Below are 72089 nucleotides of genomic sequence, written 5' to 3' on the forward strand. Positions count from 1 at the left end.
AGATAATGAAACAAAACATGTGATTGGTTGCCATGGCTGACGTCGTTGTTTTCACGTAGATTTTGGGATTGATCGCCGTCGCTGTAAATTTCATTGGATGTATAAAAGCATCAACATCCAAGAATTCAAGGCGTCGACTGTCAGTATAGAAACGTCTCGAGTCTGTACCGCCAAACTCCAGCTCATGATTTTGGGGATTTTTTTTTTATTAAGCAGAGCCGATTGGCTGAACCGGACAAAAATCCATGGAAACGACTGCGATTTACCGCTTCTCTGCCTGACAGATACGGGCAGGGCTCGGTAGAGGCTGCGGCCCCTCTCTGGTGCTGAAGCCTAAGGGACGCCAAAAATGCCCCTCTGTCCCATGTGAGGAGACTAATACTACAAGTGGTTGTGGGGGGGGGGGGGGGTGTATTACAGATGATGCTTTGAGGCGCAGGAACTTAAAGTTAATCCCTTACCAACATTTACATAATTGTACATCAGTCGGGGAGGGAGAAAGGGTCAGGGAGCGGATACGCCGCGGATGTCATCCGTATATTACAGCCGACACCTCGCACTACCAGTCCGGATCAGAGAGAACACTGACGCCACACGTTTAAGGCCTCATGCACACGACCGTAAAAAAAACCTCCGTAATTGCGGACCCGCACGGTTCTATTGGCCGCGGGCACCTTTCCGTATCGCTACTGATAGGTGTCTGTGCCGTAGAACCGTGCCGTGAATTATGGCGCATGTCCTACTTTTTGGGGTTTTTTTATGGGCCGTGCTCCCATAAAATGCGGCCGGCCGTGTGCATGAGGCCTAACTATTTAGTTGCTACAGTCAATAGCGACTTGGGCATCTAAGCCATAGACAGAGGGGGTGATCGTGGGGAGCCAATGGTTGTCATGGCAGGCTGGGGGTCTAACGAAGGCCTCTAGGTCTGCCATCTTGGCACTCCTAGGCTTAATAGAAGTATTCTATTAAGGGGGGGTTTGGACTTAGAAAAAAAAATAAGTAATGCAAAATTTTTTTAGAGAAGGGGCTAAAGGGTAATAATAACCGCTATCAATCTGCCCTATTTACCCCTTTATACAAGCCAGAACAGAGAGAAGCTCTTACAGCTCTGGCGGACTGGAGCCGTCGTCTGAATGAGCGCCATGTCATACATCTGCCTGGCTGGCCGCCTGTCAAAATCAGCTCTTTACCGGGAAAGGGGGGGGGGGGTGTCTACGCGACAACCCCTTCATGTTTCTGACCACGGGGGCACATTTATGGAATACTTTTAAGAACTTTGATGGTAGAAAACATTATTGCAAAAAGTTTGAATGTATAAAAAGGTTGTGTGAATATTTGCCGCCGCCACCGCCCCGTGGATGAGCTCTACTCACGACCCGATGGTTTACATGCGGCATCTACGGCCAGGGCAAAATAAAAAACACAAATTTAATTTGGCGAAACTGGTGCAAAAGAAAAGGGAGCAGTCGCCACAGCAATCCGTTCTGACACTGGTTTAGACTTATTAAAACACTACCGTTTTGTGTATACAGCTGCTATGCAGAACTGTCTCTATGGTTAGACTACAAACAAACCCTGTGTAGTCTGATCCTGCAGTCATGTGGGCAATATGGCCTAAATGGAGTAATCTGAAACGGTGTACCGAGCATGTGCCACCTGACAACCCCATATAAAAGGGCTGTTGCTATTACAAGGTGTCCCTAGCAACCAGACTATCACACAGTCACGACTCTACTACTCCGCTCACAGCTGTACTGGCACTGCGCAGACCAGAAGTTTGGTAGTGGTCGCGCTATTGCCGACCGAGGCTGCCGTATGTTCTTTAAAAATATTAGGTGGTGGACCTCCAACTCACATTAATGGAGCAACACGGCTTGACCATCGTAGTCTAGAGGTTGACCAGCGCGCCAAAGAGGTCCTGCCATTTATAAAGTGTCCTAGCACCCAGACTTCCATCTGACATCCTAAGTATGGAAGACCCCATGATAAACCTTCCAGAACTAACCACAGCCTAAGAAGCCCCACCCCCTTCCCTGACCAATCAACACTCACACAGTGCCACTATGGACAGTCCCTCTAGTTCCTCCCCGGGCACCAGGGACACCTCACACCCATATGAAACACTGGACGCCAACAGGATCAGGTTTACATTTTATTTATTTTTTGTCTTTTTGTTTTATTATTTAAAACCATACACATCAATAAGTGGATTCCAAGAGCCTCATTCCCGAAACTTGACGTACCCATTACCGCACAGTAATCGCCAACGTTACCAAGTTTTGCAAACGAGAGTCTGTTAACTGAATAAGGCGCCCCCTACCCCCGGCACGCTGAAGTACAGATCAGGGCGCAGGCATGGCGGTCACAAAAAGGGGGGGGGGGGCACCATGATATTGGCCTTTAAACCTGTTTAAACTGATAGGGTCCTTTCTTCTTCTTTTTTTTTTTAACCCTGATGAGTACAGAGCCCATCGCCACCCAAGGACCACCACAAGCTTCCTCACATGAACGGTGGAAACGCCAGTCAGGTTTATAGAGCTGGTCCAGAATGGAGTTTTTTACCCGGCTCGTCTATTCAACCCAACTGAAGCCATTCGTTAATAAATACGTGCACGTAAAAAGCCTTGATCCCACAGAGGAAGGTAGGGGGGGGCGGTTGGGGGCTGTTATGTGGACTAATAGACAATACACAGAGGGTAATAGAAGGACACAGTCTTGTTCTCACTGTTCCCCGCTATTCCATTAACAAAGTCGCCTCAGCTGAGCTTGTGGAAATACATGCCATTTGACCCCACAATTTTTATTTAAAAAAAGGCCTCGAGTAAACAGTGTTGGGGTCTAGATTCCCCCAGGCAATGGCGAAGAGCTCCAGTGTCTCCCCCGTGAGCGAAGTGTCCATAGCACATGGAACCGAAAACCTCTACGTACGAGCGTGTCACTAAAATACGGAGGCTAAAATAAAAATTCTCATTTGGGTTTAATTCGATACTTTTTTTTTTTTCCTCTTTTAATAAAATTATGACGTCAGAGATCAACAAAATGAAATTCGGAAAACAAATAGATTTAAAAAAAAAATTGTAAGGCCACCAAAAACGATGAAATGACTTATGGTCGGTCAAATTAAAAAAAAATGTAGGGGGAGGGTCGGGGGAAACAAACAAAAGAAAAAAAATAACTTTCTGTTGCAAATTCAGAATTCTTTTTTGATGGCGAGAAAATCAAAAACATGGGGGAACAAAGGGCAGGGACCGTTTCTTAACCTAAGGAAATAATAATGGCGGCTCCATTAGAGAAGGACGAGCGCGGTGAGGTATCGCAGAGCCAGGAGGCGGCACGATAAGTTACATGTGCGCGGTGCTCCCTCCCAGAGGCGAAGGGACAGCAGCAGGAGCGGGAGACGCAGGACCTTGCATAGGTCTTTCCACATCAGGAGCTCAGCTTGAATTTTTTTTTTTTTCGTGGTGGTGGAGGGGGCCGAATGTAAATGGGATGACTCGTATAAATGAGCGACGAGAGGGAACATGGAAGGATGAGGTGGGGGGGAGGGGACATGTGGGTCAGATGGATGGCGGGTGTCGCACTCAAAAGCTGCGTAGTTCTATTTCAGGCAGCGTTCAAAGTAGGTGGATCCTATGTAACCCCCCCGCATGGACCGCTGCACGTTCTGTTCAAACAGGCGTCTGTTGTTCTGAAGAACTTCGGCCGCTTCTTTATTTAACGGGTCTTCAGGGTTTGGCTCCTAGAAAATAAAAAAAAGAGTTATAAAATCGATGAGTGAAATGACAACAGTGACACCTACAGGAAGCAGGAGGCATTACACCATCCACAGGAAAATACAAACACTACACAGAATATACAAGAATTTTTATATTCCATACTTACCAAGAAAAGATACTGCAGGCCATATATTATAGAGTTTATTGTGAGTACAGGCTTCCAGTCCTCCCTGTGTGAGCAGAAGGAAATAGAAAAAAAAACCCAGTTCATTTCCAGTAATGTCAATTTAAAGGGAATGTGTCGCTAGAAATGTATTTTTATTTTTTTCCAGTTAAACAATTAGTATATAAGTGGTTACACATTATGTTAATTTTTTCACAAGTCAGGAAATATTATAAATTGGATTCTAATTTATAGCATTTCCAAGTGCTGGGCACTAGAGGGAGCAGTTCCCAAAATTGCAGCATGGTCACTGTGGTAAAGCAACCTCATTGATGTATGCTGCAAATTTGGGGTGGACACACTCCTCTAGTGTCCTCACACAATCTCCCTCCCTTATTCTGGCTAGTGCCAGGAGAAGGAGGGGGTTGAAGGTCTTCAAACCTCCTACACTGTGTGCCGCCATTTTCTGAGCGACTGCACAGTGTAGGAGGATTAGATACAGGGCTCAGCAGACAGTAATACAGAAACATACATGAACATAAATCACCTGCTCCTGCCAGCGCTGGTCTACGCTCCTCTTCCTTGCGCCTTCGCTTCGTTGAACATATGTCCGGAAGCCGCGGCCGGAAGTCGTCATCTTACTGTCCAGCAGCGGCTTCTGATCCACATGAAAATGGCACCGGATTTCGCTCTACAAGCGAGCTTCATTTTGGTCTGTGTGGGAGCGGCGCATGCGTCGTTCCCACACAGTGTCCGCAACTGCAAATGGATCGGCTCCCGTTCGCATTCTCTATGGGGATGTATGTGCCATATTCCATCTCTGTATTTGTCGTTAATCGACACATACAGAGATGAAAAAAAATGGCAGCCCCCATAGAGAAGTAAAAGTAAACACGCGAGAACACAAATACAATTTTTGAAAATATATTAAAAGCAATATAATAAAAAAATAAAAAAAATACTAATTCATGACACCTTCCCTTTAAAGGGGTTTTCCACGACCGGACAACTGATGACCTATCCACAGAATAGGTTATCAGTATAGGATCGTGGGGGTCCGACACTCGCACGGATCGGCTGCCCCAGAATTTTATGCAGGGTATGCAGTACTTGCAGCCGCCAGCAGATGGCTCCAACCACTGCATAGCGGCCGGGCTGCAGTTCTGCTCCTAGTCACGATTCTCGTGAACAACCCCTTTAATGAAAGGCTCGATGGCACCAATAACCCATGTTATAAAAGAGGGTCAGCTCCGTACCTTAGAATATTTAGGCAGACGTTACCCTCTAGGTCTATGTTTGGATGATATACCATTGTCTCACACTTCACTTTTGGCGGGTCGTGGGGGTAGCCCTGTCCGACCTGCAGGACAACAAGTTGTTAAAAAGTCAAACAAACAACCTGCGAAGGTTAATACATCAACAGGATCATCAAAGGAACCCCCCCCCCCCCCACAGATTCCTGGGCAGATGTTCTGTCATAGCAAATGGCGTCAGAACCCCCCTCTGATGCGGGACAGTCGGTATTGTAGCGTTATTAGTATGTATATAAAGCCTTATAATGGGTTGTGGACTCTGCTCCATCCAGAGGGTGAACAGATCAGTCGAGGTCTTAATTTAGGACATACAGCGAAGCTCGTCCGCCATGAAACCGCGCACTCCGGACGCCCGATATCCATGCATTCTCTGTCCCATACAGGTCAGTGACATCATCAGGGGGAGGTATTACTGCACTCAATGGAAAGTATTCCGGAGCAGTGACGCAGATCGTTCGCCGCACTGTACACCGGCGAGAACACAACCTTCAGCTGGTCACAGACCATAGATAAACATTGGCCGGTCCCGTTAGTTTTGGTGGGACCCTCTAATAATCTAATCTGTCGCAGGCCGTAGAGGTTGGACATAGTCAGCAGATTCCATTAACCCTCGTCATGATTTTAGAATATGAAAGCGTTCGAGCTTAGATCTTGGTATCCTATCAAAGCCCAGAATCTTCGCTTTCAAATGATACCACGATAAAAAAGTGTAATATTTGGGGTTTAAAGGGATATCCAGCCAATAAAAAAAAAAAAATCGATAGCCTATCCTCAGGAAAGGCCATCAATAGCTGATGGGTTGGGGTCTGAAGCCCGGGATCCTCGTCGCTCAGCTGTTTTAAAAGGGCCGCAGCTGCACTTGAATGGGAGAAAAGGCTGCAATACCTGTGAATCGCCACTAAATGCGTGTCGAAGATTCAAAGTGAGCAAGAAGATATGAAGGGGAAGCAGCGCTAGTCAAAACAGCTGCAGCCCCTTCAAAACTGCTGATCGGCGGGGGTCCCGGGAGTCGGACCCCGACCCATCAGCTATTGATGGCCTATCCTGAGGATCGAACATCAATTCTTACTGGCTGGAAAACCAGTGGAGGAGCAGGATGAAAAGTTTTCCTTCTTGGTTCTGTGTCTCTGTAAGGGAGGGAGGAGGGGGCTGCAAGCGAGAGCAGGGAGATGGATGACAGCCGGTGACTCATCTCCCCCACTATACAGCCGCCAGTGATCTCAGGGGGGGATACAGGGACTTTTATTCACGCTATCACATGGACAAACACTTGTGACATCTGGATCGCTACTATTTTTGGTCGATTGAGCTCTGGTGAATATGCGCATGAAGAACTAAGCATAAGTGGCACGTATGAACTCTGCACATCCTGAGCGGTTATTTGTAGGAGGTAGCGTGTGTCTCAGGCTCTGCTCAGGACAGATATTTGTAGGAGGTAGCGCGTGTCTCAGGCTCTGCTCAGGACAGATATTTGTAGGAGGTAGCGCGTGTCTCAGGCTCTGCTCAGGACAGATATTTGTAGGAGGTAGCGTGTGTCTCAGGCTCTGCTCAGGACAGATATTTGTAGGAGGTAGCGTGTGTCTCAGGCTCTGCTCAGGACAGATATTTGTAGGAGGTAGCGTGTGTCTCAGGCTCTGCTCAGGACAGATATTTGTAGGAGGTAGCGTGTGTCTCAGGCTCTGCTCAGGACAGATATTTGTAGGAGGTAGCGTGTGTCTCAGGCTCTGCTCAGGACAGATATTTGTAGGAGGTAGCGTGCGTCTCAGGCTCTGCTCAGGACAGATATTTGTAGGAGGTAGCGTGTGTCTCATGCTCTGCTCAGCACAGATATTTAACCACAAACTTGAACTTTTATGCCGTTTTGTCCAGCAGCGAAAGTTTTAAAATGGTCAGGACCAGGAGACATATCTGATAAGATGTGAACACGTCGGATAACTCACCTTAAAACTGAAGACAAATTTTCCACCTTTGTAAAAACCCTTTGAGAAAGAAACAGATGGAAAATTAGCTACGTGATATTGACCAGATGAAGGACAGTGCATGTGACCCGCTAACACACCCCGGGGGCACCAGCTTTAAAACTTTCAGCTTCTTATAATAAACCAAAGACTAAACGAACAAATATATAATCCACACAGAGCCGTATCTGAACCATGAAAATAATACTACAGCTTTACAGGAGCAGTCTGGCATTGGGCTCACTATCCTAACCTGCAACTGTAAATGGCGCCATGCCGGAATAGTACTATACAGCGCCGGCCCAAAACACCAAAATTTGCAGTCCAGACAGAATGGATGTCTTATATACGCACACGGGGATTTTCTCTCTTTATCGCCATTAGAAATGAATAGGCAGCAGTGTCAGGGTTTACACATTGCGGTGAAAATGTGTTTTCTTTTGCCTGGAACCGTGTCAAATTTTCTAAAATTGTGGCAAAACTGTGCAATTTTGCCTTTAGTAGTGGCAAAAAAATAAAAAATAAATAATAATTTTCACGGCCACTTGTGAACCGAAAACCCATGAGCAAATAGGTGGAAAAAAATAAATAAAGAGATAGAATCCCCTGTATGGAGGTGATGGGGTCAGCAGCAGACACGGAGGATCACACTGCCGGATAATACACACAGGGGCTGGGGGGGGTGATAAATGAGGAGGAGTCCACGTCATGGACCAACATCACCCGACAACCAATTGACTTTAAGAGTAGGAACACGCGGCGTAAACACTGCACATTTTCCACAACCGGTTTCATTGCGGAGAAACGTAATACAATAGCAGCAGCGCAGATGAGATGTGGAAAAAATCTGCAAAAAAAAAAATGTTCATTTGACCTGCGGTGCGTAGTTTTAACCGCCGCATGACCATTTATGCTGCGGAATCGCTGCTTTTCTATTGTGGGTTTTCCCCATTGAATTCAATAGGGAGGTAAAACCTGCAACAAAGAGCTATGTGTTGCGACTTATGCGGCGGAAACAAATGTGATTTCGCCGCAAAAAAAACCCCAAAAAACTAAATTTGAAATTAATAAAAAGTTTATAATTAATCCCTCCCCCCAGCCGTAGTCTTAGTGACGCAATCTTCTATTCTGATTTCGGCCCGGCCTCCTGGGATAACGTTTCATCCCATGTGACTTCTGCAGCCAATCACAGGCTGCAGCAGTCACACGGACTACGGCGTCATTCCAGGAGGCCGGGCCGAACTCAGAAGACAGGGCTGTGTCGCCACGACTACGGCTGGGGTGTACATTTTTATTCCTGCAGCGGACATGCCGACCGAAAAACTGCACCACAATTTGGTGCAGTTTTTCGGACTGAATTCCCCGCGGGTTCCAGGGCAGATTATTTTTGTGGTTTTACGCAGCGTATCCATAAAAATACAAATATAAAAGACGGGGCGACGGCTGCAGAGCACGTCTCCGGTAACCTGAGGTACAGCGTCTGGTGTGCAAGATAAGACTCCGTAAACTCTGTGCGGTCGCGTCTGGTTGACTTAATCAACTTCTCCTCGCCAGTTAACAAGTTGTTGATCCAGAAAATTAAAAACATCCCGTGTATTCCAGAGAAGCAGCCGCTCTCATCAGCCCGGCAAACACTACCAGATGCTCCGGCCGCAGCCATGGGAGCTGGATGAGAAGCAGACTGCTGATAGAGGAGGCTGCCGCCGTTCTGTGTGTGGCCTCCGGGGGGCCGCTTTACTCATGATTAGAAAAAAAATCTTTGTGGGGTTAAATGGGGGGGGGGGGGGGAGTAATTCCTCCATTTTGCTTTTTAGGTTTTGTTTTTACGGCGTTCACCGTGCGGCAGATATGACGACTTTATTCTACAGGTCATTTATACCATCTGTGGACAGGTGTGGCGCTGTTTTGGAAGAAATCAGCCATGTTTATCTAATTCTGGACAAGCCCTTTAAAAATGTAATTAATAGGGAACGTTTTCTCAGCAGACGCCTCATGACACATTATTGGAGGGGGTTCTGACCCTATTAGGCTACAATACAGATACATTTTTGGGGTCTGTATAAACGGCTCACCCGGACCCACCACAGTCCAACAACCAAATTTAGATCCTCACAGAACCAATGAGAGCCGGATTAGCAGGAATATCCCCGATTGTCCGGCACGCGCTATCCATGCACATATAACAATCGGTCTCAGTTTATCCAAACCCCCAAAATTTCAGTCTCCAATAGTCCGGCATCCTGGTCGTCCCAAGTAAGGTGGATCATCGAAAATGTATTATATAGACTGTACTACGATAACTCGGTATTGGCGGGCCGTTTCGGAAGTACGCTCCATGTTGCTCCCGTTATGCCCAACCAGTCAGGCCAAGGGGGTTTCGGTAACTGATGCGGTTCTTGGTGGGAGGCGCCATTATTTTTAATACCACTTAGTTTGTTTTTTTTGTTACAGCTGCACAGGCATAAAACTAGTCAAGGCAAGACCCGTCAGCGCTGCCCGTAGCAACCAATCACCCAATTTCCTTGATTATGGCTTCTGCAGACACCCTTTATTCTGTACAAACCAGAATAGAGAGCGTCTGCAGAAGCCAAAATCTGCGCAACAATAAGCTCCACCCCCAAATATCCCCCCGTCAGACTGTAAATGATGTACAGCGATGCAGCAGAGCCAATGCAGCGCTGCGGCTGACTACCCTGGTCCTGCAGTAAATAGTTAGGGGATGTACTTGGACAATAGTCCTGAACGGTCTATGGACTGTTGGGGTCAGTTCTTTGGCGCAGATTTTGATGCGGCAATAGTGTCAGAATCAGCGCCAAAAAAATCGTCCAGAATCGCCCATTGATTTCAAAGAGAGGCTGAGGTGTTTTGTTTTTTTTCCTGTGCGGCTTTGGACGCTCGTGGAAAAAAAAGCGGCATGTTTTTTCTTGCCACGGTTTCCGGCTCTGACCACCTATTGAAATTAATGGGAGGCAGAAGAAAAAAAAAAAACGGCGGCGCTCGTTTGATCGTTTTTTGCCCGCGGTCCTTGCATTAGCTGAAGGAATTCGGAGGCAGATTTTTGTGTGAACACGGCCTTATAGTCCGTCACGAGAGGAACCGGCGAACATTTAGTACAGTGAACGTCTGCGCCACATTTACGATTTTTCCCCTTTTGCCGACCCATCTGCCCGACACTGGGCGATATTCACTTATGGCAGCGGGAGACACTCACCTCATCGGGGCAGATGACTAGCTTGAAATTAAGAAGGTCGTCGTGGTCTGAGAATTCTATTTCGCACGTCTTCGGCAAATTCAGTTCATTAATATCTGAAACACAAACAGCGCCCTCGTGAATGCGATGAGAACGGCTTGTCATACACAGACCCGCGGCGCCCCCCGCGCCCACCACCACTAACGTCAGCTCTATAGTCAACCAAATCTACAATACTTGTATTACATCTTCATTACCTGTTCTTCTGATTTTATTCAGTTAAAACACTGTGGAAACCATCAGCAAGTAGGATATCTTTAACTGCCAGATTCCAATTATGACGCAGTACGCCGTGTAGATCATATTATTAAAGGAAGACTAATCCCTAATCAATATAATTTACGACAGAGGCTGCAGTCCATCCGATTTCGACTTAGTACTGATGGCTCAGCTGTGGTCATGTGACTGGCAACCGGTGATCGCAGGGTGTGACGTCAGTATGTCAGCTATCGCTGTGTATCAACGTTACAATGGGGGGGTGTGACTCTGTCCTATGATATATATATTAATTATATGTAAATTGTTTCGTTTTACTGAATGTTATTTTAATGAATTATGGAAATAAAACAGATCCGTCAACAGCAGCTTGTTGATGGTTTCCAATAAGATTTTGATTTCTACATTGCAATGAAAAATAAATGAAAGCATTAGAAAGACGATAATGATTATACAAATACGATATAAACCAAAAAGGTGGAGCTTCCGAATATTTATCCAGTCATTTAATCTAAACCAGTGACGGGGCGGAGCCATGTAACTTCTCAGCTGCGCGTGACCCCTTGGCCGAGACTGCGGCTTCAAAACCGCTGGAGAATGAGGGTCTGAGAAAGGGGTTAACGCCTCCAGTCCCGGGGCTTCACTCGATTCCTATGGAAAGTTATGAGGAGCAACAATTAGATATTTGCGCCCTCTAGAGCCGGGACCATCACCAAGTTAAAGGGGCTATCTGATACCATCCTCCTCTTTACGGGGTCCTTGATGCCCCAGATGAAGACATAAGGAAGGGGAGCAGTTTTCAAATATCCCGTCTGACCTGATCGATCGGTGGAAAAGAGAAACTCCCAGGTGTCATCCGTGGCGGCCATTACTGCCGAAGAATGCCCACGGAGCAATGAAAGTAGCTTCTGCTTTACCCGATGGAGCTGCCCATGACATGAGGGGGGTCTAGAAGGAAACGCACTTAGGATCTTGCAAATTCCCAAAAACGTTCACTTTTTACTATCATTTATTTTTGGTTGACAACTACTTTCCCGGGACCCTGACAACTGGGTAAAGTAAGGGTAGAGAGGGTCTCACTGCTGAAACAACCTAATACCAGTGTAAAGCCCACCCAGAAAAGGATTAGAGTGTAATAAGAGAAATGCTGCGAGCTTCCAGTGAACGTCGCTGAGGAATGTGAGGGGCCGGCAGCAGGGGGGGGGGGCTCCAGGTGCCGAAATCAACAGATCAATTGTGAACTAACAGTCTGAATGAGGTCAATCGAGACAAGGCGGCTGCTTGTGGGGGGCGTTCTGCAGATCGCATAGTGGTCAGTCCCGGCAGGGTTCATCCGCCCCGTACACATCACTTCTGTCCGCAGATTGGCCATGCTGACTGTCTCCAGCGCTTCGGTTGTACCTGTATTTCTAGACCAGGCCCCTCCTCCATAAAAATGACATTTAAAGGGGCACAATAAATCTACTGTTTTATGTTGTCAGCCATTTCAGCAGCCACTGGGAGCGCCATGACCAGATAGTGAAGGAAACACGAGCTGAAGGGAGCTTAAACTTTTACGGCAAAGAATTGGTAGGAGTCCGGCCCCCCTGGACCACCACTGATGCGGGTAATTCGGGCGTCCCGGTCCTCGCAGGGAGGCGCCATGTGTGCACGCTCACTCTACAATAATACTAGTGGGAGATGTATGGAAAATATTCGTGGAGTGGACAATCCCTTTAAGTGGAAAGTCCCTTTAACTGCCCCGGAGTGGAAGATTTACGCGGCAGCGCGGTTTTTATATCCGCCATCGAAGCTCCAGAGCAGAAAGCTACGCCGGTCATGAACCTCTGCTCTGAGGGAGGGTCTGACGGGGCGACCTCTCAATCAGCTCGAAACACCCGGATGGGCGCAGGGTAGAGAAAAGGTGAACCACCGGCCCGAAGAAGCTGAAAAAAAACACCTCTGAATCCACGTCGGGGGATGGGATGCGACACTGACAACCCCTACGGGCACACGTGGCTCCTCATGTTTCAGAGCGGCCTCAACAATCCTAGCAACCAATCCGGGCTCAGGTTCCTTTTTCCCAGCGGACATTAGGAGCTGAACGCTTAGCTCTGATTGGTTGCTATGGACAAGGTGACGACGTGTGTTGTTTTCAGAACAAAATTTCATCACGCCGTCATTGCGGCCGCCACCGTGTGAACATCACGATCATTATTTGTATAGGATTAGAAGGTTTTTACATTAGGGGGGGGGGGATTAGTTGGGGATTTTGGAACACCCCCAAAAATAATGAGGGTTTCATGACCAAGTATGTCAAGCAGCCGGGGAACTACAAGTCCCAGCATTAAAGGTAAGCAGAGACCCGAGGTCCTGGGACATTGGGGGGCTGGGATGAGGCAACCCCTCCCCCAGTCACTGTACCACTAGCGCCCCCCAGAGGATGAGTAAGTGTGAATAGCGCCCCCCAGTGGCCCTCCAGCGTAGCGCCGGGCCCTGCTCACCTTTCTGGATGCGGAGCTGTGCGGCGGAAGCCTTCTTGCTGCTCCCCTTGGTGCCGCCAGCAGATTCCTCCTCCTTCTTCTGCTGCTTTAAGGAGAAGAGTTTGATCATGATGCCGGATTCCCCTGCGGGCCTCTCACTCTCTCTCACCCGGTACCTCCGGCTCTCCCTGTGTCCCGCACCGGGGGAAGCTCCCGGCCTCCCTCCGTCCCTTCCTCCCTCCGCCTCACGTACAGGCCAGGCCGCAGCCGCTGTGTCAGCTACGTACGAGAGCGCTGGTCAGGAGGCCGGAAAGCAGCAAACACAAGGCCGGCTCTACCCTGAGCCCGGCAGCGGAAACACTGTGCTCTGCGGGCGCTTCACTCTGACTGCTCCTACTGCGCAGCCTCCGAAACACTCGGCAAGTTCCGGAATTGAAGAGCAGGCGTTCGGAATCCCGCCCGAATCACTTCGGAAACACTCGTCCCGGCTCTCGGCAAATTCCGACAACGCTCGGGAAATCAGTCCCGTCAAAAAGCGCAGGAGGCGCGGAAATGACGCAGTGTGTTTGCGTATGATTGGATGTCTGTAGTCGGTGCGTAGTTGTCAAGTTCTAAGAATTGTATCGGGGGATTGCGTGATATTCTCCAACATTTGAACATGAGCACATACCCTGGCCTGCAGGGGGCGCATGACACTACCTCAAATCTGCTCCTTTTGCAATTGATTCAACCGAGTTTATGGCCCCACGTACACGACCGTAGTGTTCACGGATCAGGTAATTACGGATGAATTTGTGGACCAATTCATTTATATTAGCCGCGGACGCCTTACCGTATATATTTATGGATGTGTGTCCGGGCCGTAGAAACGATCCGCAAAATATAGAACGTCCTATTCTTGTCCGCAATCGCGGCATGGACTTGCCCATAGAAGTCTATGGGCGCTTCTGCAATTGAGGACAGCTACCGCTATGCATCCGTATTTGCGGACAGTAAAACTCTTATGGTCGTGTGCACAAGGCCACGCACATGACCGTGCCCTTAATTACGCCCACGGTCAGCCGGCAGTATTTACGGGCCGTGCTCCCATTATAAAGTATGGGGGCACGGCCCGTAAAATAAAAAAAAATAGGACATGTCCTATATTTTTCGGCAGGTTTCTACGGCACGGACAGATTCCCAGAAGTATACGGAGAGGCGTCTGTCGGGCATAGAAACAAATGGGCCCATAATTACGGGCGATTTTACGGTCGTGTGCCTGGGGCCTTAGACAACACCGCAGCTTGCTGGCCTCTAAAGGGACTTTTTTATGCACCGATGTTTGTCATGTGTCCTATCGGCACAAGTACCGCAAAGTGTACGCTTTTTTATGGCATACAGGAGTGTACGTCCCGGAGACGCGGTGTGAACAGAGACTTACGGCCACAGCAGCTGGACCTCCTGCGGTTCCACTGAAGCGAGCACAGATCATAGAAGGCGGCAGTGATTGGCGTTTGGTTCAGCAGAGATGCGGCCGCTCCATTTTTCGCCAATTAATATTACATTAAAAGGCGTCTTGACTACAGCCATCCAGGACCGGCAATAGGCCATAACGTCTGTGATATTGTGACCTCCCATTGTTCTACTGAACCGGACTTGATTGCCGCAGGGTCCTGTAATGTGGCAGCCACACTAGGGCTGTCTGAACACGGTCCTAGGATGTGCCCAGTAATCTTCTCACCAGTGTTAATGTTTTGCGCCATACAACACTGTTTTCTAAGACAAGCCGTTTTATTTAAACTGCGGTGAGCGCAATCCTGGTCTTAAATTTTGCGTAACGAGTGCGTAATGACGCGGCGTTCACAGTCCATGTCGCACATTATGCTGTGTTATATTTCACCTCCGCACATAACTTACTTTATGGCAGAACTTAGACAGTTGACTTTATGCTGTTCTAAGCCCCCACCTCATGGAATTAGACCACAAGGATATGCCATCAATAACCCATAGGTGGGTAACATCCTCTATGGCCAATAGAAGTGGCAGCGGTGCCCATGATGTGCAGTGCCACTTACTGTCAGGCATTAACTAGAAGAGGCCCCTTTAAAATCCACTGTTCCAAGTACTGATCCATTAACAGGGTTTCCTACCGAGGCAGCGTAGGGTTAACAGGCGCACAAGATCTCATTTCTTCCTAGTTCTTGTTGTGCAGTTTGCTAGTTATCACTTCGTGTCCCCCATAAGATGTATTTACCTCCTTGTTTCTATGGTTACGTCTTTAGTGGTCACGCTTGCGCAGTCCTCTTCTTGGCTATATTCCCGGCACAGTAGCGCTCATGGACTGTATTCAGCCTTATGTGAGCATGCCCTGAGGAATTGTGGGACAGGCAGCGCGTAGACATAAAGCCCGGCTGTTATATCGGACGTGACTGGCGCCGATTAGATCACCTTACTCAAAAAGTAATTTTTTTTCACGCCAAAAAAAACTCAGCTATGTAATAAATTTAGCAACGGCACGTGGACTCGGGTTGCTTGGCTCCACTTGTTAGTAGCAAATCTCTAAGGGCCTGTTCACATCACCGTTCGCTTTCCGTTCCGGGGTTCCGTCGGGTAAACCCTGCAATGGAAAGTGAAACCACAGCTTCCGTTTCACTCACCATTGATATCAATGGTGACGGAAACACCGCTGATGGATTCCGTTCATCACCATTCCGGCAGGTTTCCGGTTTTCCGACGGAATCAAAAGCGTAGTTGACTGCGCTATTGATAGTCGGAAAACCGGAAACCTGCCGGCATGGTGACGATCGGAAACCATCAGCGATGTTTCCGTCACCATTGATATCAATGGTGAGTGAAACGGAAGCTGTGGTTTCACTTTCCATTGCAGGGTTCACCCGACGGAACCCCGGAACGGAAAGCGAACAGTGATGTGAACAGGCCCGTCGTTAAAATCTTGGCTTCCGTCAAGAATTGTAATATCACAATGTAACGGTTGAATAGTCTGTATGTAGTTTAAAGGGGCAGTTCTCATATCGCCTTTTAGAACATGACTGACTGAGCTGGGACCCTCACCAACCACTACTGAACTTTTCCAAACCTGGGACCCTTCAGATTTAGCTCAGCACCCAATTATATATTCCCACAGGTGTTAAGACAGATCAATGGCTGTCCCAACAATCCGGAGAGGGGGCTGCACATCTCAATGTCACTCCATTTAAATGTTTGCACGTTACAGAACAGAACTTAAGGTGTTGTCCGGGCTCAGGGCAGTTTTTCATACTGATGACCGATCCATAGGATCAGTCATCAGCATGTGATTGGTTGGTGTGGGTGGGGGGTCTGACACCCAGACCTTGCACCGATCAACTGTTCCAGCTGCCTCCAGCACCAGATGTTACGCAGTGGTCAGTGCCGGCAGTAGATAGCGCTGTACACTATAGTGGCTGTGCTGGGTTACTGCAACTCTGCACAGTCAAGTGCATAGGTCAAAATAGTGCGCTATGCCCGGACAACCCCTTTAAAGAATCCACCATGTCCAGTAACTCACATTCATATCAAGGATTATCTCCTCACATGGCAGGGGATCTCTCGATCAATGGCCAAAGCCAACCCATTTGCAGAATTTGTGGGGGTTCCCATTTGGTACCCTAGTAAGCTAGACGTGGCTATAGAGGGCCCAGCTGTCTTATGTAATACATGAACAGCTATTTGGTTTATAAACATTGCTTTATTTCCCCTGTGGTGGCGCTGCAGGGTAACTGAACAGTCAGGTTCCTCCTTAAAAGGGAGTGTCATGAATTTTTTTTTTATATATAATATTGCTTTTAGTATGTCATTAAAATAAATTTTATTTGTGTTTGTTGTACTTTACTTTTTTCTCTCTATGGGGGCTGCCATTTTTTTTTTTCATCTGTCGATTAACGACACATACAGAGATGGAATACAGCACATACATCCCCATAGAGAATGCGAACGGGAGCCGTTCCATTCACTATAGCGTACGCCGTCTGTGTGGGAACGGCGCATGTGCCGCTCCCACAGTCCAAAAGGAAGGTCTTTGGTAGAGCGACATCCGCGGCCGGACCGTAAGATGACGCAAGGACTAGGAGCGGAGGTGGCAGGAGCGTGTGGTGTGTGTGTTTGTGTTTTAGTGTGTGATTACCACTGTATCTAATCCTCCTACACTGCATTTTGCTCAGAAAATGGCAGCACAGTGTGTAGGTTTGAACATTCAACCCCCTCATTTCTCCTGGCACTTGTGTGAGGACACTAGTGTGTCTACCCCAAATTCGCAGAATAAAGCAATGAGGTTGCTTTACCACATGCCAATGCTGCAATTTTGTGAATTTCTCCCTCTAGTGCCCAGCACATGGAAATGTTATAATTTATAATATTTCCTGACTTGTGAAAAAATTAAAACAGTGTAATCATTTATATACTGTAACAAAAAAAAATTCTAGCGACACATTCCCTTTAAATTAGTTCATCACTCGGGGTCCCAATATGGTTTTTATTTGGAAGCCCTTCACCAAAAACAGGATTGTACAGTTTACCACCCCTGAGAAAAACAGGAGCACTGACTGAAGTTTTTAGCCATCAAATTAATATTTCTACTAATCTCTAAAATGGACCAGTTTCCACGGGTCAGGATAAAGGGTCTGAACTGAGGAGGTCTCCTGCGGGTCTACGGAGGACAGCAGTGGAGGAACCATTTCCTTAAGGAACCCAATGCAGCAAATATTTATTTAACATTAAGCATCTTAAAGAGCCATGAGCCGATACTGCCAGTAAAATAAACCACAACTAGAATAAATGCCACTTGTGTAACACAAATACCAGCTCGTATGTAAGTGTTTAAGCTTTATTTAATAGAAAAAAAAAAATAAAACACAAAAAGGAAAGTCGTCTTAAATGTTTACTGCTCTTACAAAACGGTCACCAGGCATCTCCATTAGTATCAAGGCAAACAGGACAGCACATCGGCTAATGAGTAGACATGTAACACAGCAATAATGGGGGAGGGGCAGACGTCCAATTAACAGGACAGTAATGATCCAGATCTGTCCAAGGTGAAGTCTTCAGGGCCACAGGACATCAATGGTGACACCGCTCTTCTGTTAGAGACCCTTTCACCTCCCAAAACATGTGCAGCATGTAATAGGAAAGGCTTCACAAACGCTGTGTCACGTAAATTAGCCTAACTCCCTCCGTCATTTACATATCGCTGCCGTTAAATTTGGCGCCCGATATGTAATCAATCCCCTGAACAGTCAATGGAGCGTTTCTAACTAACAGGCAGGGGGCGCGATGTCTCCGCTCTGACACTGTCCAATCAGCTGCGGACAGCGTCGGGGCGGCTTGCGCTGTGTTCTCTCCCGCGAGTACACAGACTTGGTGGTTGTGCTGCAAATAGTGTGGGCGTGCGCAAACGGCTGTACGCACATCGACGGATGTAATTAGATCTTAGTGTCTCCTTCTCGTCTCTGCTTCGCCTCGTCTTTTGTTCCGTGGCGGCGGAAGTGGTGACGTCGATGCGCGAGTGAACAGCTGTGAGCGCGCGCTATCTGCAGCACAAACACCAAGTCTGTCTGCGTACTCGCGGGAGGGAACGCAGCGCAAGCCGCCCTGACACTGTCCGCAGCTGATTGGACAGTGTCAGGGCGGAGACTTCGTGACCCCTTGCATTTTAGTTCGAAACGCCCCATTGACTGTTCAGGGGCTTATTTACATATCGGGCACCAAATATAACGGCAGCGATATGTAAATAACGGAGGGAGCTAGAAAAATAATTTTACGTGAGTGTCTGAAGCCTCTCCTATAACAATCTGCACTCGGCTGCACCTGTTTGGGGAGGTGAAGGGTTCTAAGTGCACCCAACATCTCTATAAAGCCACAAATCTAGTGAGGGGGATGTAAAATCATGTAAAAAAAAAAAGTAAACGATATTTTACATTCTGATTGCAGTTTCAGAAAACAGGTTTTAAGAGGAAAAAAAACCCTCAAACCCAAGTAACCAAGTCTCCGTGATTCTCTTCCAGATCTCATCAGTGTTAATACAAAACAAACGCGAAAAACAGAAATGCCTTCAATGCAGACTTTATTCTATTTTAATCTAAAGGAATATGAAATAGGTCGGGGGCTGGGCCCCTTTGCCAAAATATAGACGGCAATAAATCTACGCAGTTTGACTTCCAAACCTGAATCAAAGATCTATAAGTCTATGGACTTTTTCAATGATTAAAAGCTGCCACCGCCTCGGGACATTTTGCACCTACACCTCGGTTGTGGGACTCCAGTAAATGGATTCTAACCCGACATTCTTAGAACTTAAATGAAACAGCGATGAAGGACATAACCGTGACCTGCTCATTATATTGGGGAGTGGGTGCTGATCAACGCCATATTTACATAGCTAACAAACATTCGAGGCCAATGGGCTTGGGGAGCTCAACATACAATAGTCAAAGGCAGCAGGGAGAGAAATATTTGGTCCTGGGCTGCCATGTAAAGATGAAAATGGGGGTGTTGGAAGAACAGCGAGGCTATACCTCAACCATAAAACAAGATGTAACCAACAATATTCGTAAAGCTCGTCCTCGCCAACCCAATAGAGAACCGATAAACTACACTGAAGGGACACTTCGGGCCCGTCCGTATTCACTGTGCAGATTTAAGCAATAAAGTGATTCACGACCGTTTCCTTGATGTGTGGAACCGGGAATTGTTCGACACAACTGGTAACGCAATAGGAGGAGTTAAAGAAACATTGAATAGACTCAGAGTGAATGAAAGAGATAGGAGCTCACTAACGCTACATTACAGGCCTCTCCTCAGTGTCATCCATTGTTCGTTCCATCTAGGACTCATCTATGGAAAGAAGGGGGAGGGGGAGGGCTATAGTATTTTTCCAGTCATTTGCGCAGTTGTCACCTTCTTTAAAACTAGACATGCGCATGTCACCTTGAAAATCGGCTATAAACGGACAGATCCAGACGGATTTTCATTAAATCTGTTCAGCGCCGTTTTTAACAGAAGATACGCTGTCGCTGGTTGTGCTCACTGGGGAACTTCTTTGAGTTACGCTTTCACTTTGCTGCTCGTCATCTTTTCCGACTTCACCCAGGAGACAAGAAAACTTGCGATCCCCGAACAGAAGACTGAGCCTTGCTTCAAAGAAAGTCTGAAGTTCAATGATTGACTGGACCACAGCTTTATCCTAGAACGGGGGAAAAAAAATAAATAAAATAAGTCAGAAACTGCAAGCTACCCACACAGTAGTTTACAGCAGAGCTATATAACATGTCTACTTTAACCCCTTAATGACCCGCCTATTTTGGACCTTAATGACCAGGCTATTTTTTACGTTTTTCCATCGTCGCATTCCAAGAGCTATAACCTTCTTATTTTTGCGTCGACATAGCTGTATAAGGTCTTGTTTTTTGCGGGACGAGTTGTATTTTTTAATAGCACCATTTTTAGGTACATATTATTTATTGATTAACTTTTTCTAACTTTTTTTGGGGGGGGGGGGGATAGAAAAAAGCGGGTTGTTACAATTGAAACTATACCAAATTTGTTATGTTTTTGTATGTTTTACTACTTTTACATAGTAAAAACGCTTTTTTTTTCTAAATTATTTGTTTGTGTCTCCATATTTGAAGAGCCGTAACGTTTTTATTTTTTCGCCGATGCGGTTGTGTGAGGGCTTTTTTTTTTGCGGGAAGACTTGGTTTTCATTGGTACCATTTTGGAGTAGATGCGACTTTTTGATCACTTTTTATCACATTTTTTTAAAGTCAGTATTCACAGAAAACAGCAATTTTTCCATAGTTTATTATTTTTTTTACGGCGTTCACCGTGCGGGATAAATAATGTAATAGCTTTATAGTCGGGGTCGTTACGGACGTGGGGATACCAAATATGTGTAACTTTACTTTATTTTGTTTTTTTTAATAGTAAAGCATTTTGTAAGGGGAAAAGCTGGGTTTTTCATTTTTTTTTTTTTATTAACTTTATTAAACTTTTTTTTCACTTTTTTACTAGTCCCATTAGGGGACTATAATATGCGATTCTACGATCGCATTTATAATACACTGCAATACTTTTGTATTGCAGTGTATTACTGCCTGGCCGTTTAACACGGACAGGCATCTGCTAGGTCATGCCTGCGGCATGATCTAGCAGGCATTCACTCGAGGCAGCCTGGGGGCCTTTATTAGACCCCCGGCTGCCATTAGAGACACAGACACTCAGCGATCGTATCGCCGGGTGTCGGTGGGGGAGAGAGGGAGCTCCCTCCCTCTCTCCAAAACCACTCAGATGCGGTGCTCGCTAGTGAGCACCGCATCTAAGGGGTTAAACGTGTGAGATCGATACGAATATCGATCTCACACGGCAGAGCAGGGACGCTCCCAGCCCTCAGCTGCCTCTAACAGCTGAGAGCAGGGAGATCTGACAGCTCCCTGCTCTGTAAACTTATTCCGATGCCGCGACGTAAAAAGTCTATGGCATCGGAATAAGGCCGTTAGTGACAGACGTAGAAACACGATGGGTCGGTCACTAACGGGTTAATGTTAAAGCCCAAATTTGGCTATAGATCTACAGTGCACATTAAGGCTATGTTCACACGGAGTATTTTGGGGGAGGAATATCTGCCTCAAAATTCCGTTTGGAACTTTGAGGCAGATATTCCTCTCCCTGCACGCCGATTATCGCGCCGTTTTTCGCCCGCGGCCATTGAGCGCCGCGGGCATAAAACAGCGAGAAATACGCTTTCTCTGCCTCCCATTGAAGTCAATGGGAGGTCAGAGGCGGAAGCGCCCGAAGATAGGGCATGTCGCTTCTTTTTCCCGCGAGGCAGTTTTACTGCTCGCGGGAAAAAGACGCCGACGCCTCCCATTGAAATCAATGGGAGGCGTTCTTGGGCCGTTTTTGCCGAGTTTTGCGACGCGGTTTCCGCGTCAAAAAACTCGGCAAAATACCCCGTGTGAACATAGCCTAATGAGGACAACAAACATTAACCATGCGTGTTAGCCTCTCATCTGTGTAGGAGCTTTAACGCACTTCTACATAAGGGAAAAACTAGAGAGGAAGTGAATGAATAGTAAACGCCATTATTGGAGCGCTGCACTCAGCAGTTTCCTCAACTCCTATAAAGTTTGTACCGAGCCACACGCATGCTCGACCGCCGCGCCATTCAACGCCTTACCACAGTCGCGGCGGACTGGGGGTTCCAGGGGTCAGACGCTGACTAATCTAAAATGTATCACCTATTCAGTGGATAGAATATAAAAAAAGGTTTGTCTGGAATATTCAGCCACCAATACATTGGTCGGAGACATTAAATTGGTCACAAGTGAAAAAATTACACAGCCGTCTCACCTCTGCAAACTTGCTGACATTTCTAAACATCATCCATACATCACGCACAAAATCATCAGGGTTGGCATAGAAAGGTGATAACTTCTGTTGTAGCTTGGCTCGGATGAGTGTCAAGTCTATCATCGGATCTCCATCCTAAAAAAAGTTAGACATCAAATCAAGACAAAGTCAATAATCATAATCCCAAGTCTACATGTCCTTATAAAGGCTAAACGCTGAAACAAAGCCCTACACAAGATACATCTCCTAAAGATCACAAGTCTTCATCAAGTTACAGGCGTAATCTGATAACAGGACACAATTGATAGGTTTGTATTACATCCGTAAAAAACAACACTTACCGCACTGGCAGAAAGTCTGTGGAAGGGCCGGCAAGGCTCGTGGCAAAGCAGCTCCAGCAGCACACGTTCACATCTCTAGAAATAAAGGGACAGATGTTCTCTATACTAATGAAGACAATCGCAGGGGTCACGAGCTTGCTGACAAACAAGAGGAAAGCGAAATTAGGTTTCAAACCTTCTGATCAACTGCAGAGAGGCTGGTGGCATCTTCTGGGGCATCTTCACCTTGATCGATCTTGGGCATGTCCTGGCATAGCATACACTTCCATTCTCCACTGAAAATAAAAGGGGAAATTAATATTAGCAACAAAGTCTTAAGGGTTCAGACAGATCCCGCTTACAACACACAAACATTAACCTCTGCAAAAAGTTACAGAATTCAATTTTTTCTTTCACAAGCTAGGTGACCACCAATGTCATTATAGCACAAACTAGACTCATCCAACTTTCCAATAATCCTGAAAGGCATATTTGTGATTTTACCCTAACCAGTCAGCTTTTCAGGAATCTGGCAAGGCAGCATTTTAAGGAAGCTCATATGGCAGGGACACCTGAAGGCCTCGAAATTGCTTAGAGAACCTTTCAGCTGCCCATACACGTGCTGCATGTAACGGGCAGGGCTTCACAAACCCGGTCTCACTAGAAATTTTTCGAACTTTCCCCGTTATTTACATATCGGTGCCATTATATTTGGTGCCAGATATGTAAATAACCTGCTGAACTGTTGACGGGGGGGGGGGGGATGTGTAAACTGCAAAGTGGCGTGTTACGATCGTTGTGAAAACGTCCAATCAGCTACAGACAGTGCCACAGCGCCAAATAAAACGGCACCGATATGTAAATAATGGAGGAAGTTAGAATAATTTCAAGTGAGACCGGGTTTGTGAAGCCCTGCCCGTTACATGCTGCACGTGTATGGGCAGCTGAAAGGTTCTCTAAGCAATTTCTAGGCCTTCAGGTGCTGCACACGTATGGGCAGGTGAAAGGTGATTTTTAATCTTTAACCAACTTCATACTAGAGAAAGCTGAACATCTCTAAACTGACTTTAGTTTCACTAGTGCCGCATCAGTAACAACCCATAAACCTAGAGATTCAAGATGGTTTGGTCTCCAGGTCCCTGCATAGTAAACATACATAGCATATAGTCCCCCAAAAATCAAGAAACCCCATTTAGCGGATATTGAGCACTTAAATACCTAGTATTTTCTGTAAGCGCTGGCAGATGGCAGTCACGGTGGAAACTGTTTTTACACTTGTTGCATGCGAGCAGGGCTCCTTCCTTTTGGCACACCTTACAGCGAGCACCAGTTCCAGCGTCTGGGGCCACAGCTGCACTAGAGCCTTGGAATTCAGCAGCCACATCGCTGGTTGTACTTGGTGGACGAACTGCAGGAGTGACATTTTCCGGCAAGCCATCAGGGCGCATGTAAGGCTTTTCCTCAGAGTCAGCTGTGGGAATACTGATGCCTGTTTCCATGGCTTCCTCCTGTAGTCAAAAATAGGATTTTTAGAGGCAAAGAGCATGGCTAAAATAAAACCTGGGCACAGACTCGGCGCGATTCATATCATCCTTAGCCCCGCTAGTTCGTAAATACAGACGCATAAACTTGCACACGCTTTATATTACTCTTACATATCCCGAGAACAAGAAACTGAACTCTTTGTTTACCTCACCTATGGAACTGTGAAAAAATACCTGAAATCACATCCACCCCCTACCTTAGTACATGGGTTGTTTTGTCTGGTGTAAGACCATGCAGAGAGTGTTCCCAAAGTAGTTTACAGACAGCAGATTTACAAATTATTTTTAATTATAAAAGGAATTGTTAACATCCTTTCAAGACAAGAACTTACTTTTACAACAGGTTCTCCAGCAGCAGCATTTCCTCTCTCAATTACAATTAAATTATAGTCTTCATTTGTGTTTCCAGGGAAAACTTTGAAGACTGGCGGCTGATTGTCAGGATTAAGATCAACGTCCAAACGCTCTAAGCTCACACGAGGAACCTTCTTTAACAGCTCATTAACATCACCCTCTGAATTCCGTCCCCTTCAAAAAGAAGGAATATGATGAAGTCGGGGGAGGGTAAGGGAATAGAATACATAGTAATAATTTGCAAACACCCATACCTTTTCTGTCCAGTCATAACATCTAATCCAGATGACTCCCCCTCTGACAAGACAAAAGTTAAAAAAAGGTAAATTGCAAAGAATTAAAAGCAACGTCCCTCCAGAGCAAGTTTAAAAGATATGTTTAAAAGACGCATACCTGTTCCATCATAGTCATCCATGGACTGTAAAAGAAACATACAATAAATTAGTTTACACAATAGTTGACATATGAAGTGTTTGTACATACGGTAGACCATTGACTACTGGGCCACAAACTGCACCTGCTGCATGAGGCTCCCAGCAGCTCTCCCTTGAGATGCACCAGGTCTTGATCTATTCTGCACCATCGGGTTGAAGTTGGTAAGTGGCGCCAATACTTGAGAAGTCGAGTTCATTGACTGAGTTGCAGTCGATGACACAACCCCAGTTTTATCAGACACAATTTTACCTGGGAAAAAGGAAAGACACGTTACTATGAATCTCACCATTAATGCACAAAAACAGCTAAAAGTTATGTGCACACAAGTATAAAGAGGTTGGAGGCAATTAGACAAACATGGCAGCTTTTTTTTTTCCTACAAACTGAGCCATCCTTGTCGATGGGCTGTGTGTGATATTGTAGCTTCACACCATAAAGCATTTTTTTTCTAATCCAATACAACTCCTTAAGAAAATTCCATTACTACCATCTTATCCACAGTAAGAGGAAAACTGGAGATTGATTTAACATCTTAATCACTGTAATAAGTTCTGTACCTGACAGTGTGAATATCAAGCCGTTGTAGATCAAAGTTACTGCTTCATGTCAGTAAACATTGTCTTTTACATCCAGAGGCTGGAAACACAACCTGCCGTCTAACAGGCTCGAGAGCTCCGATGGACTTAACACATTGTCCACCTGAGAACTAGGTCAGGTCTTCAACCTCTGGATGTAAGAAATGGAGCAGATTTACTATTCAAAATGACTTCCAGTATTAGTAAAGCTGCACCAATACTGCCATTAATCACAAGCGATATTTAAAACGGAGGACCTGAAACAAGTTAGTAGAGAGGCCTCGTAGTTTTCAGAGGACAGCACCGTACAGTGTGAGAACGAAAACAGCCTCTGATTTTCAGGCTTTGAAGCTTTTTCCATGGACAATGAAAATCAGCTCCAGAAACAGCTCAAATAGTGACATGCTCCTTTTAACAGGGTGTTAACATGAGGCTTTAAAAACTGCATCGTTAAAAAAACGCCCCACCTGAACAAAACTGAGTTTTTCCAATTGAATTCAACAGGCAGAAGTTTGTAGGCGTTAAGCCACCGTTTCTCAGGCATATTTCGGGGTGTTTATGCACCAAAATAGGCCTGAAAAACACAGCGTGTGAACATAGCCCAAGACCTGTTATCAAGTAAATGGTACAGCAGAATTACAGCATGTTTGCCCATAACAGACGCTACCCTCCAAGACACGGCCCCGCCAACAAAACTAATGTAAAGTCATACAAATAATGAACAAGATTCGATCGGGGAGGGGGGGGGGGGGGGAAGCAAAAACATTTTCAAATTCTTACCAAAAAACTCTGCATGTTTTGTCCAGGTATCGGCATCCCATTGAAACCTCAAGTCTCCCAATGGCTCAACAGGGTCTACAACCACTTTCAAAGCACGGTGCAGCTGGAAATAGATCTGGGGGGAAAAAAAAAAGTCTTAGTTGAAGGACAGAAGTAACCAGAACAGCACAGATATTAAAGAAACCAAACCGTACCAGTTTCTTAGAGAGCAGTAAGGCCGTGTTGTTATCACTTTCCAGTGCCCAGGTAGCAAAGCGGAGAATGTGTTCCTGGTGCTTTTGCAGTTTGGTCATATTCCAGTGTTGTTTCTCCAATTTATCCTGATGTCCTTCTGTCACTTTCTAAGATTTAAAAGAAAGAGCAAAAAAAAAAAGAAAAAAGTAAACAATTACACTTAAAGGAACAGTGTCATCACAATTTTTTTTTTAATATGTTAAAGATGTTAGTGCTTTATTAAAAACGTTTATATTTGTGTGTTCGTGTTTTACTTTCTTATTTTTACACTTTTTCTTCCCTATGGGGGGCTGCCATTTTTTGTTCCATTTCTGTATGTGTCGATTAACGACACATACAGACATGGAATACGGCAGCCACAGTCCCATAGAGACTGCGAACGGGTCCCGTCCCATCCACTTCTGTGTACGCCGTCTGTGTGGGAACTGCGCATGCGCCGCTCCCACACAGTCCAATTTGAAATTGGCGCCGTCCGGCACCATTTTCCTGTGGACCGGAAGTCGCGGCCGGACAGTAATATTACTACTTCCGGTCGCGGCTTCCGGACTTGTGCACTTGGACCAGCGGCAGCAGACAGAGCGGACGGGCCGGAGGGAGCCGCGGCGGCAGGAGCAGTTAAGAGATTTCAATGTATGTTCGTGTTTGTGTACGTTTACTACTGTATGTAAACCTTCTACACTGTGTGTTAGCTCAAAAAATGGCGACACACAGTGTAGGAGGTTAGACCGTTCAAACCCCTCGTTTATCCCGGCACTAGCCATGATAAAGGAGGGGGGGGATGCTGAGAGCTCACTAGAGCGAGGGATTTTTACCCAATTTTGCAATGCTGCAATTTTGGGAACAGCTCATCTAGTGACCAGCAATGGGAAATATTATAAATTAGAATTAATTTATAATATTTCCTGACTCGTGAAAAAAATAAAAAAAATTTGAACAATGTTTAATCACCTACACTAAATGTTTAATTAAAAAAAAACAAAAACATGTTTTTCTGGCAACACATTCCCTTTAAGCTCCATTTATACACGAAGTGCATTCAAACCAATGTAAGGCTATGTTCACACTGAGTATTTTGGGGGAGGAATATCTGCCTCAAAATTCTGTTTGGAACTTTGAGGCAGATATTCCTCTCCCTGCACGCCGATTTCCGCGGCAATTATCGTGCCGTTTTTCGCCCGCGGCCATTGAGCGCCGCGGGCATAAAACAGCGAGAAATACGCTTTTTTCATTGATTTCAATGGGAGGCATTCTCGGGCCGTTTCTGCCGAGTTTTGCGACGCGGTTTCCGCGTCAAAAAACTCGGCAAAATACCCCGTGTGAACATAGCCGAAGGGTGAGTTCACAGGGTTTTTTGCAGGAGGAAAATCTGCCTCAAACCGCCGCGAAATACGCTCTCTGCCTCCGATTTGTCAATGGGAGGTCAGAGGCGTAAACGCCCGAAGACTGGGCATGTCCCTTTTTCCCCGCGAGCCTGTTTTTCTGCTCACGGGGGGGGGGGGGACGCCTCTGCCTCCCATTGAAATCAATGGGAGCCATTTTTTGGATGTTTTTTGGCGAGTTTTCCCACGTCAAAAAAGAAAAAACTGTGCGAGCTCCCCCTAAAAGGCATTATGGTAGTAAACAGACCTGCATATCATTCACAAGTAGTTTTCCACGCTTGTTCAGTTCCTTCATAATTTGCAAGATCGCCATCTTCACATCTACTTGTAATTTCTTCTGTACATCGATTACTTGGCGAATCCTACAACACATGAAGACTGTTTAAAAGGACGAGCAAAAGCTAAAATCTGTCTATTCTCCCTGGTTTATCCAAGAGCACTAGTGCGATGCAATGGCCAAGTACTAAGCGGTTACTCATAAGGGAGTAGGCACAGAGAGTACATGGGGGCGTCCATGGCTAGAGCTTTTTTTTTTTTTATACACCAATGTAAAACGTATGTTGAGAAGCAGTCAAAATGCTATTACGTCTTCACTCATAGACCAAGACAAAAAGGTACAGGGATCCAAAAAGTTAGTGTATCAAATTTCATCCAATGCTATATACTTCCCATGTACTACTCTTTATTAAAGTGTACCTCCATACGATGACCCAAAAGGACCGTGCACGGGTCCTATTAAAATAGGACCCATCAACAAAACTGGCTGGGCGTCAATGGTCACCACGGAACTGCCAGAAAGCATGGAGTACCATCTCTCCATAGCGAGTGTCAGGGCGGATATCACAAATGGAGGTTCACTGAACTTTGTTTACAGCGGATTTCTAGAACATATTGGTTCCATTCTACTTACGAAGAATGAACATCCTTGGTTGACTTTTGTAGAAGTACATGCTTTTCTCCTAGTCTCTTCACAAGTGCAGAGAGTATTTTGCGTTGGTTTTTAACTGCATCTTCCAAAAACTGATACCTAGAAAATAATCATAAACAGGAGAAGTTAGAATGAAGTCAGATTTAGAATCAAGTGGTCAAATTACAAAACCTAAACCTTTTACATACTGATGATCCTTATGTCCCTGCAGTTGGCAGTCACGGCAGGTCAATGTGTCACAGGTATCACAGAAGAGCATGAGGGCTTCTTGTTTATGGACTGGACAGTACACTGTATGTTCGGGTTCGGTTTTAGAGCCACCTTAACAAAACAAAAAAAGTTTACAAAAAAAAAAAAAAAGTGTCCAGGCGGCATCACAGAATACACCAAATTAAACATGTGCACCATTTTCTGGCACAAAATTCTAAGCCATATGCTTCTAACACTGTTCACATCAGCGTTGCCCTTGCATTGAGGGGTTCCGGAGGTTTTTGTCAGGTTAACCCCTCAACGGAAAGGCAAACTGAAACCTTAGCATCCGTTTCCCTCACCATTCATCTCAATGGTGATGGAAACTTTGCTGAAGGTTTGTTGGTCACCGTTGACAGGGTTCCGTTGTTTTGACAGAATCAATAGCGCAGTCGACCATCAATGGTGAGCGAAACGAAAGCGAAGGTTTATTTGCCTTTCCGTTGAGGGGTTAACTGACGCAAACCTCTAGAAGCCCTCGATGGAAGGACAACGCTGATGTGAATAGGCCCTAACATGCCTAGGGAGTTGTGACAAGTTTATCGTGTCACGTGCACCATTTTCACCAACTGGTAAATTAATCCTACCACACCATCGATAAGTCTGTCCCCCGTAGGTTATCCAATATAGACAGTTCCTACAGCACAGGCTGCTAGGCGCTTGCTCCCATTTTTTTCAGCAAAGACAACATGGGCCACATAACATAGGAGGAGAGCAGTAGGACATTCACTTTGGGCAAAGTTTTCCTGCTTTCCTCAGACTATATCAGCTCCCATTTAGGCTGGAAATCTGTTAACCCATAACTACTCCCGCATTGGAAGTCACAAAATACATATAAATTCACACACCACTCACCTGTAACTTTGACAGTGTGATCTTTTGTGTACTTGACTCGCTGATGGGCCTCAACACAGGTCTCACAAAGCCACTCTGTGCACTCCATGCAGTAACTATTAGCTATGGCATTGTCCTCACAGCTGGTGCATCTCTGCACAAAGATTGAAAGATTTGTTTTTTTGCTTTTAAACAAGATTTTGGAACAATTCAGCCATATAGTCAAGCAATCACTCTTTAGTCTACACACACATTGCGTAATTTGGAGCAGAAAATCTGCATCAAAACCGCAGGTAATTCTGCATATAAAATCCAAACAGAGCGTCTTTAGTAGCGGTTTTTACATTTTGATGCAGAAATAGGTGTGGTTTTTTGCTTTTGTTTCATAAACTTGTCAGATACAATTCGCAAGTGGAAAAGCAAGATAAGTGGACATGTTGCAAATACTATAAATTCTCCTCACTGCATAAACTTATGGTATCTAGACTAGATATGCAAAGATAGTCACATTTCCTGATAAGTGGCTTGGGATAAGTGGGATCTTACTTGTCAGAGTACTTACTCCTAATTAAACTTTTATTACATATCTAGTGGATGGTACAAACACTTCATATAGTCTCCCCACCCTCCAGTTATTATATCAAGAATACTGACCTATCCTCCCAGTCATCCACACTACATGGCTATGGGTAGAACTAAGTTGTATGGATGCATTACAGTTAAAGAGGCTCTGTCACCAGATTTTGCAACCCCTATCTGCTATTGCAACAGATCGGCGCTGCAATGTAGATTACAGTAACGTTTTTGTTTTTTTTTAAACGAGCATTTTTGGCCAAGTTATGACCATTTTTGTATTTATGCAAATGAGGCTTGCAAAAGTCCAAGTGGGTGTGTTTAAAAGTAAAAGTCCAAGTGGGCGTGTATTATGTGCGTACATCGGGCGTGTTTACTTCTTTTACTAGCTGGGCGTTCTGACGAGAAGTATCATCCACTTCTCTTCACAACGCCCAGCTTCTGGCAGATCACGCTGTGACGTCACTCACAGGTCCTGCATCGTGTCAGACGAGCGAGGACACATCGGCACCAGAGGCTACAGATGATTCTGCAGCAGCATCAGCGTTTGCAGGTAAGAGTCGATGTAGCTACTTACCTGCAAACGCTGATGCTGCTGCAGAATCATCTGTAGCCTCTGGTGCCGATGTGTCCTCGCTCGTCTGACACGATGCAGGACCTGTGAGTGACGTCACAGCGTGACCTGCCAGAAGCTGGGCGTTCTGAAGAGAAGTGGATGATACTTCGTCAGAACGCCCAGCTAGTAAAAGAAGTAAAAACGCCCCGATGTACGCACATAATACACGCCCAGTTGTACTTTTACTTTTCAACACGCCCAGTTGTACTTTTACAAGCCTCATTTGCATAAATACAAAAATGGTCATAACTTGGCCAAAAATGCTCGTTTTTTAAAAATAAAACGTTACTGTAATCTACATTGCAGCGCCGATCTGCTGCAATAGCAGATAGGGGTTGTAAAATCTGGTGACAGAGCCTCTTTAAGGAGAGGCTGATACGTGTGTTCTTCATATTAGCCACTAGAGACATCGTACTGGCTGTAACACTGCAGACTTTGGCTCTGTACCACTCATCAGTGGCAAACTCCCTCTGCCAGATACAGAAATCTTCTAGATTGTTACCATTGCCTGTTCCCTTTTAACTTTGAGACTTCTTAAACATTTAGTGCAATATTCTACTCAAGTAAATGATGCGTCTTCACAGGTTCCTACACAGCGATATGGTAGAACGTTGCTCAGTCTTACCTGAATGGGTTCGGCGGCTTGTTCTGCGGCGGCATCCTCTCGAAGAAAGTAGTTCTCAACAATCTCCTTCTGAAAGCACTGATTCTTACACACTGGACAGTGAACCATAACTGTGTGTACAAAAGATCAAGTCAGAAAAAGCAAATGATCAAATACATAATCTTATAAATTACTGAACATGTAACTTTTCACTGATTTCTTCACTGGTAACCACCCTTGCTATTAGATCATGTATGGCGAGCGTAAGAAATCCCAGGTATAAGTAACCCATGCTCTACAGACTAAACGTAAGGGCTCCTAAGTACAGCGATGTGGCTCAGGTGGGCGTCTTACTCATGCAGGCCAGTTCCAAGAAGCCAACTACACGTCAACCATCTCAGAATATCCAGCTCTGCATTCGGCTCCCATGATTCAGCCGAGGTCCGTACCCCTGCGCAACTCATCATTGCCACTATTTCACAACTACATGTATCATTTATTATCGAGGATGCACAATTACACTACACAGTCCCTCCCATGAACTTCAATTCTCCATGACCTAAAAACTTTGGAGGGGGTGGTGGGGTGGTAGTGGCTGTCTTGGCTTTATGGTCAGCTACTAATTTAAGGACCATCACTATGAAGAGTAACGATCATGCAGAGCCACAAACTAAATATTTAAGCCAAAAAAAGAATACCTATAAATTCAAGGTCATATATCAATGAATAAAGTTGCATATATGGGACCCCATGCATAGTAAACACCAAAAAGATATCCCCATATGCTATAATAAAACAAGATCAAACGTATCTTAGAAAAAATACAAAATGACTTTATTAAGGACAGACAACACAGTTGATCAAGACGATTTTAAAAAAATATAACCACCCATAAAAACAATGTACAACAGTACACAGAAGACAGTGTTGAATATAAGGCAGGGCAAACAATGGTAGTATAACAATATCAACGACTATAAAGTATGTATACTGATAATAATCACCATAACAAGGGCCTATAAAATAGTCACAAAAATTGTAAAGTCACAGTCATGGAGAGGAACCTCATTGAGACCTCAAGATACGCATACCAAAAGACCCACCATGCGCCATTCCACTGCCACAACACTGTCAGAACACCCCAACGCGCGTTTCGCACCTGGCTTCGTCAGGGGGTGCTGAAAGAGTGTGATCAGAGGATTTAAATAAGGGGTACACAGCTGAACGGTGTACCACACTTACTTGTCCATAGGATGTTCAGCTGGCGCCTGCACGAGGAGAGGCAGCACCTCAATCACGCAGTGCACGGCGTCCGGAAGTGAGCAGTGCGCAACTGCACAGAGCCCAAGTCCATGTTGCGCCGTGAACTACATGATGAACGGCCCCCCGCCCCGCGCATGCGCACAACAACCACAGACCACCGCATCCATCTTGGAATAGGGCAAGGCAACCGCAATTGCCCATATCCAAGAGATGGAGAGCGGTATGAATACATGAGCGCTATTCACAGTTAGAATATATTTATATATGTTTACTACATTACAAAATAGCAAAGGCATTCTAGATGAGAGTATATTTAGACATCCTGAAATGTACGGAAATAACATAAATCACACATTGGTTCCGATAGATCAAATACAGGCAACAGTATATCATGCAATAATATAGATGAACAAAGTGTACAGAGGGGGACCCAATGCATGCCTAGGAGCCCACTGTGCACACCAGTTAAAGATATTAATGTGAAATATCACCATATATATATATACATATATGACCAAACATCATACCTGATTAGTTAGATGGATAAAAATATATGAATGAAAGAAAGAAGTGTAGAAATAAAAATATAAATTGTGACATAACGCGAAACGCGCGTTGGGGTGTTCTGACAGTGTTGTGGCAGTGGAATGGCGCATGGTGGGTCTTTTGGTATGCGTATCTTGAGGTCTCAATGAGGTTCCTCTCCATGACTGTGACTTTACAATTTTTGTGACTATTTTATAGGCCCTTGTTATGGTGATTATTATCAGTATACATACTTTATAGTCGTTGATATTGTTATACTACCATTGTTTGCCCTGCCTTATATTCAACACTGTCTTCTGTGTACTGTTGTACATTGTTTTTATGGGTGGTTATATTTTTTTAAAATCGTCTTGATCAACTGTGTTGTCTGTCCTTAATAAAGTCATTTTGTATTTTTTCTAAGATACGTTTGATCTTGTTTTATTATAGCATATGGGGATATCTTTTTGGTGTTTACTATGCATGGGGTCCCATATATGCAACTTTATTCATTGATATATGACCTTGAATTTATAGGTATTCTTTTTTTGGCTTAATTATTGTCTTTTTGGTGAATACAGGTCCTGGTATGGATTATCGTGGTCGTGACCAAAATTGGGTCACCCAGTTGTCAGATGTTTTTAAAAGTGATATACATTCAGAGGTTGGCACCTATGCACCGTAGTAAACATATATAAATATATTCTAACTGTGAATAGCGCTCATGTATTCATACCGCTCTCCATCTCTTGGATATGGGCAATTGCGGTTGCCTTGCCCTATTCCAAGATGGATGCGGTGGTCTGTGGTTGTTGTGCGCATGCGCGGGGCGGGGGGCCGTTCATCATGTAGTTCACGGCGCAACATGGACTTGGGCTCTGTGCAGTTGCGCACTGCTCACTTCCGGACGCCGTGCACTGCGTGATTGAGGTGCTGCCTCTCCTCGTGCAGGCGCCAGCTGAACATCCTATGGACAAGTAAGTGTGGTACACCGTTCAGCTGTGTACCCCTTATTTAAATCCTCTGATCACACTCTTTCAGCACCCCCTGACGAAGCCAGGTGCGAAACGCGCGTTGGGGTGTTCTGACAGTGTTGTGGCAGTGGAATGGCGCATGGTGGGTCTTTTGGTATGCGTATCTTGAGGTCTCAATGAGGTTCCTCTCCATGACTGTGACTTTACAATTTTTGTGACTATTTTATAGGCCCTTGTTATGGTGATTATTATCAGTATACATACTTTATAGTCGTTGATATTGTTATACTACCATTGTTTGCCCTGCCTTATATTCAACACTGTCTTCTGTGTACTGTTGTACATTGTTTTTATGGGTGGTTATATTTTTTTAAAATCGTCTTGATCAACTGTGTTGTCTGTCCTTAATAAAGTCATTTTGTATTTTTTCTAAGATACGTTTGATCTTGTTTTATTATAGCATATGGGGATATCTTTTTGGTGTTTACTATGCATGGGGTCCCATATATGCAACTTTATTCATTGATATATGACCTTGAATTTATAGGTATTCTTTTTTTGGCTTAATTATTGTCTTTTTGGTGAATACAGGTCCTGGTATGGATTATCGTGGTCGTGACCAAAATTGGGTCACCCAGTTGTCAGATGTTTTTAAAAGTGATATACATTCAGAGGTTGGCACCTATGCACCGTTGAATAGAGATATTCAGTTACGTTTAAAATTCTTATTGGAAAAGCGGACTAGAACATGGTGGAACAAGGCTTCTCTGGAGCATTACCTCAGTAAGGATATCATCCCTAGGGGATTGAGAGTTAAAATTACACCTTCATTTCCAGTTGATGACGACCTATTCAGACAGAGGTGGGAAGATGCATGTAAAGTCTGCTCCAGAACGATGTTAGAGTTATTGATAGGATGTGATAAACAGACCCTTGAAGCACTTGAGAGTGAAATTGAACCACTACAGCAAGATCTGAAGGCAAAGATGACGGCAGATGAGATGGTCACCTTTGAAAGGGAATTAGATAGTGAATTTCTTAAATGGGAAAAAGAGATCCAACAATTTAAAATGAAGAAATTTCAGCGTGATCTCTCCGATTACCAAAATGATCGTGTCTTTAGGTGGAACTGGCAACAATCTATGAGGTCAAGATCAAGATCTAGATCACGATCGGGTTATACATCCTCATCCTCTAATGAAGGACCATCAACTGGTCGTTTTTTAGGCAAACGCCCAAGATGGGAGCAAGACACTGGACATCTAATGGGCAAAAACAAAAGAAACAAGCCTTTAGATGGAGGGATGAACCTCAGGAACAGACAGGCAAAGATCAACTAAAGGTAATTAATTTGTCCAATGAGATATTAACGCAGGCACAGTTGGAAGTGTTGGGAATGGGTTTGACCTTCTCTCCAGTATCTAACTTTGATTTCTTTGAGGCTGTCAAGGATGTACACCTTTTTGCTAGGAAACTGCTTTTCAAAAAGCACTTTTCTAGATATGATGTGCAACTTTTCACAGGAAAGGATGAACAACAGGCCCTCAGGGCTCTTGATGAGCTTTTAAAAGAACAAGAACTAACTGTTGAACCTAAATTCCCGGTGGGAGTCAGGGGGCGCTCTACCACATTTCCTCCTTTGTCCATGTGTCCCGCAGTCGACACCTTTGTGAGACTGGTTACCAATGAATTGAGTAAATTGTCTTCACATCGTACACATGATAATTTGAATAGGGCACAACGGGAGGCCCTTGAACAACTTAAAAGAATGAAATCAGTGGTTATTAAGCCAGCTGACAAAGGTGGAAATGTGGTATTGTGGCCTGTTGACAAATACGAGAGAGAAGCCTTTAGACAGCTCAATGATGTGTCATGTTATCAAAGATTGGATGGATGTCCTCTAGGTAGTTTTAAAACCCAATTAGATCAAATTCTATTGAAGGCTTTTGAATCCAATATTATACCTAAAACCACACTTGATGGTCTCATTGTTGATAAACCCATTTTAGCAACCCTGTATCTGCTCCCTAAGGTCCACAAAAATCTAGTGGACCCTCCAGGAAGACCGATAGTTTCGGGCAATGGAGGTTTATGTGAAACTGTGTGTCGCTTCATTGACCATTATCTTAAACCCCTTGTTTGTGAATTACCATCGTACATTCGTGATTCCACTGATGTCTTGAATAGGTTAGAGGGGGTTTACATGGGTCATGATGACTTCTTTGTGACATGCGACGTGGAGTCACTTTATACCTCTATTGAACATAAACATGGTATTGAAGCCGCTAGGTTTTATCTAAATGGGACCAACTTGGAATCCGATCTTATCGATCTTTTGATTGTACTATTGGATTTTGTTTTACATCACAATCTGTTCCTTTTCAAGGATCGATATTTTCTGCAAAAGAGGGGAGTGGCAATGGGGGCCACTTGTGCGCCCTCATATGCCAACCTCTTTCTTGGCCGGTGGGAGCAGAATCTTCAGTTGCCTGATGCGGATGATGGAGGCGTCCTGATATGGATGCGCTTCATCGACGACATACTATTTCTCTGGCATGGTGAAAAAGAGAAGCTTGACAAGTTTCTTGAGGATCTGAATGTCAACCAGCTCAACATCCGTTTGACTTCTAAAATAAGTCGCACTGATGTTGAGTTTCTTGACATTAGACTCACTAGTGACATAGATGGATCAATTGTCACTGATATTTTCAGGAAAAGTACATCAGTCAATTCCTTCCTTTATGCCAAATCATCTCATCCTCCACAGACACTGAGAGCAGTTCCAACGGGACAATTTTTAAGAGCACGTCGGATATGTTCCACAGAATCAGCCTTTGAGAATCAGGCCGCTGACCTCTCAAACAGGTTTCGTGTTAGAGGTTACAAATCTATGGATATTGAGCAAGGATACATGAGAGCCAAAAATACGCAACGAAGTGACCTACTTATACCTAAATTTAAGAAAAAGAACAGTAATGAAGAGGTAAGGTTCATCACTGGATATCATGCCCAATGGAGAGAAATGAAATCGATTTTTGAGAGGTTCTGGCCAATTCTCCACACTGATATGGATCTGAGTGTAGTGCTATCAGATTATCCCCTTATGACTTCACGTAGATCACGTAATCTAAGGGATATATTAGTTAAGAGTCATTATGTAGCTCCTACCTCAGGCTTTATATTCAATTCCAAAGGACCAAAGTGGGGTTCATACCCATGTGGTGACTGTGGGGCATGTTCCCTTATGACTAGATCTCTAGATTTCAGTGACTCTTCTGGGTCAAGACAATATAAAATCTGTCACAACATCACTTGTCGTTCAACTGCTGTGGTTTATTATGCCATTTGTCCATGTCGACTGATATATGTGGGTCTCACTTCTAGAGAACTCCGTGTGAGGATCCTTGAACATGTAAGGGACATAAAGGGCGCTATGAAAACTGATGATCCTGAAAAGTTAAGCAAACTTAAACCGATACCTCGTCATTTTCGTGACCATCATCAAGGTAATTGGAGACTTCTCACCTTCAGGGGAATTGATAAGATTTCCCTAGGAAATAGAGGGGGTAATATTCAGAGAATCCTTGCCCAACGTGAATGCAAATGGATAGTGAAACTACAAACCGTTTTTCCTAAGGGGCTTAATGAAATGATTAGTTTCGCTCCATTCTTATAAATTTCTAATAGGTGCCAACCTCTGTTATGTTTTATCATTTTGTGTGTAGGGAGGATTTATTATTTAACTTTTGCTTGCTTGTCTTTTCAGAGTGGACTGTATCGGTTATATTGGAGGCGCATGAGGTGCATGGCTATATTGAGGTGTATGGGTGCATCGAAGGCACATTATGGAAGTCATCTTATATGTTTTGATACTAATGTGGTTTCGTTGTTTACTTTATTAGGTTACATTTGCAATATAATGTTTGGTTCTTTAACCTTTCTTCTTTTTGATTCTGTGGTTATGCGATGATCGCATTAGGTATCAGTAGCGACATTTCTGTTCATGGTCTGATACAGGCATTCTTGGAGTGGATTGTTTTTTTATCCTGGAATTTCATGGATGCATTACCACATTGATGGATGTTTTGCTCTAACACGTTTTTGATTATCATATGCTTTTTTCTATTCATATGTCTTTTTCACTTTTTCTTTATTATTTGAATTATCTTTCTTGATGTCTCACTTTTGTGCTCTAATTGCACTCTTATTATCATATATTATATATTTTCTTTCACACTCACATATATATATTTCTTTGTGACCTATTTGGTCCATTCATACACATACATCTATTTTTATTTTTGGTCATATGTGTATGCATATGGCCATATATTCACATTAGTGTTCATGCACGTTTACAATTTGTAATATATAGGATTATTTTGTCTTTATATACATGTACTGTAAATGTGCATTTTTTCATACATCTACTTGTTTGTCATGTATGCATTTAAACCACTTATGTCACAATTTATATTTTTATTTCTACACTTCTTTCTTTCATTCATATATTTTTATCCATCTAACTAATCAGGTATGATGTTTGGTCATATATGTATATATATATATGGTGATATTTCACATTAATATCTTTAACTGGTGTGCACAGTGGGCTCCTAGGCATGCATTGGGTCCCCCTCTGTACACTTTGTTCATCTATATTATTGCATGATATACTGTTGCCTGTATTTGATCTATCGGAACCAATGTGTGATTTATGTTATTTCCGTACATTTCAGGATGTCTAAATATACTCTCATCTAGAATGCCTTTGCTATTTTGTAATGTAGTAAACATATATAAATATATTCTAACTGTGAATAGCGCTCATGTATTCATACCGCTCTCCATCTCTTGGATATGGGCAATTGCGGTTGCCTTGCCCTATTCCAAGATGGATGCGGTGGTCTGTGGTTGTTGTGCGCATGCGCGGGGCGGGGGGCCGTTCATCATGTAGTTCACGGCGCAACATGGACTTGGGCTCTGTGCAGTTGCGCACTGCTCACTTCCGGACGCCGTGCACTGCGTGATTGAGGTGCTGCCTCTCCTCGTGCAGGCGCCAGCTGAACATCCTATGGACAAGTAAGTGTGGTACACCGTTCAGCTGTGTACCCCTTATTTAAATCCTCTGATCACACTCTTTCAGCACCCCCTGACGAAGCCAGGTGCGAAACGCGCGTTGGGGTGTTCTGACAGTGTTGTGGCAGTGGAATGGCGCATGGTGGGTCTTTTGGTATGCGTATCTTGAGGTCTCAATGAGGTTCCTCTCCATGACTGTGACTTTACAATTTTTGTGACTATTTTATAGGCCCTTGTTATGGTGATTATTATCAGTATACATACTTTATAGTCGTTGATATTGTTATACTACCATTGTTTGCCCTGCCTTATATTCAACACTGTCTTCTGTGTACTGTTGTACATTGTTTTTATGGGTGGTTATATTTTTTTAAAATCGTCTTGATCAACTGTGTTGTCTGTCCTTAATAAAGTCATTTTGTATTTTTTCTAAGATACGTTTGATCTTGTTTTATTATAGCATATGGGGATATCTTTTTGGTGTTTACTATGCATGGGGTCCCATATATGCAACTTTATTCATTGATATATGACCTTGAATTTATAGGTATTCTTTTTTTGGCTTAATTATTGTCTTTTTGGTGAATACAGGTCCTGGTATGGATTATCGTGGTCGTGACCAAAATTGGGTCACCCAGTTGTCAGATGTTTTTAAAAGTGATATACATTCAGAGGTTGGCACCTATGCACCGTTGAATAGAGATATTCAGTTACGTTTAAAATTCTTATTGGAAAAGCGGACTAGAACATGGTGGAACAAGGCTTCTCTGGAGCATTACCTCAGTAAGGATATCATCCCTAGGGGATTGAGAGTTAAAATTACACCTTCATTTCCAGTTGATGACGACCTATTCAGACAGAGGTGGGAAGATGCATGTAAAGTCTGCTCCAGAACGATGTTAGAGTTATTGATAGGATGTGATAAACAGACCCTTGAAGCACTTGAGAGTGAAATTGAACCACTACAGCAAGATCTGAAGGCAAAGATGACGGCAGATGAGATGGTCACCTTTGAAAGGGAATTAGATAGTGAATTTCTTAAATGGGAAAAAGAGATCCAACAATTTAAAATGAAGAAATTTCAGCGTGATCTCTCCGATTACCAAAATGATCGTGTCTTTAGGTGGAACTGGCAACAATCTATGAGGTCAAGATCAAGATCTAGATCACGATCGGGTTATACATCCTCATCCTCTAATGAAGGACCATCAACTGGTCGTTTTTTAGGCAAACGCCCAAGATGGGAGCAAGACACTGGACATCTAATGGGCAAAAACAAAAGAAACAAGCCTTTAGATGGAGGGATGAACCTCAGGAACAGACAGGCAAAGATCAACTAAAGGTAATTAATTTGTCCAATGAGATATTAACGCAGGCACAGTTGGAAGTGTTGGGAATGGGTTTGACCTTCTCTCCAGTATCTAACTTTGATTTCTTTGAGGCTGTCAAGGATGTACACCTTTTTGCTAGGAAACTGCTTTTCAAAAAGCACTTTTCTAGATATGATGTGCAACTTTTCACAGGAAAGGATGAACAACAGGCCCTCAGGGCTCTTGATGAGCTTTTAAAAGAACAAGAACTAACTGTTGAACCTAAATTCCCGGTGGGAGTCAGGGGGCGCTCTACCACATTTCCTCCTTTGTCCATGTGTCCCGCAGTCGACACCTTTGTGAGACTGGTTACCAATGAATTGAGTAAATTGTCTTCACATCGTACACATGATAATTTGAATAGGGCACAACGGGAGGCCCTTGAACAACTTAAAAGAATGAAATCAGTGGTTATTAAGCCAGCTGACAAAGGTGGAAATGTGGTATTGTGGCCTGTTGACAAATACGAGAGAGAAGCCTTTAGACAGCTCAATGATGTGTCATGTTATCAAAGATTGGATGGATGTCCTCTAGGTAGTTTTAAAACCCAATTAGATCAAATTCTATTGAAGGCTTTTGAATCCAATATTATACCTAAAACCACACTTGATGGTCTCATTGTTGATAAACCCATTTTAGCAACCCTGTATCTGCTCCCTAAGGTCCACAAAAATCTAGTGGACCCTCCAGGAAGACCGATAGTTTCGGGCAATGGAGGTTTATGTGAAACTGTGTGTCGCTTCATTGACCATTATCTTAAACCCCTTGTTTGTGAATTACCATCGTACATTCGTGATTCCACTGATGTCTTGAATAGGTTAGAGGGGGTTTACATGGGTCATGATGACTTCTTTGTGACATGCGACGTGGAGTCACTTTATACCTCTATTGAACATAAACATGGTATTGAAGCCGCTAGGTTTTATCTAAATGGGACCAACTTGGAATCCGATCTTATCGATCTTTTGATTGTACTATTGGATTTTGTTTTACATCACAATCTGTTCCTTTTCAAGGATCGATATTTTCTGCAAAAGAGGGGAGTGGCAATGGGGGCCACTTGTGCGCCCTCATATGCCAACCTCTTTCTTGGCCGGTGGGAGCAGAATCTTCAGTTGCCTGATGCGGATGATGGAGGCGTCCTGATATGGATGCGCTTCATCGACGACATACTATTTCTCTGGCATGGTGAAAAAGAGAAGCTTGACAAGTTTCTTGAGGATCTGAATGTCAACCAGCTCAACATCCGTTTGACTTCTAAAATAAGTCGCACTGATGTTGAGTTTCTTGACATTAGACTCACTAGTGACATAGATGGATCAATTGTCACTGATATTTTCAGGAAAAGTACATCAGTCAATTCCTTCCTTTATGCCAAATCATCTCATCCTCCACAGACACTGAGAGCAGTTCCAACGGGACAATTTTTAAGAGCACGTCGGATATGTTCCACAGAATCAGCCTTTGAGAATCAGGCCGCTGACCTCTCAAACAGGTTTCGTGTTAGAGGTTACAAATCTATGGATATTGAGCAAGGATACATGAGAGCCAAAAATACGCAACGAAGTGACCTACTTATACCTAAATTTAAGAAAAAGAACAGTAATGAAGAGGTAAGGTTCATCACTGGATATCATGCCCAATGGAGAGAAATGAAATCGATTTTTGAGAGGTTCTGGCCAATTCTCCACACTGATATGGATCTGAGTGTAGTGCTATCAGATTATCCCCTTATGACTTCACGTAGATCACGTAATCTAAGGGATATATTAGTTAAGAGTCATTATGTAGCTCCTACCTCAGGCTTTATATTCAATTCCAAAGGACCAAAGTGGGGTTCATACCCATGTGGTGACTGTGGGGCATGTTCCCTTATGACTAGATCTCTAGATTTCAGTGACTCTTCTGGGTCAAGACAATATAAAATCTGTCACAACATCACTTGTCGTTCAACTGCTGTGGTTTATTATGCCATTTGTCCATGTCGACTGATATATGTGGGTCTCACTTCTAGAGAACTCCGTGTGAGGATCCTTGAACATGTAAGGGACATAAAGGGCGCTATGAAAACTGATGATCCTGAAAAGTTAAGCAAACTTAAACCGATACCTCGTCATTTTCGTGACCATCATCAAGGTAATTGGAGACTTCTCACCTTCAGGGGAATTGATAAGATTTCCCTAGGAAATAGAGGGGGTAATATTCAGAGAATCCTTGCCCAACGTGAATGCAAATGGATAGTGAAACTACAAACCGTTTTTCCTAAGGGGCTTAATGAAATGATTAGTTTCGCTCCATTCTTATAAATTTCTAATAGGTGCCAACCTCTGTTATGTTTTATCATTTTGTGTGTAGGGAGGATTTATTATTTAACTTTTGCTTGCTTGTCTTTTCAGAGTGGACTGTATCGGTTATATTGGAGGCGCATGAGGTGCATGGCTATATTGAGGTGTATGGGTGCATCGAAGGCACATTATGGAAGTCATCTTATATGTTTTGATACTAATGTGGTTTCGTTGTTTACTTTATTAGGTTACATTTGCAATATAATGTTTGGTTCTTTAACCTTTCTTCTTTTTGATTCTGTGGTTATGCGATGATCGCATTAGGTATCAGTAGCGACATTTCTGTTCATGGTCTGATACAGGCATTCTTGGAGTGGATTGTTTTTTTATCCTGGAATTTCATGGATGCATTACCACATTGATGGATGTTTTGCTCTAACACGTTTTTGATTATCATATGCTTTTTTCTATTCATATGTCTTTTTCACTTTTTCTTTATTATTTGAATTATCTTTCTTGATGTCTCACTTTTGTGCTCTAATTGCACTCTTATTATCATATATTATATATTTTCTTTCACACTCACATATATATATTTCTTTGTGACCTATTTGGTCCATTCATACACATACATCTATTTTTATTTTTGGTCATATGTGTATGCATATGGCCATATATTCACATTAGTGTTCATGCACGTTTACAATTTGTAATATATAGGATTATTTTGTCTTTATATACATGTACTGTAAATGTGCATTTTTTCATACATCTACTTGTTTGTCATGTATGCATTTAAACCACTTATGTCACAATTTATATTTTTATTTCTACACTTCTTTCTTTCATTCATATATTTTTATCCATCTAACTAATCAGGTATGATGTTTGGTCATATATGTATATATATATATGGTGATATTTCACATTAATATCTTTAACTGGTGTGCACAGTGGGCTCCTAGGCATGCATTGGGTCCCCCTCTGTACACTTTGTTCATCTATATTATTGCATGATATACTGTTGCCTGTATTTGATCTATCGGAACCAATGTGTGATTTATGTTATTTCCGTACATTTCAGGATGTCTAAATATACTCTCATCTAGAATGCCTTTGCTATTTTGTAATGTAGTAAACATATATAAATATATTCTAACTGTGAATAGCGCTCATGTATTCATACCGCTCTCCATCTCTTGGATATGGGCAATTGCGGTTGCCTTGCCCTATTCCAAGATGGATGCGGTGGTCTGTGGTTGTTGTGCGCATGCGCGGGGCGGGGGGCCGTTCATCATGTAGTTCACGGCGCAACATGGACTTGGGCTCTGTGCAGTTGCGCACTGCTCACTTCCGGACGCCGTGCACTGCGTGATTGAGGTGCTGCCTCTCCTCGTGCAGGCGCCAGCTGAACATCCTATGGACAAGTAAGTGTGGTACACCGTTCAGCTGTGTACCCCTTATTTAAATCCTCTGATCACACTCTTTCAGCACCCCCTGACGAAGCCAGGTGCGAAACGCGCGTTGGGGTGTTCTGACAGTGTTGTGGCAGTGGAATGGCGCATGGTGGGTCTTTTGGTATGCGTATCTTGAGGTCTCAATGAGGTTCCTCTCCATGACTGTGACTTTACAATTTTTGTGACTATTTTATAGGCCCTTGTTATGGTGATTATTATCAGTATACATACTTTATAGTCGTTGATATTGTTATACTACCATTGTTTGCCCTGCCTTATATTCAACACTGTCTTCTGTGTACTGTTGTACATTGTTTTTATGGGTGGTTATATTTTTTTAAAATCGTCTTGATCAACTGTGTTGTCTGTCCTTAATAAAGTCATTTTGTATTTTTTCTAAGATACGTTTGATCTTGTTTTATTATAGCATATGGGGATATCTTTTTGGTGTCCACAAACTAAATAACCTACCTCAACGCAAACGTTGAAATAAACCAGTCACTACAAAGTCAGTTAAAAAGGAGGAACAAAATTGTCAGAAGACGCGGCAGCACCTTCTTGGTTACAACTGGAGTTAAAGGGGTACTTTAGTCTTAGGGGGGGGGGGGGTTGCTTTATATCATATTCCAATATAATTTCTGTACCAATTCCTCATGTTTATCAATAGCTCTTCCTGTCATCCAATCAGGACCTTCACGGTTCACCATCAGTGGACGTCCTGGTAATAAGATAAGCAGCGTAACAGCGTTACACAGGAGCTCTGATAATTCCTGTAACACCTGTGTCCATCATACGACCAGGACAGAGGAACGGCATGATGCAGAGAGCTAAGACAAAATGCTCCAGAACTGGGATTTCATGGGGAAAACAAGTATTTACTACAACCGACCTGTCCGGAGAGGTGCCGGCTCCTCCTCATAGGAGTAATTAGACAGGATCTTATATGTACATGAAACTGGTGAAGGTGTTGAGGTTTGATGTTACAGGGAAATAGTCTACAGTAACCCTAATACTAGGCTGTGATGACAACACATGTTATATTCATCACTTTATGACCCATTAATACCAAAAAGGTATTTTAAACCTAAAAAGGGGTTTTCCAGCCAGTAAAAATTGATGGGTCTATCCTCAGGGAGCCCCGCCGATCAGTGGTTTTGAAGAGGGTGCAGCACTCGTACGAGTGCTGCTTCCCGTTTATTTCTACTTGCGCACTGTAAATAGTCGACACGGATGTAGCGGCAATTCAGGTATTGCAGCCTTCTTCTCCCATTGAAGTGAAAGGGAATCAGCGCTACATGCGTGTCGAAGATTCACGGTGAGCAAGTAGAAACGAAAGGGAAGCAGCGCTCGTACGAGTTCTACACCCTTTGCAGAACAGCTGATCGGCGGGGGTCCCAGGAGTTGGACCAGGATTTGATGGCCTATCCGGAGGAAACCCGCAGGGTGAACGCCGTAAAATTAAAATTGCCGTTTCTGTGAATCCTGCCTTAAAATATTTTTTGATAAAAAGTGATCAAAAAGTCGCATCTACTCAAAAATAGTACTGATAACAGTTAAAGAGGCTCTGTCCCCAGATTATAGGTGCCCTATCTCTTAAATAATCTGATTGGCACTGTAATGTAGATAACAGTGGTTTTTATTTTGAAAAACGATCATTTTTGAGCAAGTTATGAGCAATTTTAGATTTATGCTAATTAGTTTCTTAATAGACAACTGGGCGTGTTTTTACTTTTTACCAACTGGGTGTTGTAAAGAGAAGTGTATGAGGCTGACCAATCAGTGACCAATACGCGTCATACACGTCTCATTGTTCCAGCCCAGCTTCTTTCTCTGCACAATCACACTAACAATGGGCTGGAACAATGAGACGTGTATGACGCTGATTGGTCACTGATTGGTCAGCGTCATACACTCCTCTGTACAACCAGTTGGTAAAAAGTAAAAACACTCCCAGTTGTCTATTAAGAAACTAAATTAGCATAAATCTTAAATTTTTTATAACTTTGTCAAAAGTGATCGTTTTTCAAAATAAAAACCACAGTTATCTACATTACAGCGCCGATCACATTATGTAGGAGACGGGGCATTTATAATCTGGTGACAGAGCCTCTAACAGCCTGCGCTTCAGGAGCAGAGCACCTGATTCGGGTGAAACTTCTGAAGTGCCGCCATGAAGAGGAGGGGCTTCAGAAGAATTACACTAAACAGCCGCCGTAAACACACTATATGCCGGTCCTTAAGTGGTTAAGATCCATATCCCCTTCCGTAATACCAAGATCCTAAATGGCTTGACTATGGGCGTCCATTGATATTACGGGTTGGTCACCATAGGTTTCCATTTGCATCACCATTGATTTCAATGGTGACTGGTCCGATGCAAATGGTTTCCGTTTGTCACCGTTGTTTAAGGATGACGTCACTGACTGAATCAATACCGTAGTCGACTGCGCTATTCATTCAGTCACAATGACCGAACCCCTTACACAACGGGGACAAACAAACCAATTAGTTACCATTGAAATTAACTGATGCAAACCGAAACCTATGGGTTCCGCTCAGACTGAACCCACGAACGGAGTCCCAACGCAGATGTGACCGAAGCCTTAGCCATTTGTTTTTATGGAGCAGAGGCTTCACACGAACATAGTATTTATTTAGCCTACCATTGATTTCAATGGAGGTTTAGAAGCGGATACCGCTCCAAGTAGGGAAATAGTTTTTCCTGCAAGCGGACAAAAACAGCCTCTTATCTCCCATTGAAGTCAATAAAGGGAGATTTGGAATGTGTTTTTTTTTTTGCATTAGAATCAGTTTAAAAAAAAAAAAAAACGCCATGTGAACTGGGCCTAAGACTACGCTCCCAAGTTGAGGCAGACTAATGTGAATGAAGCCACGCCCACATGAGATGGCAAATGGCAGCATGATTTTAACGGTAAGATCGTGCGGCCATCGGCAAGGTTTTGTCGGCATGCGGCCGCCGCGTGGTCGCGCCCTAAAGGTTTCAGCCAATTCTGTGTTATTATTCGGTGGGTTTTGCAGAAATCATCAGTTCATGACAATCCGCCGATCGTGCGCCATAGCGGTCGTTTTAAGAACTATCGGACACTTATTTTGTAATAATCTCGGCCTGCAGTACAGATTAAAGACAAATATTAGCCGACGGTCCTCTAATCTATCTCAATGTGAAGATTCCAAGACGATCCCGATAACACTCAGACCTATAGACCTATGTAGACTTCCCGGAGGTCTTATCACTGGAGATAAAGTAGTGAACACGGGGGATGGGGGGTGATCAGCACTTCCTGTCACTAATCCTACAGTACACATCTGGCTGATAACAAGGAACAATAGAACGTCTGCACCTGCACAGCAAATGGAGGGAAGAGCTGTGCATGCTGATCATTGTAGTGCCACAGCTACAGAGTGGAAGATTTAGAAACTGGGAGTTCAGAGCATGCCGAGACCGGTAGTTCTACAGCAGCTGAAGATCCACAATCCTGCGAGGGGTGTGCATGCTGATAATTGTAGTTCAAGCATCTACAGGCGTGTGGCTCTTTAACAGCAAAGTATCGCTGTAGTTGTGGCATGCTAGGAGCTGTAGTTGCCCATATAGAAGAAATCTAAATTCTGCCCAGGTCAGACCATGCTGGTAATTGTAGTCCCATAACATGCTGTATATATTACAAGGTGGAGACTTGTAGATGAAGTTATGTGCAATGCATGCTGGTCCTTCTAGATTCATTAGCCTGGGGGGGAGGGGGTCACCCTCAACCGTGGATCGTGCAGCCACCCCCTCCCCCCATAGAGAAACACTGATGTTAAAACTTTGCCACAACCGCCCTGCAACCAAAGTCACGGCAGAGCCGCAAACTAAGCCGATAAGGAGAGCAGTGCATGCTGGGACTTCTGGTGCCACATCACGTGGAACTTGCCGATACTTGTAGTTCCACAGCCGGATGGTCAGTTTTGCCCTTCAGGCCTGCATGAAGTTAGCGCAGGATTCGCCGTATGCTAGGGGTTGTAGTACCACAAGCTTCGGGAAGCTCATCTCCGCGCACAGAACCCCTGCGGACGGGCAGTGCATGCTGCGCCGGGCACAGTGAAGGGGACAGGGGCCAGACACGCTAAGTTAGGCCCCCGGGAGGCATCCAAGGCCTGTAGGGCGGGCAAGCCTTTGTTCTGCAAACCGGGCCTCATGGGCCTGGCGTGGGGGCCGGAACCGCGCCGCTGTAGCACAGGACGCGGGGAAGGGGGGGGTTACACTGGAGAACGAGACAGGCAGTAGCGGGAAACGATCTTACCGGATCCGGGTTCAGCGCTGGCCTCGGCGGGTTCGGCGCTCAGGCAGGTCTTACACATGGTGTGCAGGCAGGGCAGCAGCTGAGGTTCCCGCTCCGCCTTCAGCCGGCTCTTACACACTCCGCAGTTCTCCAGCAGCTCCGGGCCATCGGTAGCAGGCTCTTCGCCGCCGTTATCCCCGTTGTTGTTATTCGTAGTGGCGGTGGCGATGGAGGTGACCGTGCTCCTCTTTTCGCGCGTCGCGGTGGCCGACATGTTCTCCGGGCAGCTGGCGGCTAATGTGTCTAACGTTGAACGCGTCGGTGTTCCCCCGGTGCTTCCTCTGCAACGCTGTAGCTTATGGCGGATGGATACACACGCGGTGCTCAAAGCGCGGTACAGAAACCCCCGCTCTCCAGCTGCGGCGGCGGAACAATCAATTAAAAGAGTGCGTGCCCGAAACGCGATGACGTCAGACTTCAGGGCGGGGCCTGACACTGGTGGCGCCATGTGGTGCTTGACTAACTGATTCCAGGGTCTGATTGTCCGGTTCTATTTTCCTCCTCGAATCCCTCCGCGCCTCAGAGATGGCGCATCACTCCAGTATAATGTGGCGCCACTTCTCTGTTTGACTGAAATATCAAACTATTATCGATACGAGTTGCTGCCATTATACTAAATTATTATTATTACTACTGATAATTCAAGAGAAGAGCTACTAGAAGAGTATAAAACTAGCTATTAGGGCGCATTCACACGCAGCATTTAGCAGGGTTTTTTTTTTACTGCATTTTCATGCCGTTTTTGTTTTCAGAATTTTTGGGGGGCTAAAAGGCTATGGTGGTTTTTCAGGCATTTTCACTGTAGGCTTTTCAATATATCATAAAAAATGCTTGGAAAAACACTTGTAAGGAAAAGACTCATGTAAAAAAACACCATAAATTCACAGAGTTTTTTGCAGGACGAAAATTCTGCCTCAAAATTCTGTTTGGAATTTTGAGGCATATTTTCCTCTGCCTGCAATCCATTTGCCGCGTTTTTCGCTCGCGCCCTTTGAGTGCTACGGGAAAAACCGCTGCAAAATACTCTTTCTCTGCCTCCCATTGATGTCAATGGGAGGTCAGAGGCGTAAACGCCCGAAGATAGGGCATGACGCTTCTTTTTACCACGTTTTACCGTGAGCCGGTTTTTCCGCTCGCGGTAAAAAACGTGTCCGCCTCCTATTGAAATCAATGGGAGGCATTTTCGGCCGTTTTTTTGGCGCGTTTTCCGCATCAAAAAAAGTGTCAAAAAAACTGTGAACTGGCCCTAAGAATATGTTCACACGTAGTGTTTGCAGGCGTATTTTGGGGTGTAAACGCTTCGAAATATGCCTTGAAAGACGCTAGTAAAATGCAGGCAAATGGCTTCCCATTGAAATAAATGGGAAAAACGACATCTGAATGGGCCGTTTTTTATGCTGCCGTTTTAAAAAACGGCGCATAAAAAGAAGGAGCATGTCACTTCTTGAACCGTTTTTGGAACTGTTTTTCTTAGGCCTCGTTTACACGAGCGTGTGCGTTTTGCGCACAAAAAAATATGCGTCATTTTGCGTGCGCAAAAGGTACTTAACAGCTCCGTGTGGCAGCCCCGTATGATGCGCGGCTGTGTGATTTTCGCGCAGCCGCCATCATTATGACACTCCATTTGGATGTTTGTAAACAGAAAAGCATGTGGTGCTTTTCTGTTTTCATTCATCCTTTTCACTGCTGTTGCGCGAATCACGCTGTTCGCACGGAAGTGCTTCCGTGTGACATGCGTGGTTTTCACGCACCCATTGACTTCAATGGGTGCAAGATGCGCGAACAACACACAAATATAGAACAGGTCGTGAGTTTTTTGCAACGTCTCACGCTGCACAAAATTCACGGACTGTCTGCACGGCCCCATAGACTATTATAGGTCCGTACGATACGCGTGATAATCACACGCGTCGCACGGACGAATAACATGCTCGTGTAAACGAGGCCTTAGGGTCAAATGAAAAACAGCTCCAAAATCATCTAAAAAAAAACCTCAAAAAACGTTTTCTGCTTCAAAAAACGGTTGAAAATCAGAGGCTGTTTTCCCTAGAAAACACCTACGTAATTATGAGCCGTTTTTAATTCTGCGTGTGAACAAGCCCTAAAAACGCTCATACGCAGATTTTTAAAGCACAAAAAGAAAAAACCCTGTTAAAAAATTTTCCCTAATTTTCCGGCCATTAGGGTTTTCAGACAAACGTGTGTGAAATCGGCCATGAAAAACGGCTGTTTTTCACAGCCGATTTTCACCCGTGTGGGACCCGTTTTCACGGATCCCTCATACACTTGAGTCTCTAGAGAAATCCGTGAAAACGGACAAAAGTAGGACATGTCCTATTTTCTTATGGGCCCTTTACACGGTCCGTTAAAACAACGGCCGTGTGAACAGCCCCTTAGAAATACATGCAGCCTCTTGTGCCCTCGGTCGCTGCCCGTTGGCACGTCCAACTTATCGTCAGTCGTGACCACAGGACACTTACTTTATGGCGGCGTCTCCCTTCCCAGAGGCGCCGGCACACGCGGCTGCATCTCCCCTCTGTCTCCTGTTGGAGCGCTCACTCCCGGCCTTAAAGAGGCTCTGTCACCAGATTATCAAACCCCTATCTCCTATTGCATGTGATCGGCGCTGCAATGTAGATAACAGTAACGTGTTTAGTTTTTTTTTAAAACTATCATTTTTGTCTAAGTTATGAGCAATTTTATATTTATGCAAATGAGCCTTTCTAATGGACAACTGGGCGTGTTTTCTCTTATTTCCAACTGGGCGTGTATTTTTTCGTATTTCCAACTGGGCGTGTATTGTGTTTGTAACATCGGGGCGTGTTTACTTGTTTTACTAGCTGGGCGTTGTGAATAGAAGTCTATGATGCTGACAAACACTTCTATTCACAACGCCCAGCTAGTAAAACAAGTAAACACGCCCAGATGTTACAAACACAATACACGCCCAGTTGGAAATACGAAAAAATACACGCCCAGTTGGAAATAAGAGAAAACACGCCCAGTTGTCCATTAGAAAGCCTCATTTGCATAAATATAAAATTGCTCATAACAGACAAAAATGATCGTTTAAAAAAAAACAAAAAACGTTACTGTTATCTACATTGCAGCGCCGATCACATGCAATAGGAGATAGGGATTTGATAATCTGGTGACAGAGCCTCTTTAAAGGGCCAGCGCGCGCACCTGTGCAAAGTTTCCCAGCCAATCCCTTCACACCCTAGACTTTAAAAAGGGCTCTGCCCTTCCTCTCCTTGCCTGAGCGTTGTGCCTACCCATGTTCGTTATCAAATGGTTCCTTAGTTGTATCCTATTCCCAGTGTTCCGGTTTCCTGTATCCCGTATCCAGTAATTGTGTTTGTTCCTGAGCGAAGTCTAGTGTTCGTCAACTTCATCCTCTGGGTCACATGTCATATGTCACGCCAAGCGCCATCTACCACGACAAGCGTTATCTGTCACGCCTAGTGTCCTCTGCCACGCCAAGTGTCATCTGTGCCGAGGAGTCTGCTGCTACGCCAAGTGTCTGTCAGAACTTCTATACAGGTCATCCAGTTCTAAAGACTGTTATAGACTTTTGTTTGGCCAGCTACTACTTTGCTACCGCGGATCAGCCTAGTGGGTCCTCATACCCCACAGCCATGAATGTACTCTCAGGCCATGGATCCCGCTGGTCAACCTAAAAATGCGGTCCAAATGATGCAAGCGGACATGCGTGACCTCCGGGCACAAGAGGATTAACTACTACAAGCGGTAAACTCCGTAATTAACTGTTTGGACCGTCCTTCTGTCCCTCCTCTGACCGCTACCGCTGCTCCACCACCTGCTATCCCTCCTGCCTGTCCTGGGTTTGCCGTCTCGTTGCCTCTACCTTCTCGCTACAACAGGGATCCTAAAACCTGTAGAGGTTTCATTAACCAATGTACGATTCACTTCAAGCTGCGTGCCCGTCTCTTCCTCTCTGATGAGGCCAAGGTTGCTTTTATCGCTCCTCTCTGGAATTCGCGAACCCCATCTTGGAACGAGAGGGTCCGGTATTGTCTGATTTACCACTGTTTTTAGAGACCTTCCATACAATTCTCGAGGAACCAGTTGGAACATCCTCTGCAGCTGCCTCACTGCTGACCCTCAATGAGACTCTAGTGGCAACTTTCTGGTAAGGACTATCTCCACGTATAAAAGATGAACTAGCGGCTCGAGAGCTTCCCCCTATCTTGGATGCCTTGATACTGCTAGCAACCCGGATCGATATGAGGATCCTAGAGCGCACTTGCAAAGTTCACCAGGAGAAGAGATCTTATCAATTGGCACCTATTGGCCACGTTCTTCTGGATTGTGTCTATATTGTGGTCACAAGGGACATTTTTTGCACCAATGCCCTCAGAAACCGGAAAATCTCCAGAATCTAGGGTTGATTGGAGAGACAACTCTAGGTGAATCTACCCCTGCTACAAAATTCTCTCCCAGACTGTCTATTCCTGTATCAATCGTCACCAGTGAAGGATCGCACCATGTGCCTGCTTACTTGGATTCCGGAGCGGCTGCAAATCTTATCCAGCAGGACTTCGTCTCAACTTGTCCATAGTTCCTCTAGAGAAACCTCCGGCAGTCGCCTCTGTAGATGGACAACCTCTGCCTGACCCTATACTGTCCATCACCAAACTACTGAGGCTACAGATAGGAGTGCTTCATTCAGAGCTGATAGCTTTCTATGTCTTATTCAAAGCTATTAACCCCATACTGCTGGGAATGCCATGGCTTTGCCAACTTGCTCCAGTCCTTAATTGGAACTCCAGAGAGGTCCTCCAGTGGGGACCCCGATGTCTGCACTGCTGCCTGCCTCTGCTTCGCCATGTTCTTTCTCCACTACCTCAGTCAATCTCTGGATTGCCTCCAGAGAATGCCAGCCTCGCTGATGTCTTCAGCAAGAAGGAGGCAGAGGTCCTTCCTCCTCATCGCCCATATGACTGTCCTATAGAGTGGCTTCCTTATCATGTAGCGGGTTAGTGGACCCACTAGGCCGCACCGCCGTAGCAGGGAGGCAGCTAGCCAAACAACAGGAACCCCAGAATACAAAATCCTGCACAAGGGTACCTGGATAGTCCAGACAGTGACCGCAGCTCTGGCACTGATGGAGATGGGTGCAGTAGGTATCGCTAAAAGTGGCGGATGTCACAGGTGCCGCAGGTTGCGCCAGACGTGGCGAATTCCTCCGGACGTGGCAGAAGAGACAGGACATGGCGGATGACACAGATGCCGCAGGTTGCGCCAGACGTGGCGAATTCCTCAGGACGTGGCAGATGACACAGCACGTGACACGACTCCGATACTAATAGGCACAAGAACAGCACGGGATACAGAAACAGGTAACAGGGCACGGGTAACAACTGGAACGGGAAACACTAAGGGACCATTTGCAAGACAGACTGGGAAAACTAACAACGCTCAGGCAAGGATCAGAGGGCCTGGGGCCTTTTTATAGACCAGGAAATCATGGCAGTTGATAATGATGACGATTTCCACTGCACACACCGTCGTGCTTGGCCATAAAGGGCCAGCGCGCAGCGACACAGCAGACTGGAGCGGAAGTGAGCGCTGGCGTCTCCTAGGAAGGAGATGGGGACCAGCACTCATGGATACATGGCTGCGGGCGTTGTGAGTAAACCCGACGGCCCGTGGCCATGGACGCTACATTCCTGAAGCCTCACTCCCTCGTGGACTGGTCTACCCACTTTCCTTGCCTGAAATCCAGGGCATGTTGGAGTATGTCAAGGAGAATCTGGTGAGGGGGTTCATCAGGAAGTCTACTTTACCAACCGAAGCTGGATTCTTTGTGGAAAAAAAGGATGGGTCACTCCGACCGTGCATTGATTACCGTGGATTTAACCAAGTCACTGCAAAAAACAAGTACCCTTGCCGCTTATTTCTGAGCTCTTTGACGGGTTTCGTGGAGCTAAGGTGTTCACTAAGCTTGATCTACGTGGGGCCTATAACATGATTTGTATATGAAAGGGTGAAGAATGGAAAACCGCATTTAACACTCGCTACGAGTATCTTGTCATGCCCTTTTGGTCCCTTAGTTGTATGCTCTTCCCAGTGTATCCCGTATCCAGTAATTGTGTTTGTTCCTGAGCGAATTCTAGTGTTGGAGTCGACTTCATACTCTGTGCCATGTGTCATCTGCCACGCCAACCCTCATCTGTCACGCCTAGTGTCATCTGTCACACCTAGTGTCTTCTGTCACGCCTAGTGTCTTCTGTTACGCCTAGTGTCATCTGCCACGCCAAGTGTCATCTGTGCCGAGGAGTCTGCTAGGCCATGGTGTCTGCTACGCCACGTGTCTGTCAAAACTTCTATACAGGTACTCCAGTTCTAAAGACTGTTAGACTTTTGTTTGGCCAGCTGCTACTCCGATAGGGTCGGAGCGGCCTAGTGGGCCCACATACCCCACAGCCGCGTGACAACCATTAAAAAAATGGCCTTACCTGTTTGTCTGAATAAGGCTTTAGGCTGTGTTCACATGTCACAGTAAAAAACATTTTTTGTCATGATTTTCATAAAACCATGCCATTTTGGTAAAAATTGCTGCAAAATGCAAATTTACCATGACGTGTGAACACAGCCTAAGGGCTCATTCACATGAACGTTGTATACGTCCCTGTGACGGCCGTTAAAACAGCGGTCGTTGATAAAGAAAAATAATCAGTATAGCTTTGCTAATAATCAATTGCCATTATTGTATGCTTATGCTACATATATGTATACTCTGGCTTTGTATACTTTTCTTCTGAAATGTATTTTATATAATCTTGCTCGCTAAGGTTTGTTTTAAAACAGTATTCTCTGAATATCAAACTGTTGGCCTCGTTCAAGGCTGTTCTGAGATAAGACTGCCAAGTTTACTGGAGAGAGACATGATATTCAGACAACATAAAGCTGGTACATAGAATGACTTGTTATTAGTACACATTTCTTGTGTGGTCAATAATTTGTAAGGCGGTTCCTTGATGGCACTTAGCCAGAAAAGACCTTTAAAAGGTTAATCTAAAATTGAACCTTTAGGTCTTCTGTCAAAACTCTTGAGAGGATGGCCTTGTCTCTCCTATTTCCTACTTCTCTATTTCTCTCTCATTATTGTAATGTTTCTTTCTTAATAAAGCTCTCATTTAATTTCACCGTGAGATAAGAGAGTTTAAGATTTCCTTATCAGTTGGTGGAGAATGCGGGCATGTCCAGCAGCCTTAGCCTCCCTCGCTAGTGACCCGGACGGGAGGATTTTCAAGACAAACTAAGCGGCCGCAGGTGAGATTTCTTACCAGCCTCTCCTCCTCCTTTGTGGGTCTGGCTTTGGGGACTCAGGCTACAAGCGACAATTCCGATCTCTTTCTCACAGGTGATCTTTTTTACTTTCCCTTTTAATTGTTTGTCTTTGTGTCTCACTAACTTGGTTGCAAAGTGTGGGGTTGGGACATCCCTCACACACTGCGGCTGTCTAGGACAGGCAGTAACGTATCTCCAGGCTGTGTTTTGGCAAGTGGTCTCTGGCGTTCCTGAGATGTCAGTGAGCACTACAGTCCCATAATGTACTAACGTTGCCTCCATATGTTAAATAAGTAGCACTCCTTGTGGTCAATATTCCAGTTCAACTGTCCGCTTTACTCTCTAAATGGAAGTTGGCATAGATCTCTGGGAGATCAGTACTCCACAAGCAGCTGGAGGTCCCTGCCTGAATTGTGCGCAGAAAAGGAGGCATGGGAGATATGTCTAGGACATATAGGAAGTGGTGAAAGTCTAGGACTACGGCCACTGATGCCAACAAGGGTGTGACTGCCAATGCTTATATACCACATTACGGGTGGCACTGGAGTGGAGCGGTTGTAACACACCAGATGAAGGTGGTGTTTGCGGACTGTAGTCAGTCATACAAAGGGAAATGCAGACAGTGACACTGAAGATGAAAGGATTGAACCAGATAACGGTGTCCTTTATTACCAATACTTGAGAGCCCGTGTGGAAATCACGAGGAAGTGACAAGAGTACGGAGAGGCTCATAGCAGAAGATATTAGGGACATCCAGACGGCAGAATTAGTGAGCCAAGCCAAGGAGCACGTTGTTTATAGTTACATAGAATGGAGTTTTTCGAGCTTTGTTGAACGTAATATGTCTTTCTTTTTCAACCGTACTATGTAATTATGTAACCGTAACCATGTCACCATCATAGTAAATTACACTGTATATCATATAGCCTTGCTGGGACGTTTAGTCCCTCAACAGCAGTGTGATTTTCACGATACTGGGGTATGTGGACCAACTAGGCCGCCGTAGAGTGGCAGCTGGCCAAACAATAGTCTATGCAAAATTCTTTAGCACAAGAGTAGCTTTAAGGGTCCAGACAGACACAAGATGCAGCAGACGCTTTGGCACAGATGGTTCGTGGCACAGATGATGCTTGACGTGGCAGATGGCACCAGACGTGACAGATGACACCAGACGTGGCAGATGGCACCAGACGTGGCAGATGAGGCACATACGACTCTGAACAGTAGGCTTAGGCTCAAGAACAAACACAGAATACAGGATACGGGAAGCAGGATATGGGAACACTGGGAGCAGGATACAACTAAGAGATCATTTGCAATACGAAGATGGGTAGACATAAACAACACTCAGGCAAGGAGGAAGAGGACAGAGTCCTTTTTAAACAGCAGGGAGAGTAGGGATTGGTAAGGCAGCTTTTTGTAGGTGCTCACTTTGGCCCTTTAAGGCCGGGAACGAGCGCGCGTGCGCCCCCTACCGGCTGCCAAGGACTGTACAGTGTGCCAGCGTCTCATATAAGGGAGATGTCGGCATGAGCTTTGTGCACATAAAAATCATACACAGTACATTTTATTCCAGAAAATACCCAAACCAACACTAAATTTACGTAGTCATGGCAAACTTTTCTGTGTGTGTTTAGGATTAATGGGAATTTCTTATGTACCCCAATGGCAATAGGGAAAACAGTGATAACATTATTGTTTGTGTTAAGGCCCTTTTACACTGGGCGATCATCGGGCAGACCAGTCTTCATATAACACTTGTTGCTGATAATTGCCCTGTGTTAATGAACGAGGAAACGCATTTTGAAAAACATTTAAAAAAAGTCAAATATTATCGTCGTCGTCAGCACATGTGTAAACAGGGAGACGCGCTGCCGACATAATAATATATCGGGACGAGCGATCAGAGTAATGAGCGCTCGTCCCTATACATAGCTCCGTGTGACAGGAGCAAACGAGCGCTGATCAACGATGTCTCGTTGATCGGCGCTCGCTGCACCGGCCGAATATCGTCAGGTGTAAAACGCCTTTAAGATAGATGAGTCTTTACAGACATGAAGCGGCTGAGCGCTCACACGAGGGCTTCAGCTGCTTCGCTCTTGCGATTGGTGGGGGTCTCAGTGCTCGGAACCCCACCAATCCAATCTTCTGACATGTCACTATGACAAGTCAGAAGTTTGTCAAACGTTTAGCTACCCTTTAAATTAAAGTTTTTTTTTTATGTTTTCCTTCAATTGAACATCCTGATTTAGATCAATTAATGATTATGCAGTGAAAAGACTGTTCTCCATAGGAAGTGCCCAACTGGGAGTCGAAGGCGTGAAAACCAGATTCTAATGGAATGTGGACGGCACCTAAAGCACTCTTGATGGCACTTGTATAGATGGTATGGCCTCACATATTCCTCCAAGACTTCAAAGATCAATTTGGTAAGATCTAATTGGTATGTCCCAGGCTTTACAGCTGTTGCTGCTAAATTCTGTTAGAGCTGTTTGATTTGCCTACAGAACAGTCCTGGCAGACCGGTGCCAACCTTATCAGCATGCCTGCCTCCCACGGAGGGACCTTCCAGAGAATACAGATTGTTTTCATTCTGCTTCCTAAGTTAGGAATGTTTAAACGTGTGTGTAAATTTGTTCTCAGAGAAGGAAAAAAAATATGTCTTTAGTTACTTTTCAGATAAAATATGTAGTATCTGTAAATATTCCTCTGGGTAGGAGCTGTCATGGGTATCAGCTCCGATCAAGGTACAAATCCCACTCAAAAGTGTTACAACACAAGCACAAAATAAAATGTACCCAGTAGGCTTCGTTCACTTCTGCGCTAGGGCTCCGTTCTGACGTTCCGTCTGAGCTTTTCGTTGGAACGGAGCCCTGACAGACACAAACGGAAATCATAGGTTTCCGTTTCCATCACTATTGATTTCAATGGTGACGGATCCAGTGCCATTGGTTTCTGTTTGTCTCCGTTGTGAAAGGGTCTGTCGTTTTGACGGAATGAACAGAGAAGTCGACTACGGTATTGATTCCGTCAAAACGACAGAACCCTTGTCAAGCACCGTCAAAGTAAAGAAGAAATCCACCTGGATCCACATATATATTACCCTGCAAAAAGGCCGAAGAACGAGGAGCCAGGCAGCCAAGCTGAACCAGTCAGCAGCATACAAGTGTTTGTTCACAGCAGGAGACAAGTAAGTGACCCGGAGGAGGGTAATAATAAATCTCCCACTGGACACCACCGTACAGTCTGACTCCACAATTGTGTGGGTTACCCTAAGGCCTCGTTTACACGAGCGTGATATATGTACGTGCGACGCGCGTGTATTTCACGCGTGTCGTACGCACCTATATTAGTCTATGGGGCAGTGCAGACAGTCCGTGGGTTTTGCGCAGCGTGAGTGCGCTGAAAAAAACTCACGACATGTCCTATCTTTGTGCGCTGTTTGCGCATCACGTACCCATTGAAGTCAATGGATGCGTGAAAACCACGCATGCCGCACGGAAGCACTTCCGTGCGAACTGCGTGATTCCCGCAACAGCTGTCAAACTCTGAATGTAAACAGAAAAGCACCACGTGCTTTTCTGTTTACAAACATCCAAACAGAGTGTCATAATGATGGCGGCTGCGCGAAAAGCACGCAGCCGCGCATCATACGCTGATGACACACGGAGCTGTTATGTGCCTTTTGCGCATGTGGCCGACGTACGGACCATACAACACGGACCGAACACGCTCATGTGTGAGGCTCCTTATAGTTTACTTTTTCCCGCTGCGTTTACACTAGAATGCCTCCATATTGGTATTGTGTTTGTGGCTATAAGGCTGAGCAGTTTTTACCCCAAGTATTGAACTGGTGTTTGCACAATGGCTGAGTTATCAGCAGTTTTTTAGATGATCCCATAATAAATGAAAGTTAGCATTTTTGTTTCATAACAGGACTGAAGAAATGTTGTGGGAATATTAAATACTGAGATAAGGTTTCATGTAACGTTCTGGATCAGCGTGCCTAAAGGGGGTTTTATACTGGGCAATTATCCGGCAGACCAGTCTTCATAGAACGCTCGTTGCCAATAATTGCTCTGTGTAAACGGGAACGATCAGCAGATGAACGACAAACGCTGCTTCATCTGCTGGTCGTATCATTTTAAAAAAGTAATATATTATCGTTGTTGGCAGCACATCTTGGTGTGTAAACAGAGAGACGCGCTGCCAACATGGTAATAAAGTATGGGGACGAGCGATCAGAGTAACGACCGCTCGTCCCTATCCATAGCTCTGTGTGACAGGAGCAAACGAGCACCGATCAATATTTCATTGATCGGCGCTCCCTCCTGCGGACCATTATCGGCTGGTATAATATGGCCTTTACAATTGGACTATTGCAGGGATGTGTCAGATAATGTAGATTCCCATTTGAAAACATTTTTTTGTTGTGAAAGGCAAATTTTAGAAAGAAAATTCAGATCAGAAACTAAACCTGGATCTGGTCTCATGTGCACAATATTATTTTGTTTTGCTGAGGATTGTAGCGGCGGTTTTTCACTCAGATTTAATTGTTTATCTTGAGTGATCAGGGAAGGTTTGAGGAGGTCCCAGTCTGAGACTTGATTTTATTATTTCTGTGCTTTCTAGCTCATCACTTACAAGTTCTTCCACACGAGGGACGACCCGACAAGTTAAAGCGTCTCTGTCACCACATTATAAGTGGCCTCTCTTGTACATGATGTGATCGGCGCTGTAATGTAGAGAACAGCAGTGTTTTTTATTTAGAAAAACTATCATATTTGATGGAGTTATGACCTATATTAGCTTTATGCTAATGAGTTTCTCAGTGGACAACTGGGCGTGTTTTACTATATGGCCAAGTGGGCGTTGTGGAGAGACGTGCATGACGCTGACCAAGAAATAGTCTGGGACCTGTGAAAGTATGAAATCAATGGGGGCAGAGGGCTCCAGAAATCCATAAATGATTGGGTGCAGATGGTGTTACAGAGTGTGAAGTTTTTGTTTGTTCTTTATGTTGTTGATATCTAGACGTTCCTGAATGGCTCCGAATGTGTTTCTTTTGCTATAAACATGGCAGCTTTTGCTGCGCCATTTCAAGGACTGTTATGCGTAGGTATAGCTCGCTGCATTTTTATGTGTTATTTATAACCAATCTGATTTTGCCAGGAAATCTGTATTTCCTTACTAGTTACAAGACCTAGAAGTGGTTCCCTATATATATTAACCCCTTCCTGACATTTCACGTATCCATACGTCATAGCCGGTTAGGGGAAGTATGGAACGGGCTCACGGAGTGAACCGGCTCCAAACGATGCGGGTGTCGGCTGTATGTAACAGCCGACACTTCAGAGTAACGAGCGGGAACGCGCTCGAGCGCGATCCCACTAATTTAACCCGTTAAATGCTGTGGTCAATAACGACCGCGGAATTTAAATCGTTAGAAAGGGGGAGGCGACCCCCTCTAACAGCTCATCTGCGCCCTCCGCAATGCAATCGCAGGGTGGAAATGGTTGCTATGGCGGCCTGGGGGCCTAACGAAGGCCCCCAGGTCCCCCATCTTTGTACTCCTACTAAGCCCCGCCCCTGCCAGGGCTTAATAGAAGCCTGTTAGAAAGACGATATAGTGCAATACATTAGTATTGCAGTATATAGTGCAAGCGATCTAACGATCGCTGGTTGAAGTCTCCTAATAAAGTCGTCAAATAAAAAAAGTAAAAATTAGTATAATAAAGGGTTTTTTTTATGTAAAAAAAAAATTACAATTTCAAAAATGTCATGTATGCCACCGGTTCCCTTACATTTATTAGGTCCTGGGAGAAAGAATTAAATGTGGCCTTTACAGAGAAAGAGACAGGGGAGATTTACAAAAACTCTCTAGGTATTTCTAGCTGTATTAAACTTCAAGAATCCACATATAAACTCACTTCCACATGGTACAAGACCCCTTGGAACTTGAGCAGAATTTATCCGGGCACCTCATCACTATGCTGGAGGGGCCACAAGACAACAGGTACATATCTCCATATATGGTGGGAATGTGAAAAGATAGCTCCATACTGGGTTTCTATACAGTCCCTGTTGAACACCCTGACCCAATCTTCCATTACTATAGACCCCTGCATATTATTCCTAAACATATAGACATCCTCTACTGTGGTCAAACCTGGAGTGCTTTGGAAGCATTTGTTCGGTGTGGCTAAGGCGCTTATACCGCTCTATTGGAAGACCGAGATAGCCCCTCACAATTAGACATTGGCTTAGGAAAGGGGCCCAACTAGCAATGATGGAGGAGTTATCCCATATAGAGTTACATAAATATGTTAAATTCCAAACAATTTGGAAACCCTGGTCAACTTTTTGTGAAGACAAAACTTATAGCCATTTTTGGGTTGATGACAATGTACAATAGATGAGTTGACCCTTTGCCATACTGGCTAATCCTGTCTCTTCGGGATAGATGTCTGTCATCTTCCTTGATTGTCGAAATTAATCTGGTTCCACTTCCTTCATTCTCCTTCCCCCATGTCCCTACCATCTTCCTTCTCCTTTCTCCTGATCTCTTGGTGACAATAAGTACAGAAACTGTTCTCCTGCCATAATGCTTCATTGCTTTGTTGCTGACTGATTGTAAGTTCACATTTCTTGACTTTTACTATCCAATGTATCCAGGTACCTGTATACATTTAATGTTCTAACGTTCTGAAAAAAAATTGGCATTTGTATATTGCTTTATTTTTCTTGCATGTAAAATCAATAAAAAACTTTATTGTAAAAAAAAACGTAAAGTTAAAAAAACAACTTTTACCATTTCCCCCCTAGAGCATAGTAAAAAAATAAATAAATAAACATAATTGGTATCGCCGCGTCCGTAAAAGTCTGAACTATTACAATATATCATTATTTAACCCGCACGGTGTACGCCGTAAAAATAATAATTTGTAAACGCCAGAATTTCTATTTTTGGTCACCTCATCTCCCACAAAAAATTTAATAAAAAGTGATCAAAACTTCGCATGTACCCCAAAGTAGTATCATTAAAAACGACAGCTTATCCCGCAGAAAATAAGCCCTTAATCGACAGAAAAATAAAAAAGTTCTGGCTCTCAAAATTTGGCGACACAAAATTAATAAAATTTTTTACACTTAGGTTTTTACTTGTAAAAGTAGTAAAATATAGAAAAAACTCTATATATTTGGTATCTCCATAATCGTATTGACCCAGAGAATAAAGTTAACATGTTGTTTTAATTGCACAGTGAATTCCGTAAAAACGAAGCGCAAAAAACAATGGAGGAATCGCTTTTTTTTTCCTTTCTACCGCACAAATAATTTTTTTCCCGTTTCCTAGTACATTATATGGCAAAATAAATAATAAAACTACAACTCATCCCGCAAAAATCAAGCCCTCATAGGACTATATCGACGGAAAAATAAAAAAGGCTTTTGGAAGGTGGGGAGGAAAAAACGAAAATTGAAATCTGAAAATTGTTTACGACGGGAAGGGGTTAAAGAGGCTCGGTCACCAGTTTATAAGCGCCCTATCTCCTACCTAATCTGATAGTCGCTGTAATATAGATAGCAGTTTAGACTATTTTTCGTTCGAGACGAGGTCTGGTCATTCTCCGGTAGCTCCGGTAAAGTTAATGTGGGAGTAAGTGGCAGCACAGTGTGATCTCGCGAGATCACGCTGTGCTGTGAGTACAACTGAACATGAATGAAGAGAAGGGTATGATGCTGATTGGTCACTGATTGGTCAGCGTCATACACTTCTCTTCACAACGCCCACTTGCTCAAAAGTTAAAAAAATGCCCAGTTGGGCATTTAGAAGAAATTAACATAAAACGAAAAAGTCATAACTCCGTCAAATATAAAAGTTTAAAAAAAACAAAAAAGTGTTGTTATCTACATTACAACGACTATCAGATTAGGTAGGAGATAGGGCGCTTATAAACTGGTGACAGAGCCGCTTTAAGTAGGCAATTGCACTTTAGGAAATGTGGTGCCAGCTGTGGGGGTCAGACAAAATCTGCCCCTTTCTGAGGAGTTCACTGTCTATTCCCTTTACACAAGTTTCAGACTTAGGCTGGATTCACACGAGCATGTTCGGTCCGTAATGGACGGAACGTTTTTCGGCCGCAAGTCCCGAACCGAACACACTACAGGGAGCCGGGCTCCTAGCATCATAGTTATATACGACGCTAGGAGTCCCTGCCTCTCCATGGAACTACTGTCCCGTACTGAAAACATGATTACAGTACGGGACAGTTGTCCCGCAGCGAGGCAGGGACTCCTAGCGTCATACATAACTATGATGCTAGGAGCCCGGCTCCCTGTAGTGTTTTCGGTCCGGGACTTGCGGTCGAAATACGATCCGTCCATTACGGACGTAACATGCTCGTGTGAACCCGGCCTCAGGGTATGTTCACACGGCCTATTTTCAGACGTTTTTTGGGCCAAAAAATCAGAAGCAGAACACCTCCAAACATCTGCCCATTGATTTCAATGGAAAAAACGGCGTTCTGTTCTGACGGGCCGTTTTGAAAAATGGCCACGTAAATAAAACGGCTGCGAAAAAGAAGTGCATGTCACTTCTTGGGACGTTTTTGGAGCCATTTTTCATTGACTCTATAAAAAACAGCTCCAAAAACGGCCATAAAAGACGCTGCGAAAATCGCGAGTGGCTTAAAAAACGTCTGAAAATCAGGAGCTATATTCTCTTGAAAACAGCTCCGTATTTTCAGATTTTTTTGCTAGGCGTCTGAACATACCATTAGGGTAAGGCCACACAGAGCGGTCCTGACACGGTCACAATGCGGCCAACAACCGCACTGGCACTATGTAGGCGCGGCTGTCAAATACCTCGTTAAGAGGTATTCCGGTTACATGCGCACACGCACTGCCTCTCCATTCATTCTCTATGGGAGCGCCGGAGATAGCCGAGTGCAGTATTCGGCTTTTTCCGGCGCTGCCATAGAGAATGAATAGGGGGTAACTTGTAACCTGCAAAATCGTGCGGCCATAAAGGGTGTATTAATTCATGGCCGCACGATTTTGCAAACAGGCTGTTTGACAGCCGCACCGAACATGGTGCCGGCGCGGTTGTTAGCCGCGTTGCGACCGTGACAGGGCCGCTCTGTGTGGCCTTACCCTTAAGAGGGTTTTACACGGGACGATTATCGGGCAGACCAGTCTTCATCTAACGCCGGTGGCCAATAATTTCCCCGTGTAAACAGGGGAACGAACAGCAGATGAACGAGCAAACACTGGATCATCTGCTGGTCGTATCGTTTAAAAAAGTGAAATATTATCGTTGTCGGCAGCGCATCTTGGTGTGTAAACAGAGAGACGCGCTGCCAACGTGATAATAATGTATGGGGACGAGTTAGTCCCCATTCATAGCTCCGTGTGACAGGAGCAAACGAGCGCCGATCAACGATGACTCATTGATTGGCGCTCGCTGCACCAGCCGCTTATCGGCCGGTGTAAAAGGGCCTTTAAATGGGAGATCTTCTCTAATATGGAGATGATTTATTCCTTACAGGGGTTTTCCCACCAGGCACATTTATGACATATTCACAGGATATCCTCAGAAAAAGCCTGGTTGTCTGATCCTGATATCGGGATTTGTGCTGCTTCAAATATTTTATTTTTTGGATATTCACAGGATATGTCTTAAATGTCAGATAGATGCCGGTCCCACCTCTAGGATCCGCACCTATCTCTAGTTCGGGGTCCCCTAAACCCCGTTCTAGCTTTTTGTGCTCACGTTGACTCCCGGTCACTTTCTGATTACATGGTTAGGTGTTACGGAAGCAGCGTAACTCGCTGAGCTCCGCTGTTTCCATAACTCCCAAAGAAATGTGTGGCAGTTATGGAAGTAGCGTGCGAGTTATGCTGTTTCTGTAACTCCTATTCAGTTCTATGGGAGTTACGGAAACAGCGGAGCTACGTTGTTTTCTTCTTCATGGTCGGAAATCAGACGGAAAACAAAGAGGTAGAATGAGGTTTAGGGGTCCCGTTCTAGAGATAGATGCGGGTTCCAGAGGTGGGACCTGCATCTATCTTACATTTATGACATATCCTGCGGAGTGCTGTTCTTATATTTCTGATATTGTAACAGGGCATTTACAGATGGTAAAAAAACTTCAAAGGTTAAAATCAACAATTGGCGACCTAGAGTGGGACCCGTTCTCGTGGATGAGTTCCATAGGAATTTGGTTGCGTGAGTTTTTCAGCTCATTTCTCAAACCAATAGTTGCGATAATTGTTTTTATTCTGGTTTCGTATGTCGCATTTCGCTTATTTATGTGCATTTGTCATCACTGTAGTAAAAACTCCTAAAAGCAGCATTACATTTACGTTAATAAACGTTTTTATGTAATAAGCAAAAGGGGGGAGTTGATAAAGAAATATAATTGGTGTAGCGTCCACGGCCGCGGACCGCCGTTCCTACTCACCCCTCGGCGGCCGTGGCCATGGCTCTGTGAGTGCTGGCCGGCATCTCCTTCCTAGGAGACGCCTGCACTCACTTCGGCTGTGTCCCGCAGGGTGCGCATGCATGCTCGTGCCCGGCATTAAAGGGCCAGCGTGCGCACATGAACTATATTACAATTTAGCCCTAATCACTCTGGACTATAAAAGGGGCCCTGCCCTTTCACTCCCTGCCTGAGCGTTGTTTATAATTCCCATGTCAGTCTCAGTAAATGGTCCCTCAGTGTTATCCTGTTTCCAAGTGTTCCCGTGCCCTACCACCTGTTCCTGTATCCTGTGCTGTGTTGGTTCCTAAGCCCTATCGAGTGCCACATGTGGCATCCTCTGCCGTCTAAAGTTCCATATGTGCCTAGCCACTGCGAGTGACTGGACTATTCAGGTACCCTTGTGCTGGACTTTGTATTGATTGGGTGCGCTGTTGTTTGGCCAGATGCCTCCCCGCTACGGCGGTGCGGCCTAGTGGGTCCACATACACACACACCGTGACAATTGGTATAGCAATTGCCATTATTATATGCTTATGCTACATATATGTATACTCTGGCTATGTATACTTTGCTTCTGAAATGTATTTTATATAATCTTGCTCGCTAAGGTTTATTCTAAAGCAGTATTCTCTGAATATCAGACTGTTGGCCTCGTTCAAGGCTGTTCTGATATAAGACCGCCAAGTTTACTGGAGACAGACATGATGTTACATAGTTACTACGGTTGGAAAAAAAGACACATGTCCATCAAGTTCAACCAAGAGATGGGAAAAAGGGAAGGGATGAAACAAAAAATTCTACACATTGACACAGGAGCCGATATTTTTTTTTTATAAAAGACTTATCGCCTCTGGAGATTGAACCTTTTTTTCTCAAGATGGGCTAAGCTCGCTCCATACTCAGCGGGTGGCGGCTCTGTTATACAGCCGAAACCTCACTGCAACGGGTGGAATCAAAGATCACTTTGATTCCACCCGTTTAACACCTTACATGTCACGGTCAATCGCGACCGCAGCATTTAAATTGTTAGAACAAGGGTCGCCCCCTCAAACACGAGATCGCATCGCCCCCACTTCACGATCGGCCAGTTACAATGGTTGTTATGGCAGCCTGGGGGCCTAATGAAGGCCTCCAGGTCCGCCATCTTTGTACTCCTTTGAAGCTCTGCCTCCAGCATGGCTTCAAAGAGACTGTCAGTGTCATGATATACTGCAATACAATATTGCAGTATATCATGCAGGCGATCCAACAATCGCTGCTTCAAGACCCCTAGGGAGACTAATAAACAAAAAAGTAAAAAACAGTTAAATAAAGATTTTTTTTCTGTTCGAAAAAAAATAAATATTGAAAGTTCTAAAAACCCCCCTTTTCCCATTTTTTCCCTAAATCAATGTTAAAAAAATAAAAGTTAACATAACTGGTGTCGCCACGTCCGTAAAAGTCCGAACTATCAAAGTATAGAGTTGTTTAAACCGCTGGGTGAATGCTGTAAAAAAAAAAAAAATGTATAAAACACGCAATTTGCTGTTTTTTGGTCACCTTCCAAAAAAAGGAATAAGAAGTGATCAAAAAGTTGCATTTATCCCAAAATGGTATCAGTGAAAGTTACAGCTCGCCCGCAAAATTTAAGCCCTCACATAATTGGCAAAATTTGCATTTGGGGTTTTGAATTCCGCATCCAGATTTATTGTACTGGACTGCTACGTCTGAACGTGGCCTTATACATTGAGAGGATTTTCCGACATAAGCCTCCGACAGAAGACTCCAACGTACGCCACTGTACAGACACACAATACTGCATAGAAACTGCGTGTGTGAACCTGGCCTAAGGCTTACATTAAAGCTTTTTTGTAACTATGGCAAGGTCTTTTCCGATTTAGTTTGCCATAGAAAATCATTCTGGTAACGTTGCTGAAGCGGTAGTCCCACGTTTTTTTGGTGAGTTGCCTTATAGCCCGGGCATAACTAGGACAGACAACCGCTGTGGGAACTGCAATAGTGGCCACATTGGTTGAAGAAATGCGCAATTTTGTAATAATTTGACAGAAGACGACTCAAGAATTTGTAATTATTTATTAGGGACTCAGTGTTGCTAGGCAGTGCCTAAGTGTCGGTGGTTTCCTAGCAACAGGCGATGGCGCCAGCGAGTGACACCTGGAGGTCTCCAGTGCAGATCACACATTGTCAATTAATATAGAGAAAAACGGGTGGAGCGATACACGCTCCATATACAGCATCCAATGGAGCTGTATACTACAATGTGTATTCTCATATAAAAGCGGTGACACACGGTAGTACATTATATACCGTATATATAGCCGGTATCTGTAATGTACACAAGACCTAACCGGGAGATTAGTGCAGAATGTTCCAGCAAAGCTTCACTGATTCTCTCCTGTCACATCAAAGCCACCGGACCAGAGCACAGAGGGATGATCCTATCTATCTATCTATCTATCTATCTCATATCTATCTATCTCATATCTATCTATCTATCTATCTATGTAATATCTATCTATCTATCTATCTATCTATCTATCTATCTATCTATCTATCTATCTCTCATATCTATCTATCTCATATCTATCTATCTATCTATGTAATATCTATCTATCTCATATCTATCTATCTATCTCATATCTATCTATCTCATATCTATCTATCTATGTAATATCTATCTATCTATCTATCTATCTATCTATCTCATATCTATCTATCTATCTATCTATCTATCTATCTATCTATCTATCTATCTATCTATCTATCTATCTATCTCATATCTGTCTGTCTGTCTGTCTGTCTAATAACTATCCATTGATCCATCTCTTATCTATTGTGAAAGTGATTAAAATGTGTTTAAAGGGAATGTATCGCTAGAATTTCTTTTTTTCCCCAGTTAAATAATTATTATTTAAGTGATTACACATTGTTTGCATTTTTTCACAAGTCAGGAAATGTTATAAATTAGATTCTAATTTATAACATTTCCAAGTGCTGGGCACTAGAGGGAGCAGTTCCCAAAATTGCAGCATTGGCATGTGGTAAGCAACCTCATTGCTTTATGCTGCAAATTTGGGGTGGACACACTCGATCTAGTGTCCTCACACAATCCCCCCTCCCTTATTCTGGCTAGTGCCAGGAGAAGGAGGGGGTTGAATCTTCAAACCTCCTAGACTGTGTGCCGCCATTTTCTGAGCGACTGCACAGTGTAGGAGGATTAGATACAGGGCTCAGCAGACCGTATCACACGAACATAATTCACACATCATACACGAACATAAATTACCTGCCTCCGCTGGTCTACGCTCCTCTTCCTTGCGTCTGAACATATGGCCGGAAGCCGCGGCCGGAAGTCGTCATCTTACTGTCCGGCAGCGGCTTCCGGTCCACATGAAAATGGCGCCGGATTTCGCTCTGCGAACGAGCTTTGTTTTGGTCTGTGTGGGAGCGACGCCTGCGCCGTTCCCACACAGCCGGCATACACTGCAGAGAATGAAACGGCTCCCGTTCGCATTCTCTATGCGGTTGTATGTGCCGTATAGGTTCTCTGTATGTGTCGTTAATCGACACATACAGAGATGGAAAAAAAATGGCAGCCCCCATAGAGAAGTAAAAGTAAGAACAATGTAAAAAGTAAATGATGGGAACACAAATAAATAACATTTATGTTAATATACTAAAAGCAGTATGATAAAAAAAAAATCATGACACCTTCCCTTTAAGTGATTCAATTTTGTGTAAACTCCATCTTGTAGAACTTGCATCCATCTTATATTCTACAGAATCCATTTTGTGATTAAGAAGTCTGTTGCTTTAAGACAGTATATTAGTTCTGACCTCGTCTGTTACAAGAAATATGTATTGACCTTGGGGATTACAATTCTATGAGAGGGGTCTTTCATCGCAAGTGAAGTAAGTAAGATAAGAATTCATTCTGGCCTGAGAACAACAGCAGGTGTGGACGATGGGACGTTGTAGAGTTTCATGGGATTTATAGTTTTACATTTATAATGTCTTCCTTGCCTGTGATTGGAAAACCTCAAGCCTATTCCCGTTTTGAATGATATTATTGTGATGAGATTTTGGCAATAAACGCAGAGAAGAATATTTGAGCATACAATCATTGTCTGTGTCTCTTACTTCTCTCCGATATATCGATATAACCAATGATTTGGATCTGGATACGGGTATCGGATGTGAAACTTCAGTCTAATATCTTGGCCATGATTGCATCAACATCTAATTATAATCTTGATGTCACTGGTTTAGTTACTTGTAGTTTATAATCATTCTGTCCTGCTGTAATAATCAGCTCCTCATGCACTGACTTTCTACTGGGCTTGTACTTTTAGGGTATGTTCACACGGCAACGCCAAATACGTCTGAAATTACGGAGCTGTTTTCAGGCGAAAACAGCTCCTGAATTTCAGACGTTTTTACAAGTGCACGCGTTTTTCGCGGCGTCCATTACGGACGTAATTGGAGCTGTTTTTCTATGGAGTCAATGAAAAACGGCTCCAATTACGTCCCAAGAAGTGACATGCCCTTCTTTGAGGCGGGCGTATTTTTACGCGCCGTCTTTTCACAGCCACGCGTAAAAATACACCTCGTCTGCACAGAACACCGTAAGACCCATTGAAATCAATGGGCAGATGTTGGCAGACGGTTTGGAGCCGTTTTTTCAGGCGTAATTCAAGGCGTAAAATGCCTGAATTACCGTAAATAGGGCGTGTGAACATACCCTCACACAGCAACTAATCCGAACAAGCAGAGCAGTAGTGTAAAGCATGAGGTAGCAACAGAGAAGCAGCATCTGATGAGACAGGAGGGGGATCTCAGACTACCCCTGACTCCAATAGGAACGCTTCTAAGCTGGAGTCACTGATCATAGCTGTGGCCTGAGGCCTTATTCACACGAACGTGTATTACGTATTATGATTTTCACGCGCGTCGCACGGACCTATGTTAGTCAATGGGGCCGTTCAGACAGTCCGTGATTTTCACGCAGCGTGCGTCCGCTGCGTAAAACTCACGGCATGTCCTATACTTGGCTGTGTTTCGCGCAGCACGCACCCATTGGTCAATGGGTGCGTGAAAATCGCGCACGGCACACGGAAGCACTTGATTGGCGC

The 72089-nt window shown here is 44.4% G+C and overlaps 2 protein-coding genes and 1 non-coding gene across 3 annotated transcripts; all 3 read right to left on the reverse strand.

Moving 5' to 3' along the window:
* Positions 1-2139: 2139 nt before the first annotated feature.
* Positions 2140-13497, reverse strand: UBE2M (ubiquitin conjugating enzyme E2 M). The gene is made up of 6 exons (XM_075839378.1): positions 13100-13497; positions 10362-10456; positions 7133-7171; positions 5136-5239; positions 3883-3946; positions 2140-3739 (listed from the first exon to the last, which is right to left on the reverse strand). The coding sequence occupies exons 1-6, from the start codon at positions 13206-13208 to the stop codon at positions 3599-3601; spliced, it is 552 nt and encodes a 183-aa protein (XP_075695493.1). The 5' UTR covers positions 13209-13497; the 3' UTR covers positions 2140-3598.
* A 4407-nt stretch (positions 13498-17904) lies between these two features.
* On the reverse strand, positions 17905-49540 carry TRIM28 (tripartite motif containing 28). The gene is made up of 17 exons (XM_075839379.1): positions 49118-49540; positions 31885-31994; positions 30092-30224; positions 29176-29308; positions 28970-29086; positions 28307-28421; positions 26641-26787; positions 26447-26561; positions 25174-25340; positions 25050-25074; positions 24911-24953; positions 24635-24830; positions 23977-24266; positions 22955-23054; positions 22780-22854; positions 22439-22573; positions 17905-20273 (listed from the first exon to the last, which is right to left on the reverse strand). The coding sequence occupies exons 1-17, from the start codon at positions 49368-49370 to the stop codon at positions 20061-20063; spliced, it is 2367 nt and encodes a 788-aa protein (XP_075695494.1). The 5' UTR covers positions 49371-49540; the 3' UTR covers positions 17905-20060.
* On the reverse strand, positions 32196-32336 carry LOC142662785 (small nucleolar RNA SNORD94). Its single transcript, XR_012850998.1, has one exon. It is a non-coding gene; the product is annotated as a small nucleolar RNA SNORD94 (small nucleolar RNA).
* Positions 49541-72089: the final 22549 nt, after the last annotated feature.

This window comes from Rhinoderma darwinii, chromosome 10 (assembly GCF_050947455.1).
Source record: "Rhinoderma darwinii isolate aRhiDar2 chromosome 10, aRhiDar2.hap1, whole genome shotgun sequence".
NCBI classification, from domain to species: domain Eukaryota; kingdom Metazoa; phylum Chordata; class Amphibia; order Anura; family Rhinodermatidae; genus Rhinoderma; species Rhinoderma darwinii.

What these genes read in the sequence shown, in the direction of transcription:
- UBE2M (XM_075839378.1), bottom strand. Translation starts at nt 13,208, where the DNA reads ATGATCAAACTCTTCTCCTTAAAGCAGCAGAAGAAGGAGGAGGAATCT. An exon ending in ACAGCTCCGCATCCAGAAAG is followed by an intron (nt 10,457 to 13,099) that starts GTGAGCAGGGCC and finishes TTTGTGTTTCAG; the next exon opens with ATATTAATGAACTGAATTTG. An exon ending in AATTTGTCTTCAGTTTTAAG is followed by an intron (nt 5,240 to 7,132) that starts GTGAGTTATCCG and finishes GTTGTCCTGCAG; the next exon opens with GTCGGACAGGGCTACCCCCA.
- TRIM28 (XM_075839379.1), bottom strand. Translation starts at nt 49,370, where the DNA reads ATGTCGGCCACCGCGACGCGCGAAAAGAGGAGCACGGTCACCTCCATC. An exon ending in GCGCTTACAGAAAATACTAG is followed by an intron (nt 23,055 to 23,976) that starts GTATTTAAGTGC and finishes TTTTATTTTCAG; the next exon opens with TGGAGAATGGAAGTGTATGC. An exon ending in ACAGACTTTCTGCCAGTGCG is followed by an intron (nt 22,574 to 22,779) that starts GTAAGTGTTGTT and finishes AACTTTTTTTAG; the next exon opens with GATGGAGATCCGATGATAGA.